The sequence below is a fragment of the Bubalus kerabau genome, chromosome 17, assembly GCF_029407905.1.
Source record: "Bubalus kerabau isolate K-KA32 ecotype Philippines breed swamp buffalo chromosome 17, PCC_UOA_SB_1v2, whole genome shotgun sequence".
Lineage (NCBI taxonomy): Eukaryota > Metazoa > Chordata > Mammalia > Artiodactyla > Bovidae > Bubalus > Bubalus kerabau.
The window spans coordinates 53,229,562-53,301,288 of NC_073640.1; the positions used below are offsets into that span (position 1 = coordinate 53,229,562).

Below are 71,727 nucleotides of genomic sequence, written 5' to 3' on the forward strand. Positions count from 1 at the left end.
TACTTCTGACTTCACTCAGGCCCTCCCAGCCTTTACCTCCAAGTCTGTCTCCAGGAAACACTTTCTCCCATTTTTTTTTTTTTTTTTTTAACTTCCCTAAGAGTGAGGGTTGAACGCATCCAAGCCAGGTGTCTCCCTTCTCTGCAGCTAGACCTTACTTCTGTCCATCCTAGAGGACTGTCCTCCTCCATTTAATTCAGCCAAGGTAGGTTTGAATCTATTCTAAAGATAATTTAATAGAAACTGATACAAAAAGCCTTCTCCGGAGTCACCGGAATCTAGGTGGGGCGGGCGCCACGCCCCCGCTGCCAACCCCGAGCCGCGTCCTCCAAGAGCCGCCTCCTCGCGGCCTCTTCCCTTTTGTCGCGCTGCCCGCGCTCGAGGGCCACTCTCCGCCGGTGTCTGAGCCTCGCGCGCTGTTCTCCTCCCCGCCGCCGCCGTCGAGATGCTGCGCTGCGGCCTGGCCTGCGAGCGCTGCAGGTGGATCCTGCCGCTGCTACTGCTTAGCGCCATCGTCTTTGACATCATCGCGCTGGCCGGCCGCGGCTGGCTGCAGTCGAGCGATGACAGCCAGACGTCCTCGCTGTGGTGGCATTGTTTACTAGAAGTCTGCGACAGCCTCATGACGTATGCTTGGGGAAGGGCAGCCGCCGCTATGCTGCTCTGCGGTTTCATCATCCTGGTGATCTGCTTCATCCTCTCCTTCTTTGCCCTCTGTGGACCCCAAATGCTTGTCTTCCTGAGAGTAATCGGAGGCCTTCTGTCCCTGGCTGCTGTGTTCCAGATCATCTCCCTGGTAATTTACCCTGTGAAGTACACTCAGACCTTTAACCTTCACTTCAACCCTGCTGTCACTTGCATCTATAACTGGGCCTATGGCTTCGGGTGGGCAGCCACTATTATCCTGATTGGCTGTGCCTTCTTCTTCTGTTGCCTTCCCAACTATGAAGATGACCTGCTGGGCAATGCCAAGCCCAGGTACTTCTACACATCTGCCTAAGGTGGGGAATGAGCAGAAGAACATCACTGCTGCTGAGATAGAGTCCAGAGAAAGAAAGTGTTTTCCCCTGGAATACTTTGAACCTGTTTTGGGGACAATGTTCATATCATTAAACTATGGTCAAAATGCTAAAATAATCGGGGGAAAGTGTTTCTTAAGTGGTGTTATAGTTTCATATTCATCTTTTATATATGTTTTGTAGTGTTAAGTAAGACTTACTTCTTTTAATTAATTACCTGATTATTAAGTTGGCTAAAAGGTTCGTTCAGGCTTGTCCATAAGATTGATGGAAAAACCTGAACTCACTTTTTGGCCAACTCAATACTAATATGCCAATGTTTCCTTATATCTAGCAATACCATTGATATTGCATTTGTAAAAGAATATGAGTATGGAAGTAACCACATAATTTATAAGGTAAAAATGAGAAGGCTTCAAAGATTTGAGTAAATCTGGTTAGGTTTTTGTTTTTCCCAGATGGAATGGGTTGGGTCTATTAAGGACTGAGGAGAAGAAGAAGATACTGGTAAAAATTGTCAGTGACTAAATATTCTAAAAGAAACACAAAAAATATTTTTTCAAGCCTTTGGCTATTCAAAGAAGCAAAATTGGTTCCTAAATGCATGTCATTTGTGAGAATTTCTAATGAATATCATGAATAATTGATTTGGGGCTAAGCTTTCCATTAACTTAATATGACATCTAGGAAAGTATTCTTTCATGGCCAAAACCTGTTGCAGTAGTATGGCCTCCTTAAGCAGTGAAATCTTAAGATGAAATTTTCTCTTTTAAAGTGGTTCATAGGGTGGGGGTGTGGTAGAAAGCTACTAGTAATTCTGTGCTCTTTGGTGTCTATATGCTCTAGACCAGAGTAGACTGGATGAAAAAATGGACTGGTCTAATTCATTATGACCTTTAAGTAGTATTAGGTTGTTCAGTAAAGCATTAGGAGGGCCATTCCCATCACAAAAGTAACATTAAACAGCCTAAAGAGAAGACATGGCTTGAATTTTTCATCTTTGGCTTGATCGGGCTCTAATCATGTAGACACAGCTTCTGATAGATTGCAACTGTAAGCAAAAACTTAAATATGGTTAAAAACCTGGTTTCCCTTGGTAAACAGATTAAAAATATCTGATGTAAAACATTTAACAGGAGAATTCAGGAATGTGGGATTTCTCTGACTTGCAAATATGGTATATCACATGGAATATTATTATTTTTTTACTATTTGTACTTACATAATGAAAACCAATTCATTTTATATATCAAATTATTTTGTAAGTTGTAAAAATAGCAGTTGCAGTTTTATTATGAACTTTTCTCAATAAACCAGGTAATATTAAAAAAAAAAAAAAGCCTTCTCTACCAAATGGTGTGCAGTAGAACGAATTCTGTGGATTAAACAAGGCACGTGCTTTCCCTTCCCCATGGCTTTTTCTGCTTCAGGGGCGCAGAAGGTAAAGACAGGAATGTTGGGGAAGGGCACGCAGCTGGCGCAAGGTGATAGGAAGCGAGTGTGACAGCGAGAGGGATGGGGCGCAGGGGAACGAGACGATGGATCGAAGCACCCCTCCAGACAGGCCCCATAGTTCACAGACGAATCTGGAAGGGATGCGGCGTCAGCGTGCGAGCACGCAGAGCTGGTAAGGCCGGGGCAAATTGCCGAGACCCGAGCTGAGCGGGGTCAGATCAATGTCCTCGGGCGCCCCCAGCGGTTGCAGCGAGAAGCTCTGCAGGATGGCGGTGAGGTAGAGGAAGAGCTCCATGCGCGCCAGCGCCTCGCCCAGGCACAGCCGGCGTCCTGCAGGCAGAAAGGACGGGGAGGAGCAATGAGACAAAACGGGGTGAAGGGCCTCCTCCACTTTCAGAGGAAAGCATGAGAATAATGACTGGGGACTCACAGACCCCTCTATCTAAAGGTCCGGGACAGACAGTTTAAGTATATTGTGGACCTCCTACAAGTGCAACCTTGCAGGGATTCGAATCCTGACTACCGTTACTAGTTCTGTGATCTTGGGCAAGCCAGAGTTTCTGGGTAGGTATCTGAAATGGGGAGGATAATAGTGCTTCATTAGGTTGCTATGAGGGACTTTTCCTGATGGCTCAGACTGTGAAGAATCTGCCTGCAATCCAGGTTGGATTCCTGGGGTCAGGAAGATCCTTTGGAGAAGGGAATGGCTACCCACCCCAGTATTATTGCCTGGAGAATTCCACGGACAGAGGAGCCTGGGAACCACTGAGCAACTAACGTTTTCACTTTTTTTAAGGTTGTAGTGAAAGGTAAATGGAGGTGAAACAGTGAGAATATAATGCTATGTCAGTTTAGTATGTGTGGGAGCTGGCTGCTCTAAGCCCTACTATCAGTTAATTTCATCCTTATAACAACTCCCAGAGGTGGGCTTTTTTATGATCGCCATTTCATAGATGTAAAACCCGAAGCACAGAGAAGGGAGGGAGCATATCCAAGGCCGAGCCATTAGAATATAACAAAGCTGGGGTCTGGCAGCAAAGTGCATCTCTTAGCCACCACTCTTACAGTTCTCAGAGGTAGCACTGGTGCACAGTAGGCAATGTTGTAGGTTACCTATTATTATGCACCCTACTACCTTTTCGAACACTGAATTACGCAGGAAAAGATGTTTTTTTCAGCCGTTTAAAGACCAAAGGCAAGAAAAACCAGAACCGCTTCAACTGCACCACCCAGTGGAGAGACTGATAATGACCATGTCCAAGTTAGATGACAATCCTGTTTCCCTGCCTCCCTCCACAAGGCTTTCATTTGCTATCAGCCTGTAGGGGAAGAGTTGGGAAGGAGAAAGGACATCTGCACATCTAAAGCTGAGGATTGGGTGGGATGAAGAAGTGAAAGGCTTTGGAGAGTTGAATTAGGCTTGGGGAATGTAGGTGGAATATTGGGCCAGAAAGACTGACCGGTGCCCCCCACCACTCTCACCTGCTGAGAAAGGCATGAAGGCAGGGCTCTTCTTGAAGGACATATTGGCATCCAGAAAATGTTCAGGGTTGAATTCCTTGGGCTTCAGAAATTGGCTGGGGTCGCAGTGAACTGTATTAAGGAGGGTGATGACATCGGTGCCCTGCGTGGGTGGGGAGGCAGCATCAGTGGCCGGTTAAAAGGGCTGGGAGGTTCCCAGTAGAGGATTTCCACTCTACAGAGCCTGGGTCTACATCAGGAGTCCAGGAAATGGGTATGGGTGTCTAGGGTTCCCAGTGACGGGTGCCGAAAATGATTCTGTTGGGGTCTAAGGTAGGGATGTGGGATACCTTCCTTGTAGAAACAAATCTGGGGTTCTTGGGGAGGGAGTAAGGTCTCCCAGAACAGTGTTTAGGTACAGGGGGCCCCAGTATGAAGTCTCAGACCTTGGGGATTTCAGAGAGGGGTCCTAGGGGTCACAGGGAAGGGGCTGAGGTTCTGGATTTAAGGGCCTCAGATGTCTGTTGCTAGGGCCTGGGTCTTCCTTGCTAGAACCCTGAATGCCCATATCAAGAGTGTGGAATGCCTCTTCCTAAGGTTTTAGGTATGGTTTGCCAGGTGACCACCCCACCCTGGGTATCGTGAAGCCTCGAAAGTTCGTGTCCCGAGTGACACGGTGCGGCAAGCTCATGGGGATGACGTCTGCGAAGCGCTGCACTTCGTGGATCACCGCGTCTGTGTAAGGCATCGCCGCTCGGTCCTCCACCGTCGGCAGCCGCTCGCGTCCCACCACGCGGTCGATTTCCTCCTGGACTCGGACTGGGGTGGGGGGAGGGGAGAGCGGTTGTTGAGGGGATAAGCAGACTCGACTGTGCAGAGAAGAGGTGTGTGCATGCGTGTGGAAGCAGTCCAGCCACTGCTTTCCAGTCGAGGTCGGGGTCGGGGGTCGGGGGACGCTGCAGGGGTGCATGCGAAGGTTAGATGGAGGTTCAGAGGGAGGGGCTGGGTTCAGAGATGCAGTGAGGGCGAAAGTTTCGTCCCGCTTGGGCTTCCAGGGGCGAGGTTGTGCGGACAGGGTGACAGGGCTGCTTGGAGTCCAGGTCCCACATGGGATTGCCGGCGGGACTCCGAGGACTAGGGCCGCTGGAGGATGGATGGAGAGAGCGGGGTGTGCAGGACAGCTGAGAAATCAGGGGTGGGGCGGGCGACAAAGATCCAGTCGGTCTCCGCACAGCGTCCAGGCGACCAGGAAGGTTCAGGGGAAGACCCAGAAGCAGGGTTTGGGGAGGCGGGGTCGCAGGCCGTGAGGTGGGAGGGGAGGGATTCTTGGGCAGGCCTGGGCTCTGGGCGTCTGTGTGAGTTGTGTGTGCAGGGTCAGAGATGAGTCCCAAAGCAAGGCCTTGCGGACGGGTCTCCGTCCGGGCAGAATATGTGGATCGGGAGAGCCACGTGAGTGGGGTCAGCCTCCAGTGGGCTTGCGGGTTTGGCTGTGGTACCCAGACGTGAGCTGGCGGCTCTCGCTACCAGGCACACTGGGCGGGCGCTCAAGGTCTGTGGGCGGGGCTTCCGGCGCTCGCACCTTGCACTTCTTGATACTTCATGAGCAGTCGGAAGGCGTGGCGCAGCGTGGTACCCACGGTCTCAGTGCCGCCGAAGAGCAGATTGTGTGTGGTCATCAGCAGAGTATCCATGATGAAGTGGCTCAGCGGGTCCTGCTTTTCCTGCAGGGGTTAAGGGCCCGGGATGTGAGCCAAGGCGGAGGGAGATCTTTGGGCGCTGAGACTCTGCGACCCACTCCCCGCAGACCTGCACAGCTGCTACTGGGTGCCAGTTCAGCGCCTCCTCTGTTCAATTTCCTTTCCTTGGGGGATCTGGGAAGTGCGGAGAGCAGGGTAGGGAAAATCTCAGCCAAGCGGCCGATAAAACAAACCCTGAAGGATTTCTTAATGAGCCTGTTAATTGGCGGAGGCCCTGAGTGGCCCCAGAAGAGCCCGGTGATCCACCTTCACTTCCTGGATGTGGGGAGTTCAGACCCAAACACGCTCATCTCGAGATCCTTGTTGGTTCGAAGCAGGATGGAAGGTCAGATCAGAGATGGGACTTCCAGGTAGGGCTTACTTACCTGTGCCATCTTGGTAAGGAAGCAATCAATGAAGTCTCGGGGAGAGTTTGGGTCAAGGGAAGCCTGGTGTTCACGGACGCTGCGGGCGATGAGGTCCTTCATGCGTCCGTAGTTCTTAAAAAGGCGTCGGTGTGGCCCGGGCACCCAGTCCGGGAGGTTCGGAAAGATATTGTACATCTAAGGATGGAGCAGAGTTGGAGGGGTTGGGAGGAACAGGCAGCAGCAGAGAAGGAAGGTGAAGGGGGGTGTGTGTGTGTGTCTAGGGTGGGGCGGGGCCTGTGTGTCAGCAGAGCCCTGCGGAGTGGGCGGGGCCGCCGCATACTTTGGGGGGCGGGGTCAGACGGAGAAGGCGGGGCCAATAGCAATTCCTTCCCTACCCACTTCTTTCCCGATAGCCCTGAACTGGCGGGACCCCTCAACCCTCTCGCCCATGGAATTCGGTCTCCTGACCTCTCCCCAGGGGCTGCTCATGATTTGGAAGTTTTCATTGATGAGGTGGATAATGGTGAGCAGACGGTCGTCGTCGTAGTCGAAGCGGGAACCGAAGATCACAGAGCAGATAATGTTGGACACGGAGCGGCTCACCACAAACGTGGGGTCGAAGGGCTTGCCTGAAAGTGAAGGGCAAATGGGTCAAGGGGCATGGCTCAGGAGACACAGTGTATGACAAACCAGGCCCCAGGCAGCAACCGCACGACATCCAACCCAACCATATCAGTGTGACTCACAGCACTGAATGCCTGCTCCAGGCCACCTAACACAGCACAACAGCACCCACAAAATATCTGGCAACACAACAGACAGCGCAGAACGCACATGACCCTACACCACATCGACAGCGATACTAAACAGCTGCACAGGGTATTCTTGGTGACACAATACACAGCATACACAATACAACTTTACACCCAGTGCCTGACAACACTACAACCTCACTCAGCAATGACACACAGCAACACAGCCCCTGACATCCAGTGATCTGATGACCCAACGGATCACAGAAAGCAATACCAATACAGGGCATTCCCACATTGGCCATTACACAATAGCACAGCCCAGAAAACTGAATCTGGAGTTAACTAGACATAGTCTGGATTTTGGCTTGGCCTCTTAGTCTACATGTGACCTAGGGGAAACAAATTCCCTTCTCTGAGCCTCAGTTTTCCCGTCTATAAAATGGGCTTGATGATAGTCTTCTCATGGGGCTCTTATAAAGAGTCAGTGAATGTGTGGCTGGGAATGCTTAGTTAAGGGCCATCATGCCATCATGAGCCAAAGAAAGGTGGTATGGTAGACTGAGTAATGCCCCCCACCATGCCCCCCCCCCCCAAGATGTCCATGTCCCAATTCCAAAAGCCTGTGCATATGTGATTAAGTTAAGGATCTTGGGATGGGAGATTATTCTGGATTATCTAGGTGGGTTTAATGTAATCACATGGGTCCTTATAAGAAAGCAAAGTGAGAGGGTAACAGGCAGGAAGGCCAGGGGTCTCCAAATGGAAGAAATAGCCTGCAAGTGTCAGACATTTTTATCTCTCTTAAGCGGCAGGAGGAAACAAACTAGCAATATTTTTTTCCTTCTCTATATAAATTTAAAGAGAGGTTTCTCTTAAAATACTGTGTTGCCATAATGACACCTGGTTTCGCCTGAAGTTAGCTATTCTTGAGCCTAGAGATAACCAATGCCTTTTTCTTATGAAAATGTTTGTCTTAAGCTATGCTAATGTACTACGCCTTTACCCCAATCTCGGTCTCCAAGTCGGTTCCGCCTCTGGGCCCAGAACCTACTTGACAAACCAGTATGTTATACTCAGATATTGTTCCCCTAATCTATGTAAATGAAACTATTTGTATGGTGGTCTGCCCTTCTTTAAGATTCAAGTTAATTATTTTATGGCCCAAGATAAACCATTTGGTGCCATTCTAAATTTTAAGACATTCCTTTCTTTCATTAACAGACTGCTAGTGACTATATAACATCCAGCTGAAGACTAGCAAGGGGGTACTCTTTCTGCCCCCTTCTGATGCCTGTGTCAGAAGCTTTCTCTATCTCCTTTATACTTTAATAAAATTTTATTACACAAAAGCTCTGAGCGATCAAGCCTCGTCTCTGGCCCCGGACTGAATTCTTCTCCTCCGGGGGCCAAGAATCCCGGTGTATTCGCGTGATTCAACAACAACCTTTCAAAAGGGTCTGAGTAGAAAAGGTGATGTGATGGGAATTCCCTGGTGGTCCAGTGGCTGGTTCTTTGTGCTTCTACTGCCAAGGGCTCAGGTTCAATTCCTGGTTGGGAACTAAGATCAAGCTGCACAGTGTGGCCAACTCACAACCCCTCCAAAAGTGATGTGGTGATGGAAAGAGGGGGAGAGAGAGGAAGAGACATTGGCGGATGCTATGCTGCTGGCTTTGAAGATGAAGGAAGGGGCTACAAGCTGAAGAATGCAGGCAGCCTCTAGAGGCTAAAAAAAGGTGAGGAATTGGATTGTCCTCTAGAACCTCCAGAAGAAGCCAGCTCTGCTGACCCAGTTTAAACTTTGGACCCCCAGAACTGGAGGAGAATAACTTTGTATTGTTTTAAGACATTAAATTTGTGGCCGTTTGTTGCAGTAGCAACAAGAAAATAATTCAGGCAGTTATTATTCTTTTACTTACATCACGTCATTTAATCCGTGAGGTATTACCTGCCACTTCTCCCCCCAGAGTCAGCAAGATTTGGAGATCAGGGTAGAGGGCCATTTACCTTTCTCTGCCTCAATTTCTTCTGTAAAATGGGGTTCATGATAGTACTTACTTCTGAGGTTTGGGTGATTTCTCTTTTCTAAAGGAGAACTTAAAATTTTTAAATTTACTTTGGCCATGCTGTGCAGCATGCCAGGACTTAGTTCCTGAACGAGGGCTGGAAACTGCACCCCCTGAAGTGGAGGTATGGAGTCTGAGCCACTGGACCACCAGGGATGTCCCTGGGTGATTTTTCAAGGTGATATACAGAGTTTTGGAACAGTGCTGGCATATGGTAGGCATCACTTTAAATGTTGATTATTAACTTTTTTTCATGGTTGACAGCTTTGACCTGGGTTTATATCCCATCTCTGGCACTTCCCAGGCACATGACTAACCTTTCTAGGCCTCAGCTTCATCACTTGTAATAACTCCCTAGGTTTTCTGGGAGGGTGCAACTTATCAACACATGCAAAGAGTTTACCATAGTACCTGGAATCTGTAAGCACTGGATAAATGGGTATTAATGTTTGGCATGAGGACTTTGGTATCTAAGACTTTGGTTTAAATCTTGGCTCTTTTACTTTCTAGCTTTATCATTTCAAGGTGGTTGCTCAATCTCTCTGTGCCTCAGTCTTCTCATCTGCAAGATGCATTGTTCCAAGGCTTAAGGGGCTTGTGCCTGAAAATGTGCGTAGCACAGGCCCCCACACATGGTGAGTTTTCAAGAGCAGCAGCAGCAGCATATTGCCCGCCACGATGACAGGCTGCTGCTGCTGCTGCTGCTAAGTCGCTTCAGTCGTGTCCAACTCTGTGCGACCTGATAAATGGCAGCCCACCAGGCTCCCCCATCTCTGGGATTCTACAGGCAAGAACACTGGAGTGGGTTGCCATTTCCAATGACAGGAGCAGCGCTCCAAATACCACACAGAGACAGCACAACAAAGGGGCCAGGACATATTCTGCCACCCTGTGCATGCATGCTGAGTTGCTTCAGTTGTGTCCAATTCTGCGACCCTATAGACCATAGCCTGCCAGGCTCTGCTGTCCATGGGATTCTCCAGGCAAGACTACTGGAGTGGGTGGCCAGGGGATCTTCTCCAGGGGATCTTCCCACCCCAGGGATCGAAACCGCATCTCTGCATTGGTAGGCAGGTTCTTTACTGCTAGCGCCACCTGGGACGCCTACTGTCACCCTACCTCAAGGAAACACGGCGTCACAAACGGATCCACCTCCAGGGGGCGCCTCTCTTATCACGGGTCAAGTGAGAAGCCTCTAGGAGTTCTGAGTTCACACCCATGCTATGGTATGGGGCTGCCCTGACCCCCTAAGTAGGCTGGAGGTGAAAGAGGGGTATGGGCTGCATGTGGGGAAACGGACCTTGGGTTTTCCGAAGCTCCTCCAGCAAGAAGTGTCCTTCTTCCAGGATCCGCTCCTCAATGGTCCTCTTCCCCATGCCGAAGTTGCGCAGAATTTGAACAGAATACTTTCTAAGGACTTTCCACCGGTCTCCATTGGAGAAGGCAATGCCTGGGTAGAAGGGAAGGGGCCAGCTCCACCAATGACCTATTCCCAAGATCGCTGTCAATTGAATCCCTTTTCCCGATGTTTGATAAGAGAAAGACCCCGAGTTTGGAATCTCTCCCCAGCCCTGCCAGTAAGTCCTTTCAGACCCTCTGGCCTGGGTCAGGTACCTCCTTTGAGCTTCCATAGGGCCTTGGGCTTTTCTCCCCACAGTCATGCTTACCCTGTCTCTGTTTCTGCTATCACAGACCTGACCACTCTGGGCTGTCACTGTCTGACAAGGAACCTGCCCCTTCATTGAGCTGTGAAGGCGGGGTGGGGGCCTGTCTTGGCCATCACTGTGCTCCTAGGAGCACAATAGGAGCTGCAATAGGATATGCGGTCTCACATGTGTTCATCTCTGAGTCCTCTAGTCCTCCAGTCCTCAGAGAACTGGATGCTAAAGAGGAAGAAAGTATCATGTTTTGCCTTCATTGTGTGCATCATCTCATGGACCTCTCGTAGCAGCCTTCTCATGATAATAGACTGAGGGTGGAGAGGGGAGGGCCCAAAGGTGCAGGCTAGGTGGAAGAACCCTGCTGTTACCCTATGTACTGAATAATTAGATGCTGGCTATTTCTGGTAACAGATGATGTATATATATCCAGATGTTTTCTGTGTAAAAGTAGCAGGCATTTCTCTACCTCCTTGCATCTGGACAGGTGAGGTCATAAGATCACACCAGGAGACATGAAGGTAGCAAGTGTACTCAGTATCCAATAGGTGTTCTTTTTTTCCTCTCTCTTTTCTTTTAAAAAAAATTAGAACTTTCCAACTTCAGATCCTGGGGCAGCTGGGACCCATCTAGTGTAAGGGCAAGGGGGAGCTGTAATGATTCTTTAGGGGGAGACGAATAGTCCAGGAGACAGGTCTCCAGGACCCCCTTTTCATTTACAGCAACTTTCTTCTTTCTGTCCCACCTCCCTCCCCTTCCCTCTTTTCCTCTTTCCTTCCTTTTCTTTTTGTTCTTTCCTTCTCGTATATTGGGCCGTGCCACACAGCTTCCTTTGAGTAAGAGATTCATGTTACAAAAATTCCACAAGACTAGGTGACTTCCAGACCTACAGAGGACAAGATACTGAGCTAGGAGAGGTTTGGAGTGAGTGATGTGAGTTGCTGGGTGTGAGTTGGGTTGGGGACGAAAGTGGGGATGAGGGGAGATAACGGGGTAGATGAGAAGTTGGGTCTGAGATTAGTGTGGGGATGGAACTGGGTAGAATGAGAGTGATTGGTGGATTGGGGTTGAGATTGAGCTTGGGGGTTGGGTTGATATGTGGTAGTATTGGTTTTGGCGACAGTAGAGGGATATAGGTCAAAAGTGAGACCTAGGAACTGCGTACTTCAGTTGCTGCTGCTGCTAAGTCACTTCAGTCGTGTCCGACTGACTGAGATAGAAAATGGGGCTGGGGAGGAAAATGATAATGGAATTGAGCTTGACTAAAGGATCAGGATGGGTTAATACTAGATTTTACTATGGAGATTGGGAGAGGTTTGTAGTGGGAATGGAGGTTGCAGTGAGGTGTAGTCAGTGTTGAAAGAGAGATGGAGTTGAGATTGAAATGGGAACATGGAAACGGGGTTGGTGGGGATCGGGGAGAAGTGGACAATACAGACTGGGGCCAGATAATTTAGGCACTTGACTGAGATGGAAATTTGATGATGTGGTTAGGGTAGAGAGAAGCACTGCAATGAGAGTTGGAGTTGGATTGGGTTGGAGTTGGGTGGAGATGGGAATGGGTGTAGAAGTACAATTCAAGATGGCTGAGGGAGGGATTTCCCTGGAAGTCCAGTGGTTAAGACTCTGCTTCAAACGCAGGGAGTATGAGTTCCATCCTTGGTCAGGGAACTGAGATCCCACATGCCGCATGGCACAGCCAGAGGAAGAAGAAGAAAAAAAGGTCGTGGTGGGGTTTGGGGGTGGTGAAGGTGGGACAGACTTCACCCTACTTGGCTCCACTCCACCTGGGGTCATCAGTGAGATCAGAGGTCCTGAGTGTCACCAAAATTGGGAGGCCATTCTTCTGCCCTATTCCCTCCCTCGGTGTGGAATGGGTGGGGAGTGGAGGAGGCGGGAGCAGGCTCACCGTTGCCCTTGGTGAAGTTGAAGAAAACAGGGTAGTCACCACGGCCACTGAACTCCTCCGCCTGGTCCACCAGCGCCTCCTTCACGGCTTGGTACCCGCTGAGGACCACCACCCGTCTGGGCCCCAGGTACACCGTGTACACTGCGCCGAATTCCTTGCTCAGCTGAGGGTAAGAAGAAAGAGGTCACAGGGGGCTCTGGGGCCAGGGACCCCTCTCCCTTAGCTCTCCCTTCAGCCAAGCCTAGTCTTTTGACCTTGGTGAGGGAGGTCAGCATATCTTGGGAGCGAAGCTGCAGCAAATTTCCCAGGAATGGGAGGGCCCTGGGGCCTGGGGGCAGCCGGCCCTTGCCCTTTGAGCCGGTGGTCAGGAGTAGACAGACGAGAGCCAGGATCAGGAGCAAGATGGCTGTACTTATGCTGTCCGTGGTGCAGGCAGTTGCAGGCACCTGGGTTGGGAGTTGGGCGGGGAGAAGGCAGCGCCGGGGAGGGAGTGAAAGCCTTTCACTCCTCATCTCCTTCTGGAGACTTGCCTCCCCCAGACCCCAGAAATGGGAGCAGATGGAGAGAAAAAAGGAAGTAGAGAGAGGGAGACACAGGGGATGGGGAAAGAGATGGAAGGAGAGGGGAAGGGAGGGAGAGAGAGAAAAAGGGGCATGAGGTAATCAAAATACAGAGAGACAGAAATCAAGACCGATGGAGGGGGACAGAAGAGAGATAGAGACAGAGAGACAGAGACTAAAAGAGACAGAGTTACATGCAGAGATAAGTGAAAGTGAAAGTGAAGTCGCTCAGTGTGCCCGACTCTTTGCGACCCCATGGACTGTAGCCTACCAGGCTCCTCCGTCCATGGGATTCTCCAGGCAAGAGTACTGGAGTGGGTTGCCATTTCCTTCTCCAGGAGATCTTCCCCACCCAGGGATCAAACCTGGGTCTCCCTCATTGCAGGCAGACGCTTTACCATCTGAGCCACCGGGGAACAAAAAACAGAGTGAGCTATCTGGATATCTGTGCATGTCTGCCTTCTATGTATCTAGTTATCTGTTTATCTATCAGGAGTCAGACATGCCTGAACAACTACAATCTTTTATCTGTCTATCTGTTGTCTATCTTCAGTCTGTTATCTATCGATGTCTATCTATTTAACTATCTGCCTACCAGCTATCAATTTTCATCTATCATCTTTCACATAGGGATATAGAGAGATAGAGACACACAGGGACTGAGACAGACAAATCAAGACAGAGAAATAGCCAGACAGAGAGAAATCACAGAAAGAGAGGCAGACAGAGAGAGACTAGAGAAGGGAGATCGAACTAGAGAAGACACAGAGCTAGAAAAAGAGACAAGAGATGGGGGAGACAGAGATATACCCTGACTGAGAGACATAGAGATGGACACTGACAGATAGGAGGAAGAGGGTGACAAGCAGATGGAGAGAGGAGGCAGAGGCAAGCCCAGAGGCCAGTGGAGAAGAGAGTGACAGACACAGAGAGATGTGGAGGGAGAGAGACAGACACTCAGACGGACAGACAGAGAGACGGGCAGGGGACATTCGACGGAGGCAGGCAGAGACAGCGGGAGGGCATAAGCAGAAACAGACCGAAAGGTGTCCTGAACCCAGGAGTCACATTGCAGAGAGAGATGCCACCTGGCTGGGTAAAGTGCGTCACAAAGAGTGCGCAGTGCCAAGCCCTGGCTCAGAACTCTGAAACGCTCTGGTAAATTCAAGAACAGGGTCCCAGAGAGAGCCCCTGAGAGATAGACCCAGAGACCCCTCAGTGGAGCTGACAAGGCAGACCCCGGCCAGTCTCAGGACAGGGAGATGGAGCCAGTGACCCTCTCTCTTGAGAGTCACCCCCTCTTCTGTGACCAGCCCTCTACCTGCTGAGCTGCTGAGGGGTGTGCTGGAGGGGCCAATCCGGCTGGCAGCGGCTGCTCCAGATGTGTGCCCAGGAGCTCGGAACTGGGGGGTGGGAGCTGCCCTTAAATCATCTCCGTCCACCCCTGCTTACCACCCTTTTCCCTAGTTCATCCAGTGAGTGACTTAATCCCTCCCACTTTCCTGCCTTCCTTGCCTGGGCCGGGGCTCACAGCCAGCTGGAATGAGGCCTCGAATGAGTGCCTTGGGGGCCCTGCCTGCTCCTCACCTGGGCTGACTTTACCTCTTCTCATTGTGGCCAGTGCTGGCCATCTGTCCTGGATTGGGGGTGAAGTCTTCTCTATTTTTTGTTGTTGTTGCCACTGGGGATCCTGGATCTAGTTCTGGATCTGGTTTAGAATTGTAGGGCTTTGGCCAAATGAAGGGGTAGGGATGAGATCAGGGTCTCTGTCCTGGGGTGGGAAAGGATTCTCATTTTCTGGGGCCCCATTTTCACAGCTCTTCTCACCCTTCTCTGTCTCTTGCAGTTTGTCTCTGAAATTCTGTATGTGTCTCCGCTTTGGCCTCTGCATCTTCTTGTCTCTTTTTTATGTCTCTGTCACTCCCCGTCTCTCTTCCTCTGTGTCTCTATCTTTCACCATCTCTTCTGCCCCCTCATTTTCTTTGTGGCCTTTCTCTTTTCTCCCTGCTTCTCTCTCTCCGCAGTCTTTCTCAGTCGCTCTCTCCTCCTGACTGAGTGTCTGTCTGTCTCTCACACCTCCAAGAGGTGGAGTGCAGTGGACAGGACTGAAGCCAGACTGAGGATCAAGGAAGACTTGGGAGAAGGGCAGGGCAGGCAGGAACCTCACTAGACAGGGCCTCAGATGTGAAGGATACCCCTGCTACTGCCCACCTCCACTTCTGCCTCTCTCCTAAGCCCCCCACCTGCTCTGATTCTATCCTTGTTTCTTTACCCCCAGAAACTGATCACACTCAACTCCTAGCTAGGTCAGAAGGGCAGGTTGCAAAAATCTGAAGGGGGCTAGGACTCTAGTTCCTTGGAGGGTAAGGTGTGGGAGAGAGCCCCAGAGGTCAAGAGTCTGCAAGGCCAAGTGGAGGTTTTGTTCCGCCCCCCACCTCCCCGGCAACCAGGTCCATTGGTACACACCACGGTGATTGTTTTTCCCATGGAGGGTGGGGGAGGAAGTGCTTGGAGGTCCTGGGGAATTTGACACCCCAGATCTCAGGCCCCTGTTAGGGTGGAGGTGGGGCCTGTGCTACTGTTTCAGTCCCAGAAAGGCTGGTTAGGGCAGGTCCTGGAAGAGGGGTGAAGGTTTGATTATGGGATCATGGATCTCTAGTTTCCCTTGGCATGAACCCCTACTTCTGGGGGAGAGGAGTAGTACTTGACCTATGGGAACCCCACAAGTGACTTTTCTCTGACCCCAGAACTGGGTTGAGAGGGGCCTCTTGGGACTTGCCTTAGTGGGGAACTTGGGACTCCTGAGAAAGGGAGTTTTAAGGGGCTTTGAGTTCTTCTTATGGTCTGACTTGCTGCCCTGCTGCAGAGGGAATGTAGGGTAGGGAGGGATGTATTGTGAGTTTCCTTAGCCTCAACACTGTTGACATTTGGGCTAGTAATTCTCTTGGGGTGGAAGCTGTCCTGTGAGTGGCAGGATGTTTAGCAGTATCTCTGGTTTCTACCTCCTAGATGTTAGTAGTAACCCCCCTCCTAGGTGTAAAAATAAAAAAATGACCCCGGATATTATTTAATGTCCACTTGGGGGCAAAGGCCAACCCAGTTGGGAAGTGAAGGTGTAATGGGAGAAACTGAAAGACACCCAAGGGCAGCTGAACTTTCCTGATCTCCAACTGGCCTCTCCTTGACTTCCAACACATACATTTAAATTTTTAAAAATTAATTTATTTTGTTTTTGGGTGCTCTGGGTCTTTGTTTCTGCACCTGGCTTTTCTCTAGTTGTGGCAAGCAGGGGTTACTCTCTTCGGGTTCAATCCCTGCGGTTGGGAAGAACCCCTGGAGAAGGAAATGACAACCCACTCCAGTATTCTTGCCTGGAGAATCCCATGGACAGAGGAACCTGGCAGGCTACAGTCCATGAGGTTGCAAACAGCTGGACATGACTGAAGCAACTTGGCATGGCATCGGGTTACTCTCTAGCTGCGGTTCTCAGGCTTTTCATTGTCGTGGTTTCTCTTGTTTTGGAGAGTAGGCCCGACCAGGGCTCAGTAGTTGTGGTGAATAGGGCTTAGTTACTCTGTGTCATATGGAATCTTCCCAGAGCAGGGGTCAAACTCTTATCCCCAGCATTGGCAGGCAGATTCTTAACCACTGAACCACTGGGGAAGTCCCAACACTTACATTATTCTCTGCCCTCTCAAACCTCCAGACCCTTTCGTCCCTCTGTTGACGGTCTCATTTCTTATCCCATAGAAAAAGCAGCATGCTCACCCACCTACCAGAATCTGAGCCACATATGTAGCCTTGCTTTCCTGACAGAGAAAAGGCAACATTTCCTTCTTCTTTTTTGTGTGTGTGTGTGGGATCTTAATTCCCTGACCAGTGATGGAATCCGTGGCCCCTGCAGCCGCAGATTCCTAACCACTGGACCACCAGGGAATTCCCAAGTGCAGCTTTTCCTGAAGGTGACAGGGCATCCCACCCCTGTCACTAGCTGGATGGCTTTCTTTCTCTTTATTGCATTGTGTTTTGTGTGGATGTGGGCAGATGGATTTTTTTCCTAGTTTACAATTCTTTGAGGTAAAATTTACATGTAATGAAATGTACAAATTGGGACTAATAGATACAAACTACTACATATAAAATAGATAAATAATAAGGTCCTATTGTACAACATAGGGAACTATGTTCAATACCTTATAATAACTTATAATGGAAAAGAATATGAAAAGAATATATATATATATACATACACTTATATTTATATAGGGACTTCCCTGGTGGCTCAGTGGTAAAGAATCCACCTGCCAATGCAGGAGACACGAGTTTGATCTCTGGTCTGGAAAGATCCCACATGCTTTGGAGCTACTAAGTCTGTGCATCACAAATATTGAGACTGTGCTCTAGAGCCCAGGAACCACAACTATTGAACCCATATGCACCACCACTACTGAGCCCATGAGCCTAGAGTCTGCTCCTCAAGAGAAGCCCATGCATCACAACGAAAAGTAGCCCTGTTCACCAGAAGTAGAGACAAGCCCTCAGAGCATGAAGACCCAGCACAGCAAATAAATAAATGAAATTATTTAAAGAAAGAATTGAAGATTGAAGGCAAAAGAAAAAGAGGACAGAAGAGGATGAAATGGTTAGATAGCATCATCGACTCAATAGACATGAATTTGAGCAAACTGTGGGAGATAGTGGACGGGGAAGCCTGGTGGGCTGCCTTCCATGAGGTTGCAAAGAGTAGGACACGACTCAGCAACTGAACAACAACAACAACAACATTTTACAAAAGAATACATCAGTTCAGTTCAGTTCAGTTGCTCAGTCTTGTCCGACTCCTTGTGACCCCATGAATCGCAGCACACCAGGCCTCCCTGTCCATCACCAACTCCCAGAGTTCACTCAGACTCACGTCCATTGAGTCAGTGATGCCATCCGGCCATCTCATCCTCTGTCGTCCCCTTCTCCTCCTGCCCTCAATCCCTCCCAGCATCAGAGTCTTTTCCAGTGTGTCAACTCTGCGCATGAGGTGGCCAAAGTACTGGAGTTTCAGCTTTAGCATCATTCCTTCCAAAGAAATCCCAGGGCTGATCTCCTTCAGAATGGACTGGTTGGATCTCCTTGCAGTCCAAGGGACTCTCAAGAGTCTTCTCCAACACCACAGTTCAAAAGAATACATACATGCTGCTAAGTCGCTTCAGTCGTGTCTGATTCTGTGTGACCCCATAGACAGCATCTCACCAGGCTCCCCCGTCCCTGGGATTCTCCAGACAAGAACACTGGAGTGGGTTGTCATTTCCTTCTCCAACACATGAAAGTGAAAAGTGAAAGTGAAGTCGCTCAGTCGTGTCCGACTCTTAGCGGCCCCATGGACTGCAGCCTACCAGGCTCCTCCGTCCATGGGATTTTCCAGGCAAGAGTACCGGAGTGGGGTGCCATTGCCTTCTCCGATACATACATACATATATATATCTGAATCACTTTGCTATACACCAGAAACTAACAAAGGGACTTCCCTGGTGGTCCAGTGGTGAAGAATCTGCCTTCCAATGCAGGGGATGTGGGTTCAATGCCTGATTAGGGTGCTAAGATCCACATGCTGTGGAGCAACTAGGCTGGAGTGCCACAGCTACTGAGCCGGCAAGCTCTAGAGCCCGTGCTTCACAACTAGAGAAGACCCTGCACGCAACTAGAAAAAGCCTGAGTGCTTCCTTGAAGACCCGGTGCAGCCAAAATTAAAACAAAACAAAACTAATACAACATTGTAAATCAACTATAGTTCAATTAAAAAAACACACACAAATCTTGCATGAACATTTACTAAGTTTTGACTGCATATGCTGGTGTAGGGTTTCCCTGGTGGCTCACCTGTAAAGAGTCAATTTATTAAAAAAAAGGAAATATTTTAAAACAACAGTACAATTTGATTCTGAAAGATTCTGTATGGGAAAAATTAGGGTCTTAAATTCTAGATTATTTTATTTCCAAAGAATTAATTTACTTATTTTTGGCTGGGCTGGGCCTTCATTGCTACAAGCAGGCTTTCTCGAGTTGCAGCAAGTGGGGGGCTACTGTTCATTGCAGCACGTGGGCTTCTCATTTTGATGGCTTCTCTTGTTGCTGAGCACTGGCTCTAGGGCACAGGCTTGATTAGTTGTGGCAAATGGATCTAGTTATCCCTCTGCATGAAGGTTCTTCCTGTACCAGAGATTGAACCCAGGTCCTCTGCATTGGAAGGTGAATTCTTAACCACTGGACTACCAGTGAAGCCCTCTAGATGGCTTTATGTTACTCAGTTATAGCCTTTTGCTTCCCCTTCAGTATGACACATAGAAAGAGCATGGATTTTGCAGTCAGTAGATTCAGATTAAAATCCTGATTCTATAACTTGAAAGTTGTGTGACATTGAATGAGTTACCGAATGTCTCTGTACCTCACTTTCTTTAGGAGTGAAATGGAGATAATGGGCTTTATAATGGGCTTTATATAATGGGCTTTACATTCCAGCCCATAATGAAGTGCCTGACCCAGGACTCAAGATATGTTAAACAAATGACTGAAAAGTTTCAGGAATGTTCCTGGTACATGGCCTGCATTTAATGATAAATCTTCTACACACTTATATATGCCTGGTAATTTTTGATTGGATATCAGTCTTCATAAATTTTACCTTGTGGGTGATGGATATTTTTGTGTTCCTATAAATATTCTTGAGTTTTATTCTGTGATGAAGTTAAGTTACCTAGATATCTTTTGTGAACATTAACAAAAATGTAATTTCAAACTTAACGAAAAGCTTGAAGAATAGTACAAGGAACTTTTATGTACAATTTCCTCTGATTTACCAACTGTTAACATTTTTTCCCTGGTGGCTCAGACGGTAAAGCGTCTGCCTACAATGTGGGAGACCCAGGTTCGATCTCTGGGTTGGGAAGATCTCCTGGAGGAGGAAATGGCAACCCACTCCAGTACTCTTGCCTGGAAAATTCCATGGAAGGAGGAGCCTGGTAGGCTACAGTCCATGGGGTCGCAAAGAGTCGGACACGACTGAGTGACTTCAATGTCAATGTCAACATTTTTTCACTCTATCAAAATCTCTCTTTTTCTCTCTTTCTCTATGAATTGAAAGTAAATTGTAGCCCAGGTGCCCTTAAACCTCTAAAGTGCTCAGTGTGTATTTTTTAAGAACAAGCACACTTTTTATTACATTGATAGTAGTAGTATCAAAATAGAAAATTTAGTATTGTTGCAATATTATTTAATCGTCTGGTAATATTTCAATTTTACTAGCTGTCCAAATGATGTTCATTATAATAATTTTTTTCTGGTTTGGAAGACCGGATGAGAGTCTCTTTTAATCGAAGTCTGTTCCTCAACCTTTATTTTTTTAAATTAATTAATTTTTGCTGTGCTGACAGACCCTTGTCAGTGCAGGGGAGAAGTCCCAACTTCTGAACCACCAGGGAATTCCCCTTAAACCTTTATTTGTTTTTGAAGCCATTGGCAAATTTGGCAAATCCTAGCCACTCATTTTTTAATGCCGAATGTCTCTGTACTTCATTTTCTTTATGAGTGGAATGGAGGTAATACCTTACATTCCAGCCCATAATGAAGTGCCTGACCCAGAACTCAAGATTTGTTAAACAAATGAATGGATCACATCAGGAATGTCCCTGGTACATGGCCTGCATTTCATGATAAATCTTCTACACATCTATGTATGCCAAGTAATTTTTTAAAAAACGTTAATTTATTTTTAATTGGAGAATAATTGCTTTATGATATTGTGTTGGTTTCTGCCATACATCAACATGAATCAGCCATAGGTATGCACATGTCCTGTCCCTCTGTAACCACCCTCCCACCTCCCATGCCATCCTGCCCCTCTAGGTTGTCACAGAGTGCTGGGTTGAGCTCCCTGAGTCATACAGCACATTCCCACTGGCGATCTATTTTACGTACGGTGATGTCTGTTTCCGCGCTACTCTCTCTATCGGTCCCACCGGCCCCTTCCCCACTGTGTCCACAAGTCCATTCTCTATGTTTGCATCTCCATTGCTCCCTGCAAGTTGATGCATGGGTACCATCTTTCTAGATTCCATATATATACATTAATATATGATATTTGTCTTTCTGATTTTGTATAATAGGCTCTAGATTCATCCACCTCATTAGAACCAACTCAAAAGCATTCCTTTTTTATAGCCAAGTAATATTCCATTGTGAATATGTACCACAACTTCTTCATCCATTCATCTGTTGATGGACATCTAGGTTGCTTCCATGTCCTATCTCTTGTAAATAGAGCCGAAATGAACATTGTGGTTCATGTCTTTTCAATTATGGTTTTCTCAGGGTGCATGCCCAGTAAGTGGGATTGCTGGGTCATATGGTAGCTTTATTCTTAATTTTCTAAGGACTGTCCGTACTGTCTTCAATTGATACTGCCTGTATCAATTTGCATTTCCATCAACAGTGCAAGAAGATTTCCTTTTCTCTACATTATCTCCAACGTTTGTTGTTTGTAGACTTTTGATGATGGCCATTCTGACCAGTGTGAAATAGATAGCTCATTGTAGTTTTGATTTGCATTTCTCTAATAATGAGTGATGTTGGTCATTTTCCCATGCATTTGTTAACCATCTGTATGTCTTTGGAGAAATGTGTGTTTAGGACTTCTGCCCACGTTTTGGTTGGGTTGTTTGTTTTTTGGGTGTTGAGTTGCATGAGCTGCTTGTAAATGTTGGAGATTAATCCTTTGTCGGTTGTTTCATTTGCTATGATTTTCTCCCGTTCTGAGGGTTGTCCTTTCACCTTGTTTATAGTTTCCTTTGCTGTGAGAGAGCCTTTACGTTTAATAAGGTCCCATTTGTTTATTTTTGTTTTTTTCCCATTACTCCAGGAGGTGGATCATAGAGGATCTTGGAGTTTTATGTCTGAGAGTGTTCTGCCTATGTTCTCATCTAAGAATTTTATGGTTTCTGCCTTGTAATTTTTGATTGGATGTCAGTCATTGTAAACTTTACCTTGTCAGTACTGGATATTTTTGTGTTCCTATAAATATTCTTGAGTCCTATTCTGTCATGAAGTTAGGTTACTTGGGAATCTTTTGTGAACATTTGAAAAGTATATAATTCCAAACTTAATGAAAAGTTGCAAGTATAATACAAGAAACTTTTATGCACATTTTCCTCTGACTCATCAATTGATAACATTTTGCCACCCTTTATCAGAGTCTCTCTTTTTCTCTATTTCCCTGAGTTAGATAAATTGTTTGAGAATTAATTGTAGCCTTGGTGTCCTTATACCTTTAAAATGTTCAATGAGTATTTCCAAAGAAGGACACTTTTTATTACCTTGAGAGTAATATTATCAAAATAGAAAAATTTAGGATTGATATTATTTAATCTTCTGGTAATATTTCCATTTTGGTAGTTGTCCAAATAACGTTCATTATAATAATTTTTTTCTGGTTTGGAAGACCAGATGAGAGTCTATTTTAATTGAAGACTGTTCTTCAATTTTTTTTTAATATAACTTTTATTTTTCCCTGTGCTGACAGGACCTTGTCAGTACATGGGAGGAGTCCTAACCGATGGACCACCAAGGAATTCCTCTTCAACCTTTGATTTGTTTTTGAAGCCACTGGCAGATTTGGCAAATCCCTAGCCATCCATTTTGTATACTGGATATCTTTGTACTTCACTTTCTTTATGAGTGGAATGGAGGTAATACTTTACATTCCAACCCATAATGAAGTGCCTGACCCAGAACTCAAGATTTGTTAAACAAATGACTGAATAACACTAGGAATGTTCCTGGTACATTGCCTGCATTTCATGATAAATCTTTTACACACCTATGTATGCCAAGTGATTTGTTTTAAAATTTATTTTTAATTGGATGATAATTACAATATTGTGTTGGTTCCTGCCATACATCAACATGAATCAGCCATAGGTATATATATGTCCCCTCCCACTTGAACCTCCCTCCCACCTCCCACCGCCTCCCACTCCTCCTGGTTGTCACAGAACACAACCTGCTCCCTGAGTCATATAGCCAGTTCCCACTGGCTATCTATTGTACCCATGGTGATGTCTGTGTTCCACGCTGCTCTCTCCATTGGTCCCACCCTCTCCTTTCCCCTCTGTGTCCTCAAGTCTGTACTCTATGTCTCCATTTCCATTGCTGCCTTGCAGATAGGTTTATCAGTACCATCTTTCTAGATTCCATATCTATGCATTAATATATGATATTTGTCTTTCTCTTTCTGACATACTTCACTTTGTATAATAGGCTCTAGGTTTGTCCACCTGATTAGAAACTCATTTCTTTTTATAGCTGAATAATGTTCCATTGTGAATAAGTACCACAACTTCTTCATCCATTCATCTGTTGATGGACATCTAGGTTGCTTCCATGTCCTAGATCTTGTAAATAGTGCTGCAGTGAACATTGGGGTCCATATGTCTTTTTCAATTATGGTTTCCTCAGGGTAGATGCCCAGTAGTGGGATTGCTGGATCATATGGTAGTTCTATTCTTAGTTTTTTAAGGACTCTCTATACTGTTCTCCATAGTGGTGTATCAGTTTGTATTCCCACCAACAGTGCAAGAGGATTCCCCACAACCTCTCCAGCATTTATTGTTTGTAGACTTTTTAATGATGGCCATTCTGACAGGTGTGAGACGATAGCTCATTGTAGTTTGATTTGCATTTCTCTAATAATGAGTGATGTTGAGCATCTTCTCATGTGTTTATTAACCATCTGTGTGTCTTTGGAGAAATGTGTGTTTAGGCCTTCTGCTCATGTTTTGGTTGGGTTGTTTGTTTTTCATGTATTGAATTGCATGAGCTGCTTGTAAATGTTGGATATTAATCCTTTGTCAGTTGTTTCATTTGCTATGATTTTTTACCATTCTGAGGGTCGTCTTTTCTCCTTGTTTACAGTTTCCTTTGCTGTGTAAAAGCTTTTAATTTTAATTAGGTCTCATTTCATTATTTTTGCATCCATTACTCTAGGAGGTGGATCATAGAGAATCTTGCTGTGATTCATGTTATACAATGTTCTACCTCTGTTTTCCTCTAAGTGTTTTATAGTTTCTGCCTGGTAAGTTTTGATTGGATGTCAGTTATTGCAAATTTTTCCTTGTTGGGTGCTGGATATTTTCCTGTTCCTGTAAATATTCTTGAGTTTTATTCTGTGATGAAGTTAAGTTACTCAGAAATCTTTCGTGAACATTAAAAGATATATGTAATTCCAAACTTAATGAAAAGCTTCAAGAATAGTACAAGGAACTTTTATGTACATTTTCCTGATTCACCAATTGGTAACATTTTGCTACACTTTATCAAAGCCTCTCTTTTTCTCTGTTTCTCTATGAATTATTTGAGAGTAAATTGTAGCCCAGGTGCCCTTATAGCTCTAAAGTGTTCAGTGTGTATTTGCAAAAAACAAGGACACTTTTTATTACATTAGTAGTAATATTATCAAAATAGAAAAATTTAATATTGATACAATATTATTTAATTTTCTGATAATGTTTTGATTTTACTAGTTGTCCAAAGAATATTTGTTATAACAATTTTTTTTCCAGTTTGGAAGACCTAATAAGAATCTCTTTTAACTGAAGACTGTTCCTCAACCTTAACTTTTTTTAATCTAATTTTTTTTTAACTGCTCTGACAGACTCCTGTCATTGCAGGCACAGAATCCTAACCACTGGACAACTAGGGAATTCTCCTTCAACTTTTATTTGTCTTTGAAACCATTGACAAATTTGACAAGTACTAGTCACTCGTTTTGTATACCGGCCCTTAATTTTGATCTTTATTTTTTCATGATTAAATTCATATTATAAACCTTTGGCAGGAAAATCACAGATGCATTGTTTTGTTCTTCTTAGTGTCTCATTTCAGGAAGTACCAGATATCATTTGACCAATTATTGGTGGTGTTAACTTTGAACATATGGTTAAGAGTAGGGGAAGGTCTTCCGGAATTCTTCATTGTGAAGTTATTTCCCTTCGTAATGAACACAGGTTCCCTCCTACTTAATTCACTTTCTTATTTCGGATTCCAACAGAACTTGCCCTCCAATTCTCCTCCAACCTCAGTGGCTGCTCCTTATTGTGTCCTCATCTCTTTGACTTTCAAATGTTGGAGCTCAGTCCTTGAATCGATTCTCTTTTTTCTAGTATTCTTTCCCTAGTTGATCTCTTCCAGACCTACGACTTTGTTTATTTATTTTTGGCTGCCCTGAGTCTTCGTCTCTGTCAGCAGGCTTTCTCTAGTTGTGGCAAGTGAGGACTACCCTTTCTTGTGGTGTGCAGGCCACTCATTTTGGTGGCTTCTTTTATTGTGGAGCATGGGCTCTAGGTGCCCAGTCTTCAGTAACTGCAGCACACGGGCTCAGTAGTTATGGTGCATGGACTTAGTTCCTCCAGGGCATGTGGGATCTTTCCAGGCCAGGGATCAACCTGTGACCCCTGCATGGGCAGGCAGATTCTTATCCACTATGCCACCAGGAAAGTTGAGCCTTAGGACTGTAAATACCATATACTGACGACTCCCAAATTTATCGCTCTACTCCAAGCTCTCCCCTGAGTTCCAGACTGTAATTGAACTTAATAAATCCAAAACAAAACTCTTGATATCACACTCCACAACTGCTCTCCCCCAGGCTTCTCCTCAGACAAGGAAACACATACAGTTTTCCATTATCTGGATCCTCTCAAACTCTTAGGTTCTACTTCTGCCATTTCTCTTTCCTTTCTCTGCTTCCTCTGCTCTCACTTCTTGCTCTTTTTCAGTGTTTCAAGTTTATGTCACCTCAGGGCCTTTGCACTTACTGTTTCCCCATCCTCTTTGCCGTCTCCCTATATTGATGTGGTTTGCCCCTGTCTTAGTCTGTTTGGGTTACTTTCACAAAAGCATCACAGGCTGCATAGCTTATAAACAGTTGAGAAAAAAAAAATTGCTCACAGTTCTGAAGCCTGGAAGTCTGAGATCAGGGTGCCAGCATGGTCAGGTGGCAGCCCTTGTCCAAGTCTGAGACTTCTTGTGTCTTCAAGTGGTGAAAAGGGCTAGGGAGTTCTGAGATCTCTCTCTCTCTCTCTTTTAAGATATTGATCTATTTGGCTGCACTGAGTATTAGTTGCAGCATGGGCTCTTCAGTCTTAATCGAGGCATGCAGGCTCTTTAGTTGGGGCAGGTGGGATCTAGTTCTCTGATCATAGATTGAACCTGGGTTCCCTGCATTAGGAGCATGGAGTCTTAGCCCCTAGACCACCAGAAAATTCCCTGTAGTATATCCTTTATCAGTACACTAATCCCATCCATGAGGGGTCCACCCTCATGACCAGATCACCTCCAAAGATCCCACCTGCCAATATCATCACCTTTGGCAACATATGAAATTGGGTGGGGGGACACGTTCGGATGTGTCTGCATATTAATTAGGCTTCAGTTCAAATATCACCAGTCCAGAGAGTCCTTTCTTGACAAATTTGTCTAAATTACCAGCCTCTTACTCCATTGGCTTATCCAGCTGAATTTTTTTCTTTGTAGTAATTATTACTCTCTGAAATATTATGGTATTTGTTTGTGTTTCTAGAATCAGCTTTCCCCACTAGCATATCAGCTCAGTGAGAATGAAGGATTTGGTCAGTTTCATTCAAAACCATGTCCCCAGTGCTTGGGAGAATGCCTGAAGTCAAGTAGAATATTAATAAATACTTGTTGAATCATTGACTGAATGAGTGAATTGAATGGGATCAGAGGCTGGTCTGCTTAAAAGTCTAGAGTCTTAAGACTGGAACTTGAAGGCATCTCAAATTTGGTTGACTAAATTAAAAAGAAAACACACTGTTTGATTCTATTTACATGATGTTCAAGAACAGACTATGTGAATCTGAGGTGATAAAAGTCACAGTAATCATTATTGAAGCCCGAGCATCTAGAACCCATGTTCTGCAACAACAGAAGCCACCTCAATGAGAAGCCCACACATCACAACTAGAGACTAGCCCCTGTTCACCGCAATTAGAGAAAGCCCACAAACAGCAGTGAAAACTCAACACAGCCAAAAATAAATAAATACAATTTTAAAATGCTGCTAAGTCACTTCAGTCTTGTCCGACTCTGTGGGATCCCATAGACGGCAGTCCACCAGGCTCCCCCGTCCCTGGGATCTCCAGGCAAGAACACTGGAGTGGGTTGCCATTTCCTTCTCTAATGCATGACAGTGAAAAGTGAAAGGGAAGTCGCTCAGTCATGTCCGACTCTTAGCGACCCCATGGACTGCAGCCTACCAGGCTCCTCCATCCATGGGATTTTCCAGGCAAGAGTACTGAAGTGGGATGCCATTGCCTTCTCCATTTTAAAATGAGAAGACAGTAAAGGGTGGTCAATATATATGACACAAGAGTCGTGGCTTAGGGTAATGAATAAGGGATGATGTTAAAGAGTTTTAGAAGTCCTTTTTATTGCTTGGTTAAAAGCTCTCATCCTTCATGCAGTGGAAGGATACAGAAGAAGATCAGAAATGGCAGGTCTATGAAGTGTCTTTCAAGAAATTATAAATTTTGAATTTCCCTGGTGGTGCAGTGGATAAGAATCTGCCTGCCAATACAGGGGGCATGAGTTCAATCCCTGGTCTCGGAAGATCCCAGGTGCCCCAGAGCCCGTGTGCCCACAACTACTAACCCTGCACTGTAGAGCCTGTGCTCTGCAACAAGAGAAGCCACCACAATGAGAAGCCCGTGTGCTGCAATGAAGAATAGCCCCTGCTCACCCCAACTAGAGAAAACAGCCTATGCACTAACAAAGACCCAGCACAGCCAAAAATAAATTAATTAAAACAAAAAGGAATTATACATTTTGAAATATTTCCAGAGGCACAGAAAAGTTACAAATGTTACAGTTTTATTCACCCTTCATCTGAATTCTCTTAATGAGAACATCTTGTGTAAGCACAGTACAATGTTCAAAACTAAAATAGTAAAACAAACAAACAAACAAACAAAAAAAAAACAGAACTAAAATAGTATTGGTGCAACACTCTTGGCTAAAGCACAGATATTATTTATTTATATTTCACAGCTCTTCCACTATATTCTTTTTCTATTCTATTCCAGGATGCCATCCAATATCTCACATTGCATTTATTTTTTGTGTTTTCTAAATCTCCTCTCTTTTGTAATAATTACTCAGTCTTTTATGACCTTGAGACTTAAAAAAAAGTACTTGTCAGTTACTTGTAGACTGTGACTCAGTCTGATATTTTAAAAAATATTTTCCTGATTTTTCTGATATTTGTTTTCTGGTTTTTCTTATGATTATATTGGGATTGTGCATTTTTGGCAAGAATAGTATAGAAATGACATGCCTTTCTTAGTTCATCCTACCAGGGGATACACGATGCTACCCTCTGATATGTCTTATTACTGATAATGTCAACTTTGATCACTTGGTTAAGATTTCTTTACTGTAAAGTTACTATATTTCTCTTTGTAATTAATAAATATCTGAAGGAATATATTTAAGACTATGCAGAATTCTGTTTCTCTTCGAACTTTTGCCCATGAATGTTGGCATCCATCAGTGGATCTCACACACAATTATTACTGTGGTGTTTATTCTAAAAATGATTTTTTATTTCCCTCATTCCTTCTACATTTATTTATTAATATTTAAATTTACTTATTTGGCCACAACAAGTCTTCGTTGCATGCAGAATTTTTAGTTGTGAAATGCAGGCTCTAGTTCCCTGACTGGGGATTGAACCTGGGCCCCCTGCACTGGGGGCCACTGGACCACCAGAGAAGTCCCCCTTCTACATTTATTAACTGGAATTCTTCCATAAGGTAGAACTGTCTCTTCTTCCCAGTTTTTTATTTAGCCAATAGTTTATATCACTATGGTCTCTTATCCAAGAGAGCATTTATTTTATTCCATGGATTATAATCCAATATTTTATTTATTTTGTTGTTCAAACTGTTGCAGCTTTGTCATTGTGAGCTCCTCCAGATTGGCTCCTGTTTCTTTTTGACATGCCCCATCTAGAGTTCCAGAAAAACACCTATTTCTGCTTTATTGACTATGCCAAAGCCTTTGACTATGTGGATCACAATAAACTGTGGAAAATTCTGAAAGAGATGGGAATACCAGACCACCTGACCTGCCTCTTGAGAAATCTGTATGCAGGTCAGGAAGCAACAGTTAGAACTGGACATGGAACAACAGACTGGTTCCAAATAGGAAAAGAAGTACATCAAGGCTGTATATCGTCACCCTGCTTATTTAACTTCTATGCAGAGTACATCATGAGAAATGCTGGGCTGGAAGAAGCACAAGCTGGACTCAAGATTGCCGGGAGAAATATCAATAACCTCAGATATGCAGATGACACCACCTTTATGGCAGAAAGTGAAGAGGAACTCAAAAGCCTCTTGATGAAAGTGAAAGTGGAGAGTGAAAAAGTGGGCTTAAAGCTCAACATTCAGAAAACGAAGGCATCCGGTCGCATCACTTCATGGGAAATAGATGGGGAAACAGTGGAAACAGTGTCAGACTTTATTTTTTGGGGCTCCAAAATCACTGCAGTTGGTGGCTGCAGCCATGAAATTAAAAGACACTTACTCCTTGGAAGGAAAGTTATGACCAACCTAGATAGCATATTCAAAAGCAGAGACATTACTTTGCCAACAAAGGTCTGTCTAGTCAAGGCTATGGTTTTTCCTGTGGTCATGTATGGATGTGAGAGTTGGACTGTGAGGAAGGCTGAGCGCTGAAGAATTGATGCTTTTGAACTGTGATGTTGGAGAAGACTCTAGAGAGTCCCTTGGACTGCAAGGAGATCCAACCAGTCCATTCTGAAGGAGATCAGCCCTGGGATTTCTTTGGAAGGAATGATGCTAAAGCTGAAACTCCAGTACTTTGGCCACCTCATGCGAAGAGCTGACTCATTGGAAAAGACTCTGATGCTGGGAGGGATTGGGGGCAGGAGGAGAAGGGGACGACAGAGGATGAGATGGCTGGATGGCATCACTGACTCGATGGACGTGAGTCTGAGTGAACTCTGGGAGTTGGTGATGGACAGGGAGGCCTGGCGTGCTGTGATTCATGGGTTCACAAAGAGTCGGACACGACTGAGTGACTGAACTGAACTGAACTGAACTGATCTTTTTTCAACTACTTCTTTTTTTCTGGCATCATAAATTGTTCTTATATTTTCCCTTCCCCAGCCCTGGAATCAACCACTTCTCTAAGAAGTCTTGCTTCCTTTTATTGGAAGGTGGTATTTAGAAACCAAGATCTGGATACTAGCTGTGCTCATTGCTAGTGAGATATGCTTACTGGCCCTCTCAGTGGATGGAGCTTGATTTCTCTCTCTCAAAAGCAATTCATATTGATATCTCTGATTTCAATCTAACACACAGGTTCCATTCTAGCTTCCTATATTTGAAAATTCTTTCCTTGATAGCAAAAATTTGTCTCTCATTTTTACACTATATTTACTTATGTGTTCAACCCTCATATGTATATAAAATAGTCTCACAATTGCTAACCCATACCCAGTGAGAAATAAATTTAGATTGAGAGAACTTTATACAAAGAATTCTTTTTTTTTAATTAATTTTTATTGAAGTATAGTTTATTTGCAATGGTCTGTTAGTTTCTGCTGTATGGCAGGCGAATCAGTTATACATACACATATATCCATTCTTTTTTAGATTCTATTCCCACTGAATCATTGTGCTGTACACCTGAAATGAACACAACATTGTAAATTAACTATACTTCAATTAAAAAAAAATTGGGAGGATTTGGTGATGGAACAAGCACTTAGTTGACTCGTGCGACCCCCTGAACTGCAGCTGGCCAGGCTCCTCTGTCCGTAGGATCCCCCAGGCAAGAATACTGGAGTGGGTTGCTATTTCCTCCTCCAGGGGATCTTCCCGACCCAGGGACTGAACCTGTGTCTTCTGTATCTCCTGCATTTGCGAGCAGATTCTTTATCACTGAGTCACCTGGGCAGTCTGTTAATATCATGTGAAACACATTTAAAAAAAGACCTGGGAGGTGGTTGGCAAGGGTGGGCCCTTGTAGCCTCTCCATCTAGCCCTGGGGCCGGAGGTTTTCTGTCCCAGATGTACAGGGTCTAGGGCATCAACAGAGCAGTGGACTGCTTGATGGCACAGAGCCACTGCTGACTGGCCTTTGTTGCCTGGAATCTCTGAGGGTCAGAGGCTGCAGCTGGAGACCTGGGTGGAGTTTATTCGGCATTGAGCTTTGAGGCGGTCATTAAGAACATGATATTCAAAACACATTTGAAGGAACAGAGGCAAGAATTTGGGTCCAGTTAATTTCTTGGTAAATGCAGCTGGAATTAATAGGGATAAACTCTTAGTAAGGAAAAATTCTGAGAATATGCTATCTCTGCTTCATACTAACCTCCTGGGCTCCATGCTGACCTGTAGAGCTGCCATGAAGACAATGATTAAACAGCAGAGCAGGTCCATTGTGAATGTAGGTGTTATTGGTTTCAGAGGAAACTCTGGCCAGTTTATGCACAGTGCTAATAAAGGAGAATTAGTCAGATTTTCACATGCTCTTGCTAAAGAAGTAGCAAGAAAGAAAATTAGGGTGAATGTAGTTGCACCAGGATTTGTTCATGTGGATATGACAAAAAGACTTGAAAGGAAACAATTTAAAGAAAAATATTCCTCTTGGGAGGTTTGGAGACCCCCTTGATGTGGCCCAGGTAGTTGTAATTCTTTTATATACTTATTTTTAAAATAATCCAGATATTTATTAAAGAATTATCTAGCTTACTTTCAACATACTAACATTAAAAGAAAAGAGAAATAGAGCAGAGAATACATCACCAAATTGGATTTTGAGCAACATCCAGACTTAAACAGTGCTGGGAAGTCTCATGTCACAGCACATCTGGAGTCCCAACTGGGAAAGGGTCCCAGGCAGCACATGGGTGAGAATTCAAAGATGGCAGTTCCATGCTCCATTTAAAATCCCAGGACAGATGCAAATCATTATCACCATCAGTCTGTGACCAAATTGAAGCTCTGGTTTCATATTAATGCTGTTTATTTTGTTGTGTAAAACTTGGAATGTAGTTAGGCCTAGGGCTTGGTAGGCCAGGCCCCTTCCAGGGGCTCAACCATCTCAAGATGTCTCCCCCATTTTATCTGTGGTGCTGCAAGTCTTGCACTCACAGTCACTCACAGTTAGGGCAGTGTCCAGGCAGATTAGAAGCAAGGTCAAAGGTCTGCTCTGCTTTGTCCTTGAAGCCTGAACAAGATTATTCATGTACTGTCCCTAACAGTTGGCCCCAGGATTGTTTAGGCTGAAGAACATAGGAACAAGGCAAAATAACACAGGAAGTCTTACTAATTCTATAAGTAACAATGAAGGACATATTGTAGGTTTTAGTGAAAACAGTCCATTCACAGTTATTGATGGAGTGTTCCAATAAGCAGTTCTCAAACTTGAGAAGTTGGTTCATACAGCAGTCCTTCCATTGCCTCTGTCAGTAAATGGGTGCAGTTATCAAAGTCTAGATAATTTAACCACCTTTGCAAGAGTCTATGATTTTATGCTTCTGTTGGCCAACAGTAGGGCAGGTGAACACTTGGGTGTTGGCCAGGTGATATTTTTGTATTACCATTTGGAGATCCATTTGCTGCATTCTCAAAGAAGCAAACTTAACAAGAGCAGTTCAGTTCAGTCACTCAGTCATGTCCGACTATTTGCAACCCCATGGACTGCAGCATGCCAGGCCTCCCTGTCCATTGCCAACTTCCAAAGTTTACTCAAACTCACGTCCATTGAGTCTGTGATGCCATTCAACCATCTCATCCTCTGTCGTCCCCTTCTCCTCCTGCCTTCAATCTTTCCCAGCATCAGGGTCTTTTCCAATGAATCAGTTCTCCCCATCAGGTGGCCAAAGTATTGGAACTTCACCTGCAGCATCAGTCCTTCCAATGAATACTCAGGACTGCTTCCTTTAGGATAGACTGGTTGGATCTCCTTGCAGTACAAGGAACTCTCAAGAGTCTTCTCCAACACCACAGTTAGAAAGCAACAATTCTTTGGCCCTCAGCTTTCTTTATAGTCCAACACCCGCATCTATCCATACATGACTAGTGGAAAAACCATAGCTTTGAGTAGATGGACCTTTGTTGGCAAAGTAATGTCTCTGCCTTTTAATATTCTGTCTAGGTTGGTGATAACATTTCTTCCAAGGAGCAAGCATCTTTTAATTTCATGGATGCAGTCACCATCCGCAGTGATTTTGCAGCCCCCCAAAATAAAGTCTGTCACTGTTGCCACTGTTTCCCCATCTTTTTGCCATGAAGTGATGGGACCGGATGTCATGAAATTAGTTTTCTGAATGTTGAGCTTTAAGCCAACTTTTTCACTCTCCTCTTTCACTTTCATCAAGAGGCTCTTTAGTTCTTCTTCACTTTCTGCCATAAGGGTGGTGTCATCTGTGTATCTGAGGTTATTGATATTTCTTCCGGCAATCTTGATTCCAGCTTGAGCTTCATCCATCCTGGCATTTCTCATGATGTACTCTGGAGAAGGAAATGGCAACCCACTACAGTATTCTTGCCTGGAGAATCCCATGGACAGAGGAGCCTGGTGGGCTACAGTCCACAGGGTCGCAAAGAGACAGACACAATTGAGCGACTTCACTCTGTATATAAGTTAAATAAGCAGGGTGAGAATATACAACCTTGATGTACTCCTTTACCAATTTGGAACCAGTCTATTGTTCCATGTCCAGTTATAACTGTTGCTTGTTGACCTGCATACAGATCTCTCAGGAGACGACTAAGGTGGTCTGGTATTCTAATCTCTTTAAGAATTTTCCACAGTTCGTTGCCATCCATACAGTCAAAGGCTTTGGCATAGTCAATAAAGCAGAAATAGATGTTTTTCTGGAACTCTCTTGCTTTTCCAATGATTCAGTGGATATTGGCAATTTGATCTCTGGTTCCTCTGCCTTTTCTAAATCCAGCTTGAACATCTGAAGTTCACGGTTCACGTATTGCTGAAGACTGGCTTGGAGAATTTTGAGCATTACTTTCAGTTCAGTTCAGTTTCTCAGTTGTGTCCGACTCTTTGCAACCCCATGAATCGCAGCACGCCAGGCCTCCCTGTCCATCACCAACTCCCAGAGTTCACTCAGACTCACGTCCATCGAGTCAGTGATGCCATCCAGCCATCGCATCCTCTGTCGTCCCCTTCTCCTCCTGCCCCCAATCCCTCCCAGCATCAGGGTCTTTTCCAATGATTCAACTCTTCGCATGAGGTGGCCAAAGTACTGGAGTTTCAGCTTTAGCATCATTCCTTCCTAAGAAATCCCAGGGCTGATCTCCTTCAGAATGGACTGGTTGGATCTCCTTGCAGTCCAAGGGACTCTCAAAAGTCTTCTCCAACACCACAGTTCAAAAGCATCAATTCTTCGGCGCTCAGCCTTCTTCACAGTCAACTCTCACATCCATACATGACCACAGGAAAAACCATAGCCTTGACTAGACGAATCTTTGTTGGCAAAGTAATGTCTCTGCTTTTCAATATGCTATCTAGGTTGGTCATAACTTTCCTTCCAAGGAGTAAGTGTCTTTTAATTTCATGGCTGCAGTCACCATCTGCAGTGATTTTGGAGCCCCAAAAAATAAAGTCTGACACTGTTTCCACTGTTTCCACTGTTTCCCCATCTATTTCCCATGAAGTGATGGGATCGGATGCCATGATCTTCGTTTTCTGAATGTTGAGCTTTAAGCCAACTTTTTCACTCTCCACTTTCACTTTCATCAAGAGGCTTTTGAGTTCCTCTTCACTTTCTGCCATAAGGATTACTTTACTAGCGTGTAAATTGCGAACATCCGCTGGATCATCGAAAAAGCAAGAGAGTTCCAGAAAAACATCTATTTCTGTTTTATGGACAATGCCAAAGCCTTTGACTGTGTGGATCACAATAAACTGTGGAAAATTCTGAAAGAGATGGGAATACCAGACCACCTGATCTGCCTCTTGAGAAATTTGTATGCAGGTCAGGAAGCAACAGTTAGAACTGGACATGGAACAACAGACTGGTTCCAAATAGGAAAAGCAGTACATCAAGGCTGTATATTGTCACCCTGCTTATTTAACTTCTATGCAGAGTACATCATGAGAAATGCTGGGCTGGAAGAAGCACAAGCTGGACTCAAGATTGCCGGGAGAAATATCAATAACCTCAGATATGCACATGACACCACCCTTATGGCAGAAAGTGAAGAGGTGACTGCAGATGGTGACTGCAGCCATGAAATTAAAAGACGCTTACTCCTTGGAAGGAAAGTTATGACCAACCTAGATAGCATATTCAAAAGCAGAGACATTACTTTGCCAACAAAGGTTCGTCTAGTCAAGGCTATGGTTTTTCCTGTGGTCATGTATGGATGTGAGAGTTGGACTGTGAAGAAAGATGAGCGCCGAAGAATTGATGCTTTTGAACTGTGGTGTTGGAGAAGACTCTTGAGAGTCTCTTGGACTGCAAGGAGATCCAACCAGTCCATCCTAAAGGAGATCAGCCCTGGGATTTCTTAGGAAGGAATGATGCTAAAGCTGAAACTCCAGTACTTTGGCTACCTCATGCGAAGAGTTGACTCATTGGAAAAGACCCTGATGCTGGGAGGGATTGGGGGCAGGAGGAGAAGGGGACGACAGAGGATGAGATGGCTGGATGGTATCACTGACTCGATGGACGTGAGTCTGAGTGAGCTCTGGGAGTTGGTAATGGACAGGGAGGCCTGGCATGCTGCGATTCTTGGGGTCGCAAAGAGTCGGACATGACTGAGCGACTGAACTGAACTTATTAGTGTGTGAGATGAGTGCAATTGTGCAGTAGTTTGAACATTCTTTGGCATTGCCTTTCTTTAGGATTGGATTGAAAACTGACCTTTTCCAGTCCTGAGGCCACTGATGGGTTTTCCAGATTTGCTGGCATATTGAATGCAGCACTTTCACAGCATCATCTTTTAGGATTTGAAATAGCTCAACTGGAATTCCATCACCTCCACTTGCTTTGTTTATAGTGATGCTTCCTAAGGCCCTCTTGACTTCACATTCCAGGATATCTGGCTCTAGGTGAGTGATCACACCATCGTGGTTATCTGAGCCATGAAGATCTTTTTTGTACAGTTCTTCTGTGTAGTCTTACCACCTCTTCTTAATACCTTCTGCTTCTGTCAGGTCCGTATGTTTCTGTCCTTTATTGTGCCCATCTTTGCATGAAATGTTCCCTTGGTATCTCTAATTTTCTTGAAGAGATCTCTAGTCTTTCCCATTCTATTGTTTTCCTCTATTTCTTTGCATTGATCACTGAGGAATGCTTTCTTATCTCTCCTTGCTATTCTTTGGAACTCTGCATTCAGATGGGTTTATCTTTCCTTTTCTTCTTTGCCTTTAGCTTCTTTTCTTTTCTCAGCTATTTGTAAAGCCTCCTCAGGCAACCATTTTGCCTTTTTGCATTTCTTTTTCTTGGGGATGGTCTTGATCACTGCCTGCTGTACAATATCACGAGCTTCTGTCCATAGTTCTTCAGGCACTGTCTATTTGATCTAATCTCTTGAATATATTTGTGACTTCCAACGTATAATCATAAGGGATTTGATTTAGGTCATACCTGAATGGTCTAGTGGTTTTCCCTACTTTCTTCAATTTAAGTCTGAATTTGGCAATAAGAAGTTCATGGTCTGAGCCACAGTCAGCTCCTGGTCTTCTTTTTGCTGACTGTATAGAGCTTCTCCATCTTTGACTGCAAAGAATATAATCAATCTGATTTCAGTGTTGACCATCTGGTGATGTCCATGTGTAGAGTTTTCTCTTGTGTTGTTTGAAGAGGGTGTTTGCTATGACCAGTGTGTTTTCTTGGCAAAACTCCGTTAGCCTTTGACCTGTTTCATTTTGTACTGCAAGGTCAAATTTGCCTGTTACTCCAGGTACCTCTTGACTTCCTACTTTTGCATTCCAATCCAGATATAAGCTTTAGAAACAAAATTAGAGTGTCCTTTTAAAAACTTGATTAAAATTTTAATAATATAACAAGGAACTATCTCAAAAGTGAGTGATAAAACTAGAATTTAATGTTCAGTGAAACACAAACACTTTTCATTGTGAGGGCAGTAACCCCGCAGCCAGGGAAGGCTTTATCCCATCAAATAAAAATGAGGTTTGTCAGGGAGTCAGGAAAAGCCAAGGGGCTATCTTGGATTTCCCATAACCCAGACAGATTTACAGCTATAGCTTACCAATTTTAATTTCCCAATTTAGGAGTAGACTATTGCCATGTTTTAAGGACATCAGATAACAATAGTTTAATGAAAATGAAGTTGCTCAGTCATATCCGACTCTTTGTGACCCCATGGACTGTAGCCTACCAGGCTCCTCTGTCCATGGAGTTTTCCAGGCCAGAGTACTGGAGTGGGTTGCCATTTCCTTCTCCAGGGGATCTTACCAACCCAGGGATCGAACCCGGGTCTCCTGCATTGCTGGCAGATGCTTTACTGTCTGAGCCACCAGGAGGTCAAGTGAGGGGTTAATTTGTAGAAGCAGAAGGAGCTTTATCTACATGTACCATAGATCATTGTGAAATAATACTTATTTACTTTCCTGGAGAAGGAAATGGCAACCCACTCTGGTATTCTTGCCTGGAGAATCTCATGGACAGAGGAGCCTGGTGAACTACAGTCCGTGGGGTTGCAAAACTTTATCAAAGTAACAAAAGATTTTACAAGCAAATATAAATCACTTAAAGGCAAAGAAATTCACAATCTGTTATCAAAAGCTGTGTTCTAAGAAAACTTTGTTCTTTTAACAGAGAGAAAACCAAATTCCAGTCTGGTACCAGTTAACTGTTAAAAATAAAATGTGTTTATCTAGTTAATCTTATAAAGTCTTTTCCATAAATCTTGAGGAAGTAGCAATATTCTTCTAAGTGCATGAGAGTGAAACCATAGACAGCATGTTTAAAATGTAACTATATTGTAATTGACAAAGCAACCTGGTCATTGCTGTGACATGTAACACTTTAATATGGTAACTAGAATTATAATTGACAACATTTTATCAGGACAGATTGGATCTTTATGAATTCCACATAATTTTTAGGATATCTATATTAGTAACATCAACCATACATATAACCTGAGATTTATCACTTCTCCAACAATGTTTCCCAAGTAATTTAACATATCAAATGAACCCATGTAGTTTAATACCTCTCTTTGGGATGTCTCAGAGGCCCTCTGAAGCATCCCAAAGTCAGCTAGAGGTCAAAAGAACTTAATTAGATTTTAATTTTAGGAAGTTTTGCCAAAAATATCAGCAGGGTTTATAACACTCAGTCCAACAGGATTATATCAATCATTGTGAAACAATAGTCATTTGCTTAGCCAAAGTTAACAAAAGATTTCAAAGGTAAACAGAACAGATCACTTCAGAGGTAAAGAAACTTAAAATTCATTACTGAAGGCAGTTCAACATCTCAAGAAAACTTGTATTATGTACAAAATTTTTCTTGGGGTCCACTTTCCATAAAACCTCTTTCTCTTTTTATAAAATCACTTTATTTAGAAACAGCCACCTGTAAGTCAGATCTACTTTCTTTTTTCTTAATAAGATGCAATTTCATTTGTCATAGCTTTTTTTTTTTTTTATTTAAAACACACATCTTATTTTTCTTAAGCAACTATGAACTGTACTTTATATTAGCATTCTGTAATACTTTGGCCACCTGATGTGAAGAGCTGACTCATTTGAAAAGACCCTGATGCTGGGAAAAATTGAAGGCAGGAGGAGAAGGGGATGACAGAGGATGAGATGGTTGGATGGCATCACCGACTCAATGGGCATGAGTTTGAGTAAACTCCGGGAGTTGGTGATGGATAGGGAAGCGTGCTGCAGTCCACGGGGTTGCAAAGAGTCAGACATGACTAAGCGACTGAACTGAGATTGGTGAACCAGTTTAATTTCTAAAAATATTTGCTTTCTTATACAGAACATCGCAGGATGGCACCAAACATATTCATTAATAGTCCAAAATCTCTTTAGTTTCTCTGTAAGAGGAAGTTAGTGTTCAGTAATTAATGTTTCAAAATCTTATTTTATTTGGAAATGACCTAGCTATTTAGTAAACTTTTATCACTTAGTTTAGTAGAACCCTAGAAATTCAAGTTACCCCAATCTTCAGAGATTATTTTAGACAGACATTCCTAAAGTATAATTATTCTTAACCAAATTTATTTAAAAGCTCTTGTCATATATATATATATATATATATATATATATAAAGTTTCTTCACTTGAATTACTTTCTTTGTTGGCAAATTTCACTTACATTATACCTAGGCACAATAAAGGTATTACACAATGCTAATGATTCAAGACATGTCTTAATTAGATTAGCAAACAAACATTAATACTAGATATTTAATATTGAATATTTTCCAGTTCACGTGAACCTGAAATTCATTAGGTTAATTTCTGTTGTAGTTGTTTGATTTGTAAGTGCTTGCTTTTCTTTAAGCCAATTGACTAACAAAGATACACACTGAGACAAGGTAAATTCAGACAGACAGACAGAGATCTCATAGTTTTCTGCTTGAGATTTAAAATGTCTCTTTGATTCTTTTCTCTCTCTCTTTTTTTCCCCTTGACTTGAAATTCTAATTTGCCCAAGGTTAAGGTCTCAGGCAAATTGGGCTCTGTATTTCAAGCAGCTTGCTGTACTAAATCGCTTCAGCCGAGTCCAGCTCTTTGCGAGTCAATGGACTGCCAGGCTCCTCTGTCCATGGGATCCTTTAGGCAAGAATACTGGAGTGGGCCGCTATGCCTGCCTCCAAGGGAATCTTCCCAAACCAGGAATTGAACCCGCATCTCTTATCCTGCACTGGCAGAGAGTCTCTACCATTAACGCCATCTGGAAAGCCTAGGTAAAGGTTAACTTCAAGCTTTTTTTCTAGGCAGACCTTTGTAAAAATCTAGCTGTTTTAAATTGCATATGCAAAAAGAACCGGTTTTGCAGTTTCAAAGGAAGAAAAAAAAAATTCATTTTAACCAGTTTTCTCCGGAGTCTGTCAATTACAATTTGGCACTTACCAAGAGCTTTGTTAAAGACTGAACAACAAAAGCATTTGCCACCTGCCTCTATGGAGATTGCTCTAATTCCCTGATGGCTCAGACAGTAAAAGCGTCTGCCTACTATGCGGGAGACCCGGGTTCAATCTTTGGCATGGGAAGATCTCCTGGAGAAGGAAATGGCAACCCACTCCAGTATTCTTGCCTGGAAAAGCCCATCCATGGACGGAGAAGCCTGGTGGGCTACAGTCCATGGGGTGGGAAAGAGTCGGACATGACTGAGCGACTTCACTTTATACGAAGATTGAGCCCCACGCGGCTATAGCTGTTGACTTCAACAACCCCGAGGGAGTTCAGGGTGGAGTGAGGCACTCTGTGCTGCAGCGAATCTGCTGGGACAGGTCTTTAGAGGAAATGGCAATCCACTCCAGCACTCTTGCCTGGAAAATCCCATGGACGGAGGAGCCTGATAGGCTACAGTCCATGGGGTCGCAAAGAGTCGGACACGACTGAGCGACTTCACTTCATGTGTTTTTAAGAACAGATTTTATGGTCTCAATCCTTGCATCTCCTCATATCTAGAGAAGCAATAAATCCCTGCATGGTGACATCAGATCCTGTTGACTAACAGAAAACTTTTTGTATTGAATGGTATTGAACTCTGCCCTTCACCAAAACCTTATATATTGACCTTCTCCCATTGCCACTTCCGAGCAGTATCTCAGAGCTATCTGAAATGCTGCCTCCTGGGCTACAGTCCTCATATTGCTCCAATTACTTCATGGCAAATAGATGGGGAAACAATGGAAACTGTGACAGACTTTATTTTCTTGGGCTCCAAAATCACTGCAGATGGTGACTGCAGCCATGAAATTAAAAGACGCTTGCTCCTTGGAAGAAAAGTTATCACCAACTTAGACAGCATATTAAAAAGCAGAGACATTACTTTGCCAACAAAGGTCCATCTACTCAAAGCTATGGTTTTTCCAGTAGTCATATATGGATGGATATGGGTGCTGGGCTATAGAGAAAGCTAAGGGCTGAAGAATTGGTGCTTTTGAACTGTGGTTTTTGAGAAGACTCCTGAGAGTCCCTTGGACTGAGGAGATCCAACCAGTCCATCCTAAAGGAAATCAGTCTTGAGTATTCATTGGAAGGACTGATGCTGCAGCTGAAACTCCAATACTACCCTGATGCTGGGAAAGATTGAAGGCAGGAGGAGAAGGGTGCAACAGAGGATGAGATGGTTGGATGGCATCATGGACTCAATGGACATGAATGTGAGTAAACTCTGGGAGTTGGTGATGGACAAGGAGGCCTGGCATGCTGCAATCCATGGGGGTTGCAAAGAGTCGGACATGGCTGAGCGACTGAACTAAACTGAAAACTTGACTTGCAACTCTCAAGTTGTACATCTTTTTTTAGTCAACAAATCTAAAGAATATCATGGTTATCCAGTGCCAAAAAGTCACCTTTTCTTTCTGTAGTCATAGTTTTATAGCTAAAAATATAGACCAAAGTGAAAAGTGAAAGTTGCTAGTCATATCCGACTCTTTGCGACTCCATGGACTATACAGTGCATGGAATTCTCCAAGCCAGAATACTGGAGTGGGTAGCTGGTCCCTTCTCTAGGGTATCTTCCCAACCCAGGGATCGAACCCAGGTCTCCCTGGGTTGCAGGCGGATTCTTTACAAGCTGAGCCACCAGGGAAGCCCCAAATATAGACCATTTTGGTGCTCAAATTGACTCAGAATAGAGGCAGGAAAAAAAAAAAAAAAAGCTAGAGTGGGAGATGGAGTGGAAGAAGTTGGCTTCTCCTCCCCCCACTGAGAGATGAGAAAGTTAGAAGGGGATTAGCTGATGGAGAGGGAGACAGAGGCAGAAGTGGGGGTGGTGTAAGGCCACAACAGGAAAAAGAAAAAAGAAGGAAAGGGGAGTGGGGGACATTGTTAGAGCTGTGTGCCGGCTCAAGGGAGAGCCGACTTAAGAAGTGAAGATTTGAGCAACTAAAATACAATCTTGGCATTGTTACATGGACGGTTGTACTCACAAATCGAATAATTCTTTTTTTTTCCAATTGTAACTTCTCTTCAGACAATTTTAAATTAGCTTAATGTACCTAACAGTAGGCAGATAGGAGGATCCAGCCTCTCACCCAATGTGTCACATTCTTATCCATTTTCAATCTGTGTGAGCCGAAAACATGCAATAGTTTCTAATGGTTCAGTTCAGTCGCTCAGTCGTGTCTGACTTTTTGCGAATCCATGAATCACAGCACGCCAGGCCTCCCTGTCCATCACCAACTCCCGGAGTTCACTCAGACTCACATCCATCGAGTCAGTGATGCCATCCAGCCATCTCATCCTCTGTCATCCCCTTCTCCTCCTGCCCCCAATCCCTCCCAGCATCAGAGTCTTTTCCAATGAGTCAACTCTTCTCAGGGGGTGGCCAAAGTACTGGAGTTTCAGCTTTAGCATCATTCCTTCCAAAGAAATCCCAGGGCTGATCTCCTTCAGAATGGACTGGTTGGATCTCCTTGCAGTCCAAGGGACTCTCTAGAGTCTTCTCCAACATCACAGTTCAAAAGCATCAATTCTTCAGCGCTCAGCTTTCTTCACAGTCCAACTCTCACATCCATACATGACCACAGGAAAAACCATAGCCTTGACTAGACGAACCTTTGTTGGCAAAGTAATGTCTCTGCTTTTGAATATGCTATCTAGGTTGGTCATAACTTTCCTTCCAAGGAGTAAGTGTCTTTTAATTTCATGGCTGCAGTCACCATCTGCAGTGATTTTGGAGCCCCAGAAAATAAAGTCTGACACTGTTTCTACTCTTTCCCCATCTATTTCCCATAAAGTGATGGGACTGGATGCCATGATCTTTGTTTTCTGAATGTTGAGCTTTAAGCCAACTTTTTCACTCTCCACTTTCACTTTCATCAAGAGGCTTTTGAGTTCCTCTTCACTTTCTGCCATAAGAGTGGTGTCATCTGCATATCTGAGATTATTGATATTTCTCCCAGCAATCTTGAGTCCAGCTTGTGTTTCTTCCAGTCCAGCGTTTCTCAGAATATACTTTGCATGTAAGTTAAATAAGTAGGGTGATGATATACAGCCTTGACGTACTCCTTTTCCTGTTTGGAACCAGTCTGTTGTTCCATGTCCAGTTCTAACTGTTGCTTCCTGACCTGCATACAAATTTCTCAAGAGGCAGGTCAGGTGGTCTGGTATTCCCATCTCTTTCAGAATTTTCCACAGTTTATTGTGATCCACACAGTCAAAGGCTTTGGCATAGTCCATAAAGCAGAAATAGATGTTTTTCTGCAACTCTCTTGCTTTTCCCATGATCCAGCAGATGTTGGCAATTTGATCTCTGGTTCCTCTGCCTTTTCTAAAACCAGCTTGAACATCAGGAAGTTCACGGTTCACGTATTGCTGAAGCCTGGCTTGGAGAATTTTGAGCATTACTTTACTAGCGTGTGAGATGAGTGCAATTGTGCGGTAGTTTGAGCATTCTTTGGCATTGCCTTTCTTTGGGATTGGAATGAAAACTGACTTTTTCCAGTCCTGTGGCCACTGCTGCGTTTTCCAAATTTGCTGGCAAATTGAGTGCAGCACTTTCACAGCATCATCTTTCAGGATTTGAAATAGCTCAACTGGAATTCCATCACCTCCACTAGCTTTGTTCGTAGTGCTGCTTTCTAAGGCCCACTTGACTTCACATTCCAGGATGTCTGGCTCTAGGTCAGTGATCACACCATGGTGATTAGCTGGGTCGTGAAGATCTTTTTTGTATAGTTCTTCTGTGTATTCTTGCCATCTCTTCTTAATATCTTCTGCTTCTGTTAGGTCCATACCATTTCTGTCCTTTATCGAGCCCATCTTTGCATGAAACATTCCCTTGGTATCTCTAATTTTCTTGAAGAGATCTCTAGTCTTTCCCATTCTGTTGTTTTCCTCTATTTCTTTGCATTGATCACTGAGCAAGGCTTTCTTATCTCTTCTTGCTATTCTTTGGAACTCTGCATTCAGATGCTTGTATCCTTCCTTTTCTCCTTTGCTTTTCACTTCTCTTCTTTTCACAGCTATTTGTAAGGCCTCCCCAGACAGCCATTTTGCTTTTTTGCATTTGTTTTCCATGGGAATGGTCTTGATCCCTGTCTCCTGTACAATGTCACGAACCTCATTCCATAGTTCATCAGGCACTCTATCTATCAGATCCAGGCCCTTAAATCTATTTCTCACTTCCACTGTATAATCATAAGGGATTTGATTTAGGTCATACCTGAATGGGCTAGTGGTTTTCCCTACTTTCTTCAATTTAAGTCTGAATTTGATAATAAGGAGTTCATGATCTGAGCCACAGTCAGCTCCCGGTCTTGTTTTTGTTGACTGTATAGAACTTCTCCATCTTTGGCTGCAAAGAATATAATCAATCTGATTTCAGTGTTGACCATCTGGTGATGTCCATGTATAGAGTCTTCTCTTGTGTTGTTGGAAGAGGGTGTTTGTTATGACCAGTGCATTTTCTTGGAAAAACTCTATTAGTCTTTGCCCTGCTTCATTCCATATTCCAAGGCCAAATTTGCCTGTTACTCAAGGTGTTTCTTGACTTCCTACTTTTGCATTCCAGTCCCCTATGATGAAAAGGACATCTTTTTTGGGTGTTAGTTCTAAAAGGTCTTGTAGGTCTTCATAGAACCATTCAACTTCAGCTTCTTCAGCATTACTGGTTGGGGCATAGACTTGGGTTACTGTGATATTGAATGGCTTGCCTTGGAAACGAACAGAGATCATTCTGTTGTTTTTGAGATTGCATCCAAGTACTGCATTTCGGACTCTTTTGTTAACCATGATGGCTACTCCATTTCTTCTGAGGGATTCCTGCCTGCAGTAGTAGATATAATGGTCATCTGAGTTAAATTCACCCATTCCAGTCCATTTTAGTTGGCCGATTCCTAGAATGTCGACATTCACTCTTGCCATCTCTTGTTTGACCACTTCCAATTTGCCTTGATTCATGGACCTGACATTCCAGGTTCCTATGCAATATTGCTCTTTACAGCATCGGACCTTGCTTTTATCACCAGTCACATCCACAGCTGGGTATTGTTTTTGCTTTGGCTCCATCCCTTCATTCTTTCTGGAGTTATTTCTCCACTGATCTCCAGTAGCATATTGGGCACCTACTGACCTGGGGAGTTCCTCTTTCAGTATCGTATCATTTTGCCTTTTCATACTGTTCATGGGGTTCTCAAGGCAAGAATACTGAAGTGGTTTGCCATTCCCTTCTCCAGTGGACCACATTCTGTCAGATCTCTCCACCATGACCCACCCATCTTGGGTTGCCCCACGGCCATGGCTTAGTTTCATTGATGGTTTTCATTGATGATTCTAATGGTTCAGCCCACTTTAATTTTAAGTTCCAATTCTCACATAATCCAGTGAATCCATCCCATTCCCTAGCTAATGAGCAATAAGATGAATCTTCCCATCTGGGAATAAAAACTTCATCAACCTTAATCTCTTTTCTTAAAGAGTGGCATTTTGTCTTACAAATCATGCTCACAGCACCAATTAATGTTTTGCCTAACATTTTCACTGGTTCAAAGGATTTGTTAACAAAAGAAGCCACTTGTTTTACAAATAAATAATACAGATATTTATTAGAGAATTATGTAGCTTACTTTCAACATACTAACATGAAAGGAAAAGAGAAATAGAAAGAGCAGAGAATACATCACCAAATTGGGTTTTGAGCAACATCCAGATTTTAATGGTGCTGGGAAGTCCCCTGTCACAGCACAGCTGGAGCCTCAATTGGGAAAAGGGTCCCAGGGAGTGAGTCCGTTCCATGGATGAGACTTTAGTTGAGTTACTTTTAGTCTCCGGACATTACAGGGCATGTCCTGGTGGTGGATGGGGGCTTGCACTTCACCATGTAGGCTACTCATATCTATTATTAGAGTCAAGGGCACACTCTGTTATACCTGTTTTTGCTAATCAAACTTATCCATGCCACAGATGTTGATTTCCATCTTTGTATGAACATGTCTGTAAAGAACAATGTGTGATCAGCTGTGTTTTCTAAATGACTTGCATATTACAGGCTTTCGCAATGTTGGTATACAGCCACAGGCTCTGGCTCCAAGAGCTCTAGGAGCCGGTCAGATAGCCCAGTATCTAATGCAAACTATTATCCATCAGATCAGATCAGTCGCTCAGTTTTGTCTGACTCTTTGCGACCCCATGAATTGCAGAACGCCAGGACTCCCTGTCCATCACCAACTCCTGGAGTTCACTCAGACTCACGTCCATCGAGTCAGTGATGCCATCCAGCCATCTCATCCTCTGTCATCCCCTTCTCCTCCTGCCCCCAATCCCTCCCAGCATCAGAGTCTTTTCCAATGAGTCAGCTCTTCGCATGAGGTGGCCAAAGTACTGGAGTTTCAGCTTGAGCATCATTCCTTCCAAAGAAATCCCAGGGCTGATCTCCTTCAGAATGGACTGGTTGGATCTCCTTGGAGTCCAAGGGACTCTCAAGAGTCTTCTCCAACACCACAGTTCAAAAGCATCAATTCTTCAGCGCTCAGCCTTCTTCACAGTCAACTCTCACATCCATACATGACCACAGGAAAAACCATAGCCTTGACTAGATGAACCTTTGTTGGCAAAGTAATGTCTCTGCTTTTCAATATGCTATCTAGGTTGGTCATAAATTTCCTTCCAAGGAGTAAGCGTCTTTTAATTTCATGGCTGCAGTCACCATCTGCAGTGATTTTGGAGCCCAGAAAAATAAAGTCTGACACTGTTTCCACTGTTTCCCCATCTATTTCCCATGAAGTGGTGGGACCAGATGCCATGATCTTCGTTTTCTGAATGTTGAGCTTTAAGCCAACTTTTTCACTCTCCACTTTCACTTTCATCAAGAGGCTTTTGAGTTCCTCTTCACTTTCTGCCGTAAGGGTGGTGTCATCTGCATATCTGAGGTTATTGATATTTCTCCCGGCAATCTTGAGTCCAGCTTGTGCTTCTTCCAGCCCAGCATTTCTCATAATGTACTCTGCATGTAAGTTAAATAAATAGGGTGACGTTATACAGCCTTGATGTACTCCTTTTCCTATTTGGAACCAGTCTGTTGTTCCATGTCCAGTTCTAACTGTTGCTTCCTGACCTGCATACAAATTTCTCAAGAGGCAGATCAGGTGGTCTGGTATTCCCATCTCTTTCAGAATTTTTCACAGTTTATTGTGATCCACACAGTCAAAGGCTTTGGCATAGTCCATAAAGCAGAAATAGATGTTTTTCTGCAACTCTCTTGCTTTTTCTATGATCCAGCGGATGTTGGCAATTTGATCTCTGGTTCCTCTGCCTTTTCTAAAACCAGCTTGAACATCAGGAAGTTCACGGTTCACGTATTGCTGAAGCCTGGCTTGGAGAATTTTGAGCATTACTTTACTAGCGTGTGAGATGAGTGCAATTGTGCGGTAGTTTGAGCATTCTTTGGCATTGCCTTTCTTTGGGATTGGAATGAAAACTGACTTTTTCCAGTCCTGTGGCCACTGCTGCGTTTTCCAAATTTGCTGGCAAATTGAGTGCAGCACTTTCACAGCATCATCTTTCAGGATTTGAAATAGCTCAACTGGAATTCCATCACCTCCACTAGCTTTGTTCGTAGTGCTGCTTTCTAAGGCCCACTTGACTTCACATTCCAGGATGTCTGGCTCTAGGTCAGTGATCACACCATGGTGATTAGCTGGGTCGTGAAGATCTTTTTTGTATAGTTCTTCTGTGTATTCTTGCCATCTCTTCTTAATATCTTCTGCTTCTGTTAGGTCCATACCATTTCTGTCCTTTATCGAGCCCATCTTTGCATGAAACATTCCCTTGGTATCTCTAATTTTCTTGAAGAGATCTCTAGTCTTTCCCATTCTGTTGTTTTCCTCTATTTCTTTGCATTGATCACTGAGCAAGGCTTTCTTATCTCTTCTTGCTATTCTTTGGAACTCTGCATTCAGATGCTTGTATCCTTCCTTTTCTCCTTTGCTTTTCACTTCTCTTCTTTTCACAGCTATTTGTAAGGCCTCCCCAGACAGCCATTTTGCTTTTTTGCATTTGTTTTCCATGGGAATGGTCTTGATCCCTGTCTCCTGTACAATGTCACGAACCTCATTCCATAGTTCATCAGGCACTCTATCTATCAGATCCAGGCCCTTAAATCTATTTCTCACTTCCACTGTATAATCATAAGGGATTTGATTTAGGTCATACCTGAATGGGCTAGTGGTTTTCCCTACTTTCTTCAATTTAAGTCTGAATTTGATAATAAGGAGTTCATGATCTGAGCCACAGTCAGCTCCCGGTCTTGTTTTTGTTGACTGTATAGAACTTCTCCATCTTTGGCTGCAAAGAATATAATCAATCTGATTTCAGTGTTGACCATCTGGTGATGTCCATGTATAGAGTCTTCTCTTGTGTTGTTGGAAGAGGGTGTTTGTTATGACCAGTGCATTTTCTTGGAAAAACTCTATTAGTCTTTGCCCTGCTTCATTCCATATTCCAAGGCCAAATTTGCCTGTTACTCAAGGTGTTTCTTGACTTCCTACTTTTGCATTCCAGTCCCCTATGATGAAAAGGACATCTTTTTTGGGTGTTAGTTCTAAAAGGTCTTGTAGGTCTTCATAGAACCATTCAACTTCAGCTTCTTCAGCATTACTGGTTGGGGCATAGACTTGGGTTACTGTGATATTGAATGGCTTGCCTTGGAAACGAACAGAGATCATTCTGTTGTTTTTGAGATTGCATCCAAGTACTGCATTTCGGACTCTTTTGTTAACCATGATGGCTACTCCATTTCTTCTGAGGGATTCCTGCCTGCAGTAGTAGATATAATGGTCATCTGAGTTAAATTCACCCATTCCAGTCCATTTTAGTTGGCCGATTCCTAGAATGTCGACATTCACTCTTGCCATCTCTTGTTTGACCACTTCCAATTTGCCTTGATTCATGGACCTGACATTCCAGGTTCCTATGCAATATTGCTCTTTACAGCATCGGACCTTGCTTTTATCACCAGTCACATCCACAGCTGGGTATTGTTTTTGCTTTGGCTCCATCCCTTCATTCTTTCTGGAGTTATTTCTCCACTGATCTCCAGTAGCATATTGGGCACCTACTGACCTGGGGAGTTCCTCTTTCAGTATCGTATCATTTTGCCTTTTCATACTGTTCATGGGGTTCTCAAGGCAAGAATACTGAAGTGGTTTGCCATTCCCTTCTCCAGTGGACCACATTCTGTCAGATCTCTCCACCATGACCCACCCATCTTGGGTTGCCCCACGGCCATGGCTTAGTTTCATTGATGGTTTTCATTGATGATTCTAATGGTTCAGCCCACTTTAATTTTAAGTTCCAATTCTCACATAATCCAGTGAATCCATCCCATTCCCTAGCTAATGAGCAATAAGATGAATCTTCCCATCTGGGAATAAAAACTTCATCAACCTTAATCTCTTTTCTTAAAGAGTGGCATTTTGTCTTACAAATCATGCTCACAGCACCAATTAATGTTTTGCCTAACATTTTCACTGGTTCAAAGGATTTGTTAACAAAAGAAGCCACTTGTTTTACAAATAAATAATACAGATATTTATTAGAGAATTATGTAGCTTACTTTCAACATACTAACATGAAAGGAAAAGAGAAATAGAAAGAGCAGAGAATACATCACCAAATTGGGTTTTGAGCAACATCCAGATTTTAATGGTGCTGGGAAGTCCCCTGTCACAGCACAGCTGGAGCCTCAATTGGGAAAAGGGTCCCAGGGAGTGAGTCCGTTCCATGGATGAGACTTTAGTTGAGTTACTTTTAGTCTCCGGACATTACAGGGCATGTCCTGGTGGTGGATGGGGGCTTGCACTTCACCATGTAGGCTACTCATATCTATTATTAGAGTCAAGGGCACACTCTGTTATACCTGTTTTTGCTAATCAAACTTATCCATGCCACAGATGTTGATTTCCATCTTTGTATGAACATGTCTGTAAAGAACAATGTGTGATCAGCTGTGTTTTCTAAATGACTTGCATATTACAGGCTTTCGCAATGTTGGTATACAGCCACAGGCTCTGGCTCCAAGAGCTCTAGGAGCCGGTCAGATAGCCCAGTATCTAATGCAAACTATTATCCATCAGATCAGATCAGTCGCTCAGTTTTGTCTGACTCTTTGCGACCCCATGAATTGCAGAACGCCAGGACTCCCTGTCCATCACCAACTCCTGGAGTTCACTCAGACTCACGTCCATCGAGTCAGTGATGCCATCCAGCCATCTCATCCTCTGTCATCCCCTTCTCCTCCTGCCCCCAATCCCTCCCAGCATCAGAGTCTTTTCCAATGAGTCAGCTCTTCGCATGAGGTGGCCAAAGTACTGGAGTTTCAGCTTGAGCATCATTCCTTCCAAAGAAATCCCAGGGCTGATCTCCTTCAGAATGGACTGGTTGGATCTCCTTGGAGTCCAAGGGACTCTCAAGAGTCTTCTCCAACACCACAGTTCAAAAGCATCAATTCTTCAGCGCTCAGCCTTCTTCACAGTCAACTCTCACATCCATACATGACCACAGGAAAAACCATAGCCTTGACTAGATGAACCTTTGTTGGCAAAGTAATGTCTCTGCTTTTCAATATGCTATCTAGGTTGGTCATAAATTTCCTTCCAAGGAGTAAGCGTCTTTTAATTTCATGGCTGCAGTCACCATCTGCAGTGATTTTGGAGCCCAGAAAAATAAAGTCTGACACTGTTTCCACTGTTTCCCCATCTATTTCCCATGAAGTGGTGGGACCAGATGCCATGATCTTCGTTTTCTGAATGTTGAGCTTTAAGCCAACTTTTTCACTCTCCACTTTCACTTTCATCAAGAGGCTTTTGAGTTCCTCTTCACTTTCTGCCGTAAGGGTGGTGTCATCTGCATATCTGAGGTTATTGATATTTCTCCCGGCAATCTTGAGTCCAGCTTGTGCTTCTTCCAGCCCAGCATTTCTCATAATGTACTCTGCATGTAAGTTAAATAAATAGGGTGACGTTATACAGCCTTGATGTACTCCTTTTCCTATTTGGAACCAGTCTGTTGTTCCATGTCCAGTTCTAACTGTTGCTTCCTGACCTGCATACAAATTTCTCAAGAGGCAGATCAGGTGGTCTGGTATTCCCATCTCTTTCAGAATTTTTCACAGTTTATTGTGATCCACACAGTCAAAGGCTTTGGCATAGTCCATAAAGCAGAAATAGATGTTTTTCTGCAACTCTCTTGCTTTTTCTATGATCCAGCGGATGTTGGCAATTTGATCTCTGGTTCCTCTGCCTTTTCTAAAACCAGCTTGAACATCAGGAAGTTCACGGTTCACGTATTGCTGAAGCCTGGCTTGGAGAATTTTGAGCATTACTTTACTAGCGTGTGAGATGAGTGCAATTGTGCGGTAGTTTGAGCATTCTTTGGCATTGCCTTTCTTTGGGATTGGAATGAAAACTGACTTTTTCCAGTCCTGTGGCCACTGCTGCGTTTTCCAAATTTGCTGGCAAATTGAGTGCAGCACTTTCACAGCATCATCTTTCAGGATTTGAAATAGCTCAACTGGAATTCCATCACCTCCACTAGCTTTGTTCGTAGTGCTGCTTTCTAAGGCCCACTTGACTTCACATTCCAGGATGTCTGGCTCTAGGTCAGTGATCACACCATGGTGATTAGCTGGGTCGTGAAGATCTTTTTTGTATAGTTCTTCTGTGTATTCTTGCCATCTCTTCTTAATATCTTCTGCTTCTGTTAGGTCCATACCATTTCTGTCCTTTATCGAGCCCATCTTTGCATGAAACATTCCCTTGGTATCTCTAATTTTCTTGAAGAGATCTCTAGTCTTTCCCATTCTGTTGTTTTCCTCTATTTCTTTGCATTGATCACTGAGCAAGGCTTTCTTATCTCTTCTTGCTATTCTTTGGAACTCTGCATTCAGATGCTTGTATCCTTCCTTTTCTCCTTTGCTTTTCACTTCTCTTCTTTTCACAGCTATTTGTAAGGCCTCCCCAGACAGCCATTTTGCTTTTTTGCATTTGTTTTCCATGGGAATGGTCTTGATCCCTGTCTCCTGTACAATGTCACGAACCTCATTCCATAGTTCATCAGGCACTCTATCTATCAGATCCAGGCCCTTAAATCTATTTCTCACTTCCACTGTATAATCATAAGGGATTTGATTTAGGTCATACCTGAATGGGCTAGTGGTTTTCCCTACTTTCTTCAATTTAAGTCTGAATTTGATAATAAGGAGTTCATGATCTGAGCCACAGTCAGCTCCCGGTCTTGTTTTTGTTGACTGTATAGAACTTCTCCATCTTTGGCTGCAAAGAATATAATCAATCTGATTTCAGTGTTGACCATCTGGTGATGTCCATGTATAGAGTCTTCTCTTGTGTTGTTGGAAGAGGGTGTTTGTTATGACCAGTGCATTTTCTTGGAAAAACTCTATTAGTCTTTGCCCTGCTTCATTCCATATTCCAAGGCCAAATTTGCCTGTTACTCAAGGTGTTTCTTGACTTCCTACTTTTGCATTCCAGTCCCCTATGATGAAAAGGACATCTTTTTTGGGTGTTAGTTCTAAAAGGTCTTGTAGGTCTTCATAGAACCATTCAACTTCAGCTTCTTCAGCATTACTGGTTGGGGCATAGACTTGGGTTACTGTGATATTGAATGGCTTGCCTTGGAAACGAACAGAGATCATTCTGTTGTTTTTGAGATTGCATCCAAGTACTGCATTTCGGACTCTTTTGTTAACCATGATGGCTACTCCATTTCTTCTGAGGGATTCCTGCCTGCAGTAGTAGATATAATGGTCATCTGAGTTAAATTCACCCATTCCAGTCCATTTTAGTTGGCCGATTCCTAGAATGTCGACATTCACTCTTGCCATCTCTTGTTTGACCACTTCCAATTTGCCTTGATTCATGGACCTGACATTCCAGGTTCCTATGCAATATTGCTCTTTACAGCATCGGACCTTGCTTTTATCACCAGTCACATCCACAGCTGGGTATTGTTTTTGCTTTGGCTCCATCCCTTCATTCTTTCTGGAGTTATTTCTCCACTGATCTCCAGTAGCATATTGGGCACCTACTGACCTGGGGAGTTCCTCTTTCAGTATCGTATCATTTTGCCTTTTCATACTGTTCATGGGGTTCTCAAGGCAAGAATACTGAAGTGGTTTGCCATTCCCTTCTCCAGTGGACCACATTCTGTCAGATCTCTCCACCATGACCCACCCATCTTGGGTTGCCCCACGGCCATGGCTTAGTTTCATTGATGGTTTTCATTGATGATTCTAATGGTTCAGCCCACTTTAATTTTAAGTTCCAATTCTCACATAATCCAGTGAATCCATCCCATTCCCTAGCTAATGAGCAATAAGATGAATCTTCCCATCTGGGAATAAAAACTTCATCAACCTTAATCTCTTTTCTTAAAGAGTGGCATTTTGTCTTACAAATCATGCTCACAGCACCAATTAATGTTTTGCCTAACATTTTCACTGGTTCAAAGGATTTGTTAACAAAAGAAGCCACTTGTTTTACAAATAAATAATACAGATATTTATTAGAGAATTATGTAGCTTACTTTCAACATACTAACATGAAAGGAAAAGAGAAATAGAAAGAGCAGAGAATACATCACCAAATTGGGTTTTGAGCAACATCCAGATTTTAATGGTGCTGGGAAGTCCCCTGTCACAGCACAGCTGGAGCCTCAATTGGGAAAAGGGTCCCAGGGAGTGAGTCCGTTCCATGGATGAGACTTTAGTTGAGTTACTTTTAGTCTCCGGACATTACAGGGCATGTCCTGGTGGTGGATGGGGGCTTGCACTTCACCATGTAGGCTACTCATATCTATTATTAGAGTCAAGGGCACACTCTGTTATACCTGTTTTTGCTAATCAAACTTATCCATGCCACAGATGTTGATTTCCATCTTTGTATGAACATGTCTGTAAAGAACAATGTGTGATCAGCTGTGTTTTCTAAATGACTTGCATATTACAGGCTTTCGCAATGTTGGTATACAGCCACAGGCTCTGGCTCCAAGAGCTCTAGGAGCCGGTCAGATAGCCCAGTATCTAATGCAAACTATTATCCATCAGATCAGATCAGTCGCTCAGTTTTGTCTGACTCTTTGCGACCCCATGAATTGCAGAACGCCAGGACTCCCTGTCCATCACCAACTCCTGGAGTTCACTCAGACTCACGTCCATCGAGTCAGTGATGCCATCCAGCCATCTCATCCTCTGTCATCCCCTTCTCCTCCTGCCCCCAATCCCTCCCAGCATCAGAGTCTTTTCCAATGAGTCAGCTCTTCGCATGAGGTGGCCAAAGTACTGGAGTTTCAGCTTGAGCATCATTCCTTCCAAAGAAATCCCAGGGCTGATCTCCTTCAGAATGGACTGGTTGGATCTCCTTGGAGTCCAAGGGACTCTCAAGAGTCTTCTCCAACACCACAGTTCAAAAGCATCAATTCTTCAGCGCTCAGCCTTCTTCACAGTCAACTCTCACATCCATACATGACCACAGGAAAAACCATAGCCTTGACTAGATGAACCTTTGTTGGCAAAGTAATGTCTCTGCTTTTCAATATGCTATCTAGGTTGGTCATAAATTTCCTTCCAAGGAGTAAGCGTCTTTTAATTTCATGGCTGCAGTCACCATCTGCAGTGATTTTGGAGCCCAGAAAAATAAAGTCTGACACTGTTTCCACTGTTTCCCCATCTATTTCCCATGAAGTGGTGGGACCAGATGCCATGATCTTCGTTTTCTGAATGTTGAGCTTTAAGCCAACTTTTTCACTCTCCACTTTCACTTTCATCAAGAGGCTTTTGAGTTCCTCTTCACTTTCTGCCGTAAGGGTGGTGTCATCTGCATATCTGAGGTTATTGATATTTCTCCCGGCAATCTTGAGTCCAGCTTGTGCTTCTTCCAGCCCAGCATTTCTCATAATGTACTCTGCATGTAAGTTAAATAAATAGGGTGACGTTATACAGCCTTGATGTACTCCTTTTCCTATTTGGAACCAGTCTGTTGTTCCATGTCCAGTTCTAACTGTTGCTTCCTGACCTGCATACAAATTTCTCAAGAGGCAGATCAGGTGGTCTGGTATTCCCATCTCTTTCAGAATTTTTCACAGTTTATTGTGATCCACACAGTCAAAGGCTTTGGCATAGTCCATAAAGCAGAAATAGATGTTTTTCTGCAACTCTCTTGCTTTTTCTATGATCCAGCGGATGTTGGCAATTTGATCTCTGGTTCCTCTGCCTTTTCTAAAACCAGCTTGAACATCAGGAAGTTCACGGTTCACGTATTGCTGAAGCCTGGCTTGGAGAATTTTGAGCATTACTTTACTAGCGTGTGAGATGAGTGCAATTGTGCGGTAGTTTGAGCATTCTTTGGCATTGCCTTTCTTTGGGATTGGAATGAAAACTGACTTTTTCCAGTCCTGTGGCCACTGCTGCGTTTTCCAAATTTGCTGGCAAATTGAGTGCAGCACTTTCACAGCATCATCTTTCAGGATTTGAAATAGCTCAACTGGAATTCCATCACCTCCACTAGCTTTGTTCGTAGTGCTGCTTTCTAAGGCCCACTTGACTTCACATTCCAGGATGTCTGGCTCTAGGTCAGTGATCACACCATGGTGATTAGCTGGGTCGTGAAGATCTTTTTTGTATAGTTCTTCTGTGTATTCTTGCCATCTCTTCTTAATATCTTCTGCTTCTGTTAGGTCCATACCATTTCTGTCCTTTATCGAGCCCATCTTTGCATGAAACATTCCCTTGGTATCTCTAATTTTCTTGAAGAGATCTCTAGTCTTTCCCATTCTGTTGTTTTCCTCTATTTCTTTGCATTGATCACTGAGCAAGGCTTTCTTATCTCTTCTTGCTATTCTTTGGAACTCTGCATTCAGATGCTTGTATCCTTCCTTTTCTCCTTTGCTTTTCACTTCTCTTCTTTTCACAGCTATTTGTAAGGCCTCCCCAGACAGCCATTTTGCTTTTTTGCATTTGTTTTCCATGGGAATGGTCTTGATCCCTGTCTCCTGTACAATGTCACGAACCTCATTCCATAGTTCATCAGGCACTCTATCTATCAGATCCAGGCCCTTAAATCTATTTCTCACTTCCACTGTATAATCATAAGGGATTTGATTTAGGTCATACCTGAATGGGCTAGTGGTTTTCCCTACTTTCTTCAATTTAAGTCTGAATTTGATAATAAGGAGTTCATGATCTGAGCCACAGTCAGCTCCCGGTCTTGTTTTTGTTGACTGTATAGAACTTCTCCATCTTTGGCTGCAAAGAATATAATCAATCTGATTTCAGTGTTGACCATCTGGTGATGTCCATGTATAGAGTCTTCTCTTGTGTTGTTGGAAGAGGGTGTTTGTTATGACCAGTGCATTTTCTTGGAAAAACTCTATTAGTCTTTGCCCTGCTTCATTCCATATTCCAAGGCCAAATTTGCCTGTTACTCAAGGTGTTTCTTGACTTCCTACTTTTGCATTCCAGTCCCCTATGATGAAAAGGACATCTTTTTTGGGTGTTAGTTCTAAAAGGTCTTGTAGGTCTTCATAGAACCATTCAACTTCAGCTTCTTCAGCATTACTGGTTGGGGCATAGACTTGGGTTACTGTGATATTGAATGGCTTGCCTTGGAAACGAACAGAGATCATTCTGTTGTTTTTGAGATTGCATCCAAGTACTGCATTTCGGACTCTTTTGTTAACCATGATGGCTACTCCATTTCTTCTGAGGGATTCCTGCCTGCAGTAGTAGATATAATGGTCATCTGAGTTAAATTCACCCATTCCAGTCCATTTTAGTTGGCCGATTCCTAGAATGTCGACATTCACTCTTGCCATCTCTTGTTTGACCACTTCCAATTTGCCTTGATTCATGGACCTGACATTCCAGGTTCCTATGCAATATTGCTCTTTACAGCATCGGACCTTGCTTTTATCACCAGTCACATCCACAGCTGGGTATTGTTTTTGCTTTGGCTCCATCCCTTCATTCTTTCTGGAGTTATTTCTCCACTGATCTCCAGTAGCATATTGGGCACCTACTGACCTGGGGAGTTCCTCTTTCAGTATCGTATCATTTTGCCTTTTCATACTGTTCATGGGGTTCTCAAGGCAAGAATACTGAAGTGGTTTGCCATTCCCTTCTCCAGTGGACCACATTCTGTCAGATCTCTCCACCATGACCCACCCATCTTGGGTTGCCCCACGGCCATGGCTTAGTTTCATTGATGGTTTTCATTGATGATTCTAATGGTTCAGCCCACTTTAATTTTAAGTTCCAATTCTCACATAATCCAGTGAATCCATCCCATTCCCTAGCTAATGAGCAATAAGATGAATCTTCCCATCTGGGAATAAAAACTTCATCAACCTTAATCTCTTTTCTTAAAGAGTGGCATTTTGTCTTACAAATCATGCTCACAGCACCAATTAATGTTTTGCCTAACATTTTCACTGGTTCAAAGGATTTGTTAACAAAAGAAGCCACTTGTTTTACAAATAAATAATACAGATATTTATTAGAGAATTATGTAGCTTACTTTCAACATACTAACATGAAAGGAAAAGAGAAATAGAAAGAGCAGAGAATACATCACCAAATTGGGTTTTGAGCAACATCCAGATTTTAATGGTGCTGGGAAGTCCCCTGTCACAGCACAGCTGGAGCCTCAATTGGGAAAAGGGTCCCAGGGAGTGAGTCCGTTCCATGGATGAGACTTTAGTTGAGTTACTTTTAGTCTCCGGACATTACAGGGCATGTCCTGGTGGTGGATGGGGGCTTGCACTTCACCATGTAGGCTACTCATATCTATTATTAGAGTCAAGGGCACACTCTGTTATACCTGTTTTTGCTAATCAAACTTATCCATGCCACAGATGTTGATTTCCATCTTTGTATGAACATGTCTGTAAAGAACAATGTGTGATCAGCTGTGTTTTCTAAATGACTTGCATATTACAGGCTTTCGCAATGTTGGTATACAGCCACAGGCTCTGGCTCCAAGAGCTCTAGGAGCCGGTCAGATAGCCCAGTATCTAATGCAAACTATTATCCATCAGATCAGATCAGTCGCTCAGTTTTGTCTGACTCTTTGCGACCCCATGAATTGCAGAACGCCAGGACTCCCTGTCCATCACCAACTCCTGGAGTTCACTCAGACTCACGTCCATCGAGTCAGTGATGCCATCCAGCCATCTCATCCTCTGTCATCCCCTTCTCCTCCTGCCCCCAATCCCTCCCAGCATCAGAGTCTTTTCCAATGAGTCAGCTCTTCGCATGAGGTGGCCAAAGTACTGGAGTTTCAGCTTGAGCATCATTCCTTCCAAAGAAATCCCAGGGCTGATCTCCTTCAGAATGGACTGGTTGGATCTCCTTGGAGTCCAAGGGACTCTCAAGAGTCTTCTCCAACACCACAGTTCAAAAGCATCAATTCTTCAGCGCTCAGCCTTCTTCACAGTCAACTCTCACATCCATACATGACCACAGGAAAAACCATAGCCTTGACTAGATGAACCTTTGTTGGCAAAGTAATGTCTCTGCTTTTCAATATGCTATCTAGGTTGGTCATAAATTTCCTTCCAAGGAGTAAGCGTCTTTTAATTTCATGGCTGCAGTCACCATCTGCAGTGATTTTGGAGCCCAGAAAAATAAAGTCTGACACTGTTTCCACTGTTTCCCCATCTATTTCCCATGAAGTGGTGGGACCAGATGCCATGATCTTCGTTTTCTGAATGTTGAGCTTTAAGCCAACTTTTTCACTCTCCACTTTCACTTTCATCAAGAGGCTTTTGAGTTCCTCTTCACTTTCTGCCGTAAGGGTGGTGTCATCTGCATATCTGAGGTTATTGATATTTCTCCCGGCAATCTTGAGTCCAGCTTGTGCTTCTTCCAGCCCAGCATTTCTCATAATGTACTCTGCATGTAAGTTAAATAAATAGGGTGACGTTATACAGCCTTGATGTACTCCTTTTCCTATTTGGAACCAGTCTGTTGTTCCATGTCCAGTTCTAACTGTTGCTTCCTGACCTGCATACAAATTTCTCAAGAGGCAGATCAGGTGGTCTGGTATTCCCATCTCTTTCAGAATTTTTCACAGTTTATTGTGATCCACACAGTCAAAGGCTTTGGCATAGTCCATAAAGCAGAAATAGATGTTTTTCTGCAACTCTCTTGCTTTTTCTATGATCCAGCGGATGTTGGCAATTTGATCTCTGGTTCCTCTGCCTTTTCTAAAACCAGCTTGAACATCAGGAAGTTCACGGTTCACGTATTGCTGAAGCCTGGCTTGGAGAATTTTGAGCATTACTTTACTAGCGTGTGAGATGAGTGCAATTGTGCGGTAGTTTGAGCATTCTTTGGCATTGCCTTTCTTTGGGATTGGAATGAAAACTGACTTTTTCCAGTCCTGTGGCCACTGCTGCGTTTTCCAAATTTGCTGGCAAATTGAGTGCAGCACTTTCACAGCATCATCTTTCAGGATTTGAAATAGCTCAACTGGAATTCCATCACCTCCACTAGCTTTGTTCGTAGTGCTGCTTTCTAAGGCCCACTTGACTTCACATTCCAGGATGTCTGGCTCTAGGTCAGTGATCACACCATGGTGATTAGCTGGGTCGTGAAGATCTTTTTTGTATAGTTCTTCTGTGTATTCTTGCCATCTCTTCTTAATATCTTCTGCTTCTGTTAGGTCCATACCATTTCTGTCCTTTATCGAGCCCATCTTTGCATGAAACATTCCCTTGGTATCTCTAATTTTCTTGAAGAGATCTCTAGTCTTTCCCATTCTGTTGTTTTCCTCTATTTCTTTGCATTGATCACTGAGCAAGGCTTTCTTATCTCTTCTTGCTATTCTTTGGAACTCTGCATTCAGATGCTTGTATCCTTCCTTTTCTCCTTTGCTTTTCACTTCTCTTCTTTTCACAGCTATTTGTAAGGCCTCCCCAGACAGCCATTTTGCTTTTTTGCATTTGTTTTCCATGGGAATGGTCTTGATCCCTGTCTCCTGTACAATGTCACGAACCTCATTCCATAGTTCATCAGGCACTCTATCTATCAGATCCAGGCCCTTAAATCTATTTCTCACTTCCACTGTATAATCATAAGGGATTTGATTTAGGTCATACCTGAATGGGCTAGTGGTTTTCCCTACTTTCTTCAATTTAAGTCTGAATTTGATAATAAGGAGTTCATGATCTGAGCCACAGTCAGCTCCCGGTCTTGTTTTTGTTGACTGTATAGAACTTCTCCATCTTTGGCTGCAAAGAATATAATCAATCTGATTTCAGTGTTGACCATCTGGTGATGTCCATGTATAGAGTCTTCTCTTGTGTTGTTGGAAGAGGGTGTTTGTTATGACCAGTGCATTTTCTTGGAAAAACTCTATTAGTCTTTGCCCTGCTTCATTCCATATTCCAAGGCCAAATTTGCCTGTTACTCAAGGTGTTTCTTGACTTCCTACTTTTGCATTCCAGTCCCCTATGATGAAAAGGACATCTTTTTTGGGTGTTAGTTCTAAAAGGTCTTGTAGGTCTTCATAGAACCATTCAACTTCAGCTTCTTCAGCATTACTGGTTGGGGCATAGACTTGGGTTACTGTGATATTGAATGGCTTGCCTTGGAAACGAACAGAGATCATTCTGTTGTTTTTGAGATTGCATCCAAGTACTGCATTTCGGACTCTTTTGTTAACCATGATGGCTACTCCATTTCTTCTGAGGGATTCCTGCCTGCAGTAGTAGATATAATGGTCATCTGAGTTAAATTCACCCATTCCAGTCCATTTTAGTTGGCCGATTCCTAGAATGTCGACATTCACTCTTGCCATCTCTTGTTTGACCACTTCCAATTTGCCTTGATTCATGGACCTGACATTCCAGGTTCCTATGCAATATTGCTCTTTACAGCATCGGACCTTGCTTTTATCACCAGTCACATCCACAGCTGGGTATTGTTTTTGCTTTGGCTCCATCCCTTCATTCTTTCTGGAGTTATTTCTCCACTGATCTCCAGTAGCATATTGGGCACCTACTGACCTGGGGAGTTCCTCTTTCAGTATCGTATCATTTTGCCTTTTCATACTGTTCATGGGGTTCTCAAGGCAAGAATACTGAAGTGGTTTGCCATTCCCTTCTCCAGTGGACCACATTCTGTCAGATCTCTCCACCATGACCCACCCATCTTGGGTTGCCCCACGGCCATGGCTTAGTTTCATTGATGGTTTTCATTGATGATTCTAATGGTTCAGCCCACTTTAATTTTAAGTTCCAATTCTCACATAATCCAGTGAATCCATCCCATTCCCTAGCTAATGAGCAATAAGATGAATCTTCCCATCTGGGAATAAAAACTTCATCAACCTTAATCTCTTTTCTTAAAGAGTGGCATTTTGTCTTACAAATCATGCTCACAGCACCAATTAATGTTTTGCCTAACATTTTCACTGGTTCAAAGGATTTGTTAACAAAAGAAGCCACTTGTTTTACAAATAAATAATACAGATATTTATTAGAGAATTATGTAGCTTACTTTCAACATACTAACATGAAAGGAAAAGAGAAATAGAAAGAGCAGAGAATACATCACCAAATTGGGTTTTGAGCAACATCCAGATTTTAATGGTGCTGGGAAGTCCCCTGTCACAGCACAGCTGGAGCCTCAATTGGGAAAAGGGTCCCAGGGAGTGAGTCCGTTCCATGGATGAGACTTTAGTTGAGTTACTTTTAGTCTCCGGACATTACAGGGCATGTCCTGGTGGTGGATGGGGGCTTGCACTTCACCATGTAGGCTACTCATATCTATTATTAGAGTCAAGGGCACACTCTGTTATACCTGTTTTTGCTAATCAAACTTATCCATGCCACAGATGTTGATTTCCATCTTTGTATGAACATGTCTGTAAAGAACAATGTGTGATCAGCTGTGTTTTCTAAATGACTTGCATATTACAGGCTTTCGCAATGTTGGTATACAGCCACAGGCTCTGGCTCCAAGAGCTCTAGGAGCCGGTCAGATAGCCCAGTATCTAATGCAAACTATTATCCATCAGATCAGATCAGTCGCTCAGTTTTGTCTGACTCTTTGCGACCCCATGAATTGCAGAACGCCAGGACTCCCTGTCCATCACCAACTCCTGGAGTTCACTCAGACTCACGTCCATCGAGTCAGTGATGCCATCCAGCCATCTCATCCTCTGTCATCCCCTTCTCCTCCTGCCCCCAATCCCTCCCAGCATCAGAGTCTTTTCCAATGAGTCAGCTCTTCGCATGAGGTGGCCAAAGTACTGGAGTTTCAGCTTGAGCATCATTCCTTCCAAAGAAATCCCAGGGCTGATCTCCTTCAGAATGGACTGGTTGGATCTCCTTGGAGTCCAAGGGACTCTCAAGAGTCTTCTCCAACACCACAGTTCAAAAGCATCAATTCTTCGGCGCTCAGCCTTCTTCACAGTCAACTCTCACATCCATACATGACCACAGGAAAAACCATAGCCTTGACTAGATGAACCTTTGTTGGCAAAGTAATGTCTCTGCTTTTCAATATGCTATCTAGGTTGGTCATAAATTTCCTTCCAAGGAGTAAGCGTCTTTTAATTTCATGGCTGCAGTCACCATCTGCAGTGATTTTGGAGCCCAGAAAAATAAAGTCTGACACTGTTTCCACTGTTTCCCCATCTATTTCCCATGAAGTGGTGGGACCAGATGCCATGATCTTCGTTTTCTGAATGTTGAGCTTTAAGCCAACTTTTTCACTCTCCACTTTCACTTTCATCAAGAGGCTTTTGAGTTCCTCTTCACTTTCTGCCGTAAGGGTGGTGTCATCTGCATATCTGAGGTTATTGATATTTCTCCCGGCAATCTTGAGTCCAGCTTGTGCTTCTTCCAGCCCAGCATTTCTCATAATGTACTCTGCATGTAAGTTAAATAAATAGGGTGACGTTATACAGCCTTGATGTACTCCTTTTCCTATTTGGAACCAGTCTGTTGTTCCATGTCCAGTTCTAACTGTTGCTTCCTGACCTGCATACAAATTTCTCAAGAGGCAGATCAGGTGGTCTGGTATTCCCATCTCTTTCAGAATTTTTCACAGTTTATTGTGATCCACACAGTCAAAGGCTTTGGCATAGTCCATAAAGCAGAAATAGATGTTTTTCTGCAACTCTCTTGCTTTTTCTATGATCCAGCGGATGTTGGCAATTTGATCTCTGGTTCCTCTGCCTTTTCTAAAACCAGCTTGAACATCAGGAAGTTCACGGTTCACGTATTGCTGAAGCCTGGCTTGGAGAATTTTGAGCATTACTTTACTAGCGTGTGAGATGAGTGCAATTGTGCGGTAGTTTGAGCATTCTTTGGCATTGCCTTTCTTTGGGATTGGAATGAAAACTGACTTTTTCCAGTCCTGTGGCCACTGCTGCGTTTTCCAAATTTGCTGGCAAATTGAGTGCAGCACTTTCACAGCATCATCTTTCAGGATTTGAAATAGCTCAACTGGAATTCCATCACCTCCACTAGCTTTGTTCGTAGTGCTGCTTTCTAAGGCCCACTTGACTTCACATTCCAGGATGTCTGGCTCTAGGTCAGTGATCACACCATGGTGATTAGCTGGGTCGTGAAGATCTTTTTTGTATAGTTCTTCTGTGTATTCTTGCCATCTCTTCTTAATATCTTCTGCTTCTGTTAGGTCCATACCATTTCTGTCCTTTATCGAGCCCATCTTTGCATGAAACATTCCCTTGGTATCTCTAATTTTCTTGAAGAGATCTCTAGTCTTTCCCATTCTGTTGTTTTCCTCTATTTCTTTGCATTGATCACTGAGCAAGGCTTTCTTATCTCTTCTTGCTATTCTTTGGAACTCTGCATTCAGATGCTTGTATCCTTCCTTTTCTCCTTTGCTTTTCACTTCTCTTCTTTTCACAGCTATTTGTAAGGCCTCCCCAGACAGCCATTTTGCTTTTTTGCATTTGTTTTCCATGGGAATGGTCTTGATCCCTGTCTCCTGTACAATGTCACGAACCTCATTCCATAGTTCATCAGGCACTCTATCTATCAGATCCAGGCCCTTAAATCTATTTCTCACTTCCACTGTATAATCATAAGGGATTTGATTTAGGTCATACCTGAATGGGCTAGTGGTTTTCCCTACTTTCTTCAATTTAAGTCTGAATTTGATAATAAGGAGTTCATGATCTGAGCCACAGTCAGCTCCCGGTCTTGTTTTTGTTGACTGTATAGAACTTCTCCATCTTTGGCTGCAAAGAATATAATCAATCTGATTTCAGTGTTGACCATCTGGTGATGTCCATGTATAGAGTCTTCTCTTGTGTTGTTGGAAGAGGGTGTTTGTTATGACCAGTGCATTTTCTTGGAAAAACTCTATTAGTCTTTGCCCTGCTTCATTCCATATTCCAAGGCCAAATTTGCCTGTTACTCAAGGTGTTTCTTGACTTCCTACTTTTGCATTCCAGTCCCCTATGATGAAAAGGACATCTTTTTTGGGTGTTAGTTCTAAAAGGTCTTGTAGGTCTTCATAGAACCATTCAACTTCAGCTTCTTCAGCATTACTGGTTGGGGCATAGACTTGGGTTACTGTGATATTGAATGGCTTGCCTTGGAAACGAACAGAGATCATTCTGTTGTTTTTGAGATTGCATCCAAGTACTGCATTTCGGACTCTTTTGTTAACCATGATGGCTACTCCATTTCTTCTGAGGGATTCCTGCCTGCAGTAGTAGATATAATGGTCATCTGAGTTAAATTCACCCATTCCAGTCCATTTTAGTTGGCCGATTCCTAGAATGTCGACATTCACTCTTGCCATCTCTTGTTTGACCACTTCCAATTTGCCTTGATTCATGGACCTGACATTCCAGGTTCCTATGCAATATTGCTCTTTACAGCATCGGACCTTGCTTTTATCACCAGTCACATCCACAGCTGGGTATTGTTTTTGCTTTGGCTCCATCCCTTCATTCTTTCTGGAGTTATTTCTCCACTGATCTCCAGTAGCATATTGGGCACCTACTGACCTGGGGAGTTCCTCTTTCAGTATCGTATCATTTTGCCTTTTCATACTGTTCATGGGGTTCTCAAGGCAAGAATACTGAAGTGGTTTGCCATTCCCTTCTCCAGTGGACCACATTCTGTCAGATCTCTCCACCATGACCCACCCATCTTGGGTTGCCCCACGGCCATGGCTTAGTTTCATTGATGGTTTTCATTGATGATTCTAATGGTTCAGCCCACTTTAATTTTAAGTTCCAATTCTCACATAATCCAGTGAATCCATCCCATTCCCTAGCTAATGAGCAATAAGATGAATCTTCCCATCTGGGAATAAAAACTTCATCAACCTTAATCTCTTTTCTTAAAGAGTGGCATTTTGTCTTACAAATCATGCTCACAGCACCAATTAATGTTTTGCCTAACATTTTCACTGGTTCAAAGGATTTGTTAACAAAAGAAGCCACTTGTTTTACAAATAAATAATACAGATATTTATTAGAGAATTATGTAGCTTACTTTCAACATACTAACATGAAAGGAAAAGAGAAATAGAAAGAGCAGAGAATACATCACCAAATTGGGTTTTGAGCAACATCCAGATTTTAATGGTGCTGGGAAGTCCCCTGTCACAGCACAGCTGGAGCCTCAATTGGGAAAAGGGTCCCAGGGAGTGAGTCCGTTCCATGGATGAGACTTTAGTTGAGTTACTTTTAGTCTCCGGACATTACAGGGCATGTCCTGGTGGTGGATGGGGGCTTGCACTTCACCATGTAGGCTACTCATATCTATTATTAGAGTCAAGGGCACACTCTGTTATACCTGTTTTTGCTAATCAAACTTATCCATGCCACAGATGTTGATTTCCATCTTTGTATGAACATGTCTGTAAAGAACAATGTGTGATCAGCTGTGTTTTCTAAATGACTTGCATATTACAGGCTTTCGCAATGTTGGTATACAGCCACAGGCTCTGGCTCCAAGAGCTCTAGGAGCCGGTCAGATAGCCCAGTATCTAATGCAAACTATTATCCATCAGATCAGATCAGTCGCTCAGTTTTGTCTGACTCTTTGCGACCCCATGAATTGCAGAACGCCAGGACTCCCTGTCCATCACCAACTCCTGGAGTTCACTCAGACTCACGTCCATCGAGTCAGTGATGCCATCCAGCCATCTCATCCTCTGTCATCCCCTTCTCCTCCTGCCCCCAATCCCTCCCAGCATCAGAGTCTTTTCCAATGAGTCAGCTCTTCGCATGAGGTGGCCAAAGTACTGGAGTTTCAGCTTGAGCATCATTCCTTCCAAAGAAATCCCAGGGCTGATCTCCTTCAGAATGGACTGGTTGGATCTCCTTGGAGTCCAAGGGACTCTCAAGAGTCTTCTCCAACACCACAGTTCAAAAGCATCAATTCTTCAGCGCTCAGCCTTCTTCACAGTCAACTCTCACATCCATACATGACCACAGGAAAAACCATAGCCTTGACTAGATGAACCTTTGTTGGCAAAGTAATGTCTCTGCTTTTCAATATGCTATCTAGGTTGGTCATAAATTTCCTTCCAAGGAGTAAGCGTCTTTTAATTTCATGGCTGCAGTCACCATCTGCAGTGATTTTGGAGCCCAGAAAAATAAAGTCTGACACTGTTTCCACTGTTTCCCCATCTATTTCCCATGAAGTGGTGGGACCAGATGCCATGATCTTCGTTTTCTGAATGTTGAGCTTTAAGCCAACTTTTTCACTCTCCACTTTCACTTTCATCAAGAGGCTTTTGAGTTCCTCTTCACTTTCTGCCGTAAGGGTGGTGTCATCTGCATATCTGAGGTTATTGATATTTCTCCCGGCAATCTTGAGTCCAGCTTGTGCTTCTTCCAGCCCAGCATTTCTCATAATGTACTCTGCATGTAAGTTAAATAAATAGGGTGACGTTATACAGCCTTGATGTACTCCTTTTCCTATTTGGAACCAGTCTGTTGTTCCATGTCCAGTTCTAACTGTTGCTTCCTGACCTGCATACAAATTTCTCAAGAGGCAGATCAGGTGGTCTGGTATTCCCATCTCTTTCAGAATTTTTCACAGTTTATTGTGATCCACACAGTCAAAGGCTTTGGCATAGTCCATAAAGCAGAAATAGATGTTTTTCTGCAACTCTCTTGCTTTTTCTATGATCCAGCGGATGTTGGCAATTTGATCTCTGGTTCCTCTGCCTTTTCTAAAACCAGCTTGAACATCAGGAAGTTCACGGTTCACGTATTGCTGAAGCCTGGCTTGGAGAATTTTGAGCATTACTTTACTAGCGTGTGAGATGAGTGCAATTGTGCGGTAGTTTGAGCATTCTTTGGCATTGCCTTTCTTTGGGATTGGAATGAAAACTGACTTTTTCCAGTCCTGTGGCCACTGCTGCGTTTTCCAAATTTGCTGGCAAATTGAGTGCAGCACTTTCACAGCATCATCTTTCAGGATTTGAAATAGCTCAACTGGAATTCCATCACCTCCACTAGCTTTGTTCGTAGTGCTGCTTTCTAAGGCCCACTTGACTTCACATTCCAGGATGTCTGGCTCTAGGTCAGTGATCACACCATGGTGATTAGCTGGGTCGTGAAGATCTTTTTTGTATAGTTCTTCTGTGTATTCTTGCCATCTCTTCTTAATATCTTCTGCTTCTGTTAGGTCCATACCATTTCTGTCCTTTATCGAGCCCATCTTTGCATGAGACATTCCCTTGGTATCTCTAATTTTCTTGAAGAGATCTCTAGTCTTTCCCATTCTGTTGTTTTCCTCTATTTCTTTGCATTGATCGCTGAAGAAGGCTTTCTTATCTCTTCTTGCTATTCTTTGGAACTCTGCATTAGTATTTGCATATAACCTACCTCTACTTTAAATCATCTTTAGATTACGTCTGTTACCTAATAGAGTGTAAATGCTGTGGAAATAATTGAAATACAGTGTAGATGCTATGTGAATGGTTGCTTTTTGGAATGTTCTGGAATTTTGGGGGGCGATATTTTCTGTCCCTGGTTGACTGTATCCATGGCTGTAAAAGCCATGAATGTGAAGTGTGGACGGTATAGACATTTTGCAAGTGATATAAACGGATGTCGTCTTAATTTATACATTTTGTTGCAAAAGTAGGAAAAAGTTATATGGTCTAATTGTCATTAGTTATTTTGTTGTATCAGGCTGAATACTCTAGAAGTTAACTTTGTGGGCCACTGCCAAAGTAAGAGTATTTACAGGGCATTGGATAGGTGTCAATACCTTATCAACCCTGCTAGGGTTAAATTTGTTTCCCTTTTGCCTGTGCCTTGGACAATCAATTAGTATACATGTTGAAAAAAACAGACACAGACATGAATGTGGAGTCCGGTTTCTTTGAGTGTCATTGCTCTTCTTGGAGCAGCTGGGCACAAGAAACTCCAGATGTGGACAATTGACTCAACTTGTGGAAATTCTCAAAGATGGTGAGGCTTAACCCTTACTGTTTTAATACCTGGTACAATTGCGAGCTGCATAGACCGCCTGAACTTAGGAAGTGAAAGTGGTATTTGTTTTTTTTAAATCCACAAAACATTCACTTTGGGTGGCTACTTAAAAACATTGAAAGAAATAATGACATTTGAAAAATTAAGAGTATTTTGCATTAATGAGTGTCATGATTCTTACTTGAAATTTTAGAAAAATAAGAATTATGAACAATTATAAATAATTTAACTAAATATACAAAAGCAAGGATGTCTTTACAAGGAACAGGTAAAGCATTAGTCTTAAAAGAAAATATTTGCCTGAGATTAGAGATGAAGACATAAATTGTGAGTGAAAACATCAGCTATTTTATATTGATCTCTTTTGTGGGAATAGAATGATAATTTTGTCTTTTATTTAATTTTGACTGTGCTGGACTTTCACTGCTGCGTGAAGGCTTTCTCTAGTTTCGGTACTCGGGCTTCTCATTGTGATGGCTTCTCTTGTTGAGGGGCATAGTCTCTAGAGTCTGGGCTCAGTATTTATGGTATATGGACTCAGTTGTCCTGTGGCGTGGGGAATCTTCCTGGACCAAGGATCGAACCTGTGTCCCCTGCATTGGTAGGTGGATTCTTAACCACTGGACCACCAGGGAAGCCCACATGATAATTTTAAATGTCACCAGATTTATGTTGATTTTCATTATCTATCATTTCAAAATGTTTTAAATATTTATTACATTTTAAAAAGTAATCTTTTTACAGTTTTATTGGGGCTGAACATGATTTTATGTAAGCAGATTAATTATATATTGAAAGTTTGTACAAAAGTATTAATAGGATATATTAAATAAATGCAGAGAAATTATAAAATTAAATCTGTGTTCTAAAAAAAGAACACTGCCTGCTGGGTGTTAGCTCCACAGAATATCTTCTCTGTTCTCCCAACTCATCTTCCTGCCTCTGAGGTGGCTCACTGCCTCACTTCATATCTATGCTCAAAGTCTACTCTGCACAGAAACCTTCTCTGATCCTACTATCAGAAATGGCCACCTCCATTTCTCTGCAGCAGTTGCCTGCGGTTATTCTTGTGAGGCACACACCACTCCTTGACATGAGAATGTGTGTGTCTGCCGTGCTCAGTTGTGTCCGACTCTTTGCGACCCCATGGACAGTAGCCCACCAGATTCCTTTTTCCATGAAATTTTACAGGCAAGAATACTGGAGTGGGTTGCCAGGGACTGAACCCACATCTCTTGCATCTCCTGCATTGGCAGGCAGATTCTTTACCACTAGCGTCACCTGGAAGCCCAAAGTCTAATCACCCGAGATGGGACCCGAACCCACAATCCCTGGCTTAGGAGGCCAGTGACTGAGGCACTCACTAATCCCTGACATTAGCACAGACATGTTTATTTGTGGGTTTCCCAGGCGGCTCAGTGGTAAAGAGTTTGCCTGCCAATGCAGGAGATGCAGGTTCGATCGCTGGGTAGGGAAGATCCCTTGGAGAAGGAAATGGCAACCCACTCCAGTATTCTTGCCTGAGAAATCCCATGGACAGAGGAGCCTGGTGGGCTATAGTCTATAGGGTCACAAAGAGTCAGACAGGACTGAGCACACAGCCTCTCTGCCCTCCCAGAAAGTCAGCTGGGAGACAGGAGGACCTGTTATGTTTGTTTGCTACTATGCACATATACTGCTTGACTCAGGCCTTGAAAGAATGTTCAGTGACTCAGTAGATGTTATAAAGGCGTGGACTCTGGAATCAGGAAGACCCTGACATGAATCCCAGATCTGCTCCATTCTTTCTGGGTGTCCTGGATAAGTGGCCACTCCTGAGCCTCAGTGACCCTGTCTGATAAATGGGGATGTTGGTCTTTGCACCAAAGGGTTATTGAGGGAACTCAATGAACTCAAGCAGGCTTAGCAGAGCACCTGCCAGTGTAAACAGCTGGTACCCGAGAACTGCTCTTAATCCTTCCTGGGGCCTCCCAAAGGCCAGGTAAATGTTCTCTGATATCCTTTCCCTAGGTGAGGCATGGATGAAAAGAGAGGTAGAATTCCAAACAAGAGGCTGAGGAGGTTTGTTGTGGTGGCAGTTTATAGCCTTGACTTTGAGTTGTGACCCAGTCCTGACTCTTTCTTATAAGTCAGTGGCAGGTGAGGGTGGGGCAAATGGTGGAGAGAAACGATAACTCCCGTCCTACCAACAGCCAGCTCAGCTCTGAGACCCCCTTGTCATCCCTGGAAAGCTTTAGACAGGGTTTCAATCATTGAATTCCAGAACTTGAGAATCCCAAACACACCCACGCATGCATGAGTGCTCAGTCGTGTCTGATTCTCTGTGACCCCATGGACTGTAGCCCACCAGACTCCTCTGTCCATGGAGTTTTCCAGGCAAGAGTCCTGGAGTGGGTTGCCATTTCCTCCTTCAGGAGATCTTCCTGACTGAGGGATCAAACCTGTATCTCCTGAGTCTCCCGCATTGGCAGACGGATTCTTTACCACTGCACCGGCACACCAGCACTAATATGCAATTCCTATAGAAGTGTGAGAGAATAAATTGCCCTCATGTCCACCAAATCCTTTCTTGAATCTACTTCCGATCCATCTGCCTGTTGGAATGCATAGTGGTACTATCTTCCTTTCCCTTTGTTCCTGGGCATAAGGAAGCTCCCTGCAGAGAAGACTACTCACATCCTCTCCCCAGCTCCAAGCCTTCTTCATCACAATCCTGGGGACTCAGAGGCACTCCCTCTCATTGTCCCCTCAGCCTCCATTTGATATTTGAAGGATCAAGGGTAGTGGGGATGTGGCTTCCTTATTCAGTCACAGACTTGGAGAGTTGACCTGGGGTTGAAAGGAGAGATGGGGGAATTAATGAAGCGAAGACAGACTTAAGGAACTGGGGATTTGAGTGGAGAAAAAGGAGTGGAAGGTTTCCCTGGTGGCTCAGCTGGTAAAGAATCCACCTCCAATGCAGGAGACCTGGGTTCAATGCCTGGGTTGGAAGGATCCCCTGGAGA

General features: G+C 43.6%; 2 protein-coding genes and 1 pseudogene across 2 annotated transcripts; 2 read left to right on the top strand and 1 right to left on the bottom strand.

Moving 5' to 3' along the window:
- The first annotated feature begins 283 nt into the window (after positions 1-283).
- On the top strand, positions 284-2,358 carry LOC129631689 (p53 apoptosis effector related to PMP-22-like). Its single transcript, XM_055552869.1, has one exon. It carries the CDS (start codon positions 446-448, stop codon positions 998-1,000), a length of 555 nt encoding a protein of 184 aa, XP_055408844.1. The 5' UTR covers positions 284-445; the 3' UTR covers positions 1,001-2,358.
- A 154-nt stretch (positions 2,359-2,512) lies between these two features.
- On the bottom strand, positions 2,513-14,615 carry LOC129630655 (cytochrome P450 2F3). Its single transcript, XM_055551160.1, has 11 exons — positions 14,587-14,615; positions 14,306-14,387; positions 12,679-12,870; positions 12,425-12,587; positions 10,158-10,307; positions 6,508-6,668; positions 6,058-6,234; positions 5,515-5,656; positions 4,567-4,754; positions 3,957-4,098; positions 2,513-2,804 (listed from the first exon to the last, which is right to left on the bottom strand). Exons 1-11 carry the CDS (start codon positions 14,613-14,615, stop codon positions 2,623-2,625), a joined length of 1,608 nt encoding a protein of 535 aa, XP_055407135.1. The 3' UTR covers positions 2,513-2,622.
- Positions 14,616-20,564: 5,949 nt separating this feature from the next.
- LOC129630656 (3-oxoacyl-[acyl-carrier-protein] reductase-like) lies at positions 20,565-31,789 on the top strand (annotated as a pseudogene).
- The last annotated feature ends 39,938 nt before the right edge of the window (positions 31,790-71,727 follow it).

Excerpts from the sequence above, each read along its gene's own strand:
- LOC129631689 (XM_055552869.1), top strand. The coding sequence starts at position 446 with ATGCTGCGCTGCGGCCTGGCCTGCGAGCGCTGCAGGTGGATCCTGCCG.
- LOC129630655 (XM_055551160.1), bottom strand. The coding sequence starts at position 14,615 with ATGGCCAGCACTGGCCACAATGAGAAGAG. Across the intron at positions 14,388-14,586 it reads ACTGGCCACAATGAGAAGAG|TTCCGAGCTCCTGGGCACAC; the intron begins GTAAAGTCAGCC and ends CCCACCCCCCAG. Across the intron at positions 6,669-10,157 it reads GGAGCTTCGGAAAACCCAAG|GCAAGCCCTTCGACCCCACG; the intron begins GTCCGTTTCCCC and ends CTTCACTTTCAG.